Source organism: Camelus bactrianus, chromosome 3 (assembly GCF_048773025.1).
Source record: "Camelus bactrianus isolate YW-2024 breed Bactrian camel chromosome 3, ASM4877302v1, whole genome shotgun sequence".
NCBI classification, from domain to species: domain Eukaryota; kingdom Metazoa; phylum Chordata; class Mammalia; order Artiodactyla; family Camelidae; genus Camelus; species Camelus bactrianus.
In genome coordinates this window covers 116,949,886-117,021,974 of record NC_133541.1, presented here as the reverse complement: position 1 = coordinate 117,021,974, position 72,089 = coordinate 116,949,886, and the positions used below count along the sequence as shown (strand labels likewise).

General features: G+C 35.3%; 4 protein-coding genes and 1 pseudogene across 4 annotated transcripts; all 5 read right to left on the bottom strand.

Moving 5' to 3' along the window:
- Positions 1-17,350: 17,350 nt before the first annotated feature.
- Positions 17,351-18,310, bottom strand: OR2T6 (olfactory receptor family 2 subfamily T member 6). The gene has a single exon (XM_010954133.1). It carries the CDS (start codon positions 18,308-18,310, stop codon positions 17,351-17,353), a length of 960 nt encoding a protein of 319 aa, XP_010952435.1.
- Positions 18,311-34,000: 15,690 nt separating this feature from the next.
- Positions 34,001-34,963, bottom strand: LOC105067881 (olfactory receptor 2T29-like). Its single transcript, XM_010953556.2, has one exon. The coding sequence runs from the start codon at positions 34,961-34,963 to the stop codon at positions 34,001-34,003; it is 963 nt and encodes a 320-aa protein (XP_010951858.2).
- Positions 34,964-42,895: 7,932 nt separating this feature from the next.
- LOC105068282 (olfactory receptor 14A16-like) lies at positions 42,896-43,936 on the bottom strand. The gene has a single exon (XM_010954126.1). The coding sequence runs from the start codon at positions 43,934-43,936 to the stop codon at positions 42,896-42,898; it is 1,041 nt and encodes a 346-aa protein (XP_010952428.1).
- An 8,886-nt stretch (positions 43,937-52,822) lies between these two features.
- Positions 52,823-53,755, bottom strand: LOC105068275 (olfactory receptor 14C36). The gene has a single exon (XM_010954111.2). The coding sequence runs from the start codon at positions 53,753-53,755 to the stop codon at positions 52,823-52,825; it is 933 nt and encodes a 310-aa protein (XP_010952413.1).
- An 8,990-nt stretch (positions 53,756-62,745) lies between these two features.
- On the bottom strand, positions 62,746-63,683 carry LOC141575589 (olfactory receptor 14C36-like; annotated as a pseudogene).
- Between the last annotated feature and the right edge of the window lie 8,406 nt (positions 63,684-72,089).

Sequence of the window (72,089 nt, the reverse complement as noted above, 5' to 3'; positions counted from 1 at the left end):
ACTCATTAATGTGAGCCATGAAAATTAGTCATATTCAGGAGTATACCACATTAACTGTTATAATATGGACTGCTGAATTTTAAGAGACTTAACTCTATTTTTCATGTTTATCTTTTTAATTTTTTTTTTGTTTTGCTAGTTTCGTAATCTTTGTTGCCAGGTCTCATAAATTTGCCTGACACCACGTACCATTTCATCATCCCTCAGAACCTGCCTCATTCTTCTTTTACTGTTAAAATATGCTTCTAAAGGAAAAAAGCTTCTGTCCAATTTATGGAATAGCTTAAATATTAGTAATATTTTAACTGCTCCCACACCTTCCGCATTTTGGGTCTAACTTTTTTTGCGTGTACTAAGTTCTAGTCACAGAGGGAAGTTATGTATTGTTTTACAAAGTCAAGTAGCTTTCTTTGCTCTCGATCTACATTCATTCCTTAATCTTTTAATACTTTTTCTGCTGTTCTAGTGTTTTTCTGCCTGGCCCTATAGTTCCAACAATAACAGAGTCAACTCCAAAGGCTTCTCCATTTTGCAGCTAACTGGTCTTACCCTCTCGATTGCACATAAAAAGTTTAATTTGTAAGACAGCAAGCCCTGTTTGGTAAAATTACTATCTGCTGTCTCACTAGGGGGGGCACATAATGAGAAGGCTACACATGAATTTCTGCTGGGCACGGATTTTATTGCTTTTCTATGATTTCGTACAAATGAAAATGATTATAAATTGTCTGAAATGATTCTGTGACTTTATACAGGAATTTACTCCTGAAATGAGGTAACAGACATACAGTAAAACAAAATTTTGAATCAGATAAATTGAGGTCTCCTGGCCATGATATAAATTAACTCTGTGACTGTGGCTTCTCTCCCTAAACACTCTAAGCCTCAGATTTCATTTATATTAAATTCAGATGATATAACATTCAGGATTACTCTACAGATCAAATTAAAAATCCATAGTTATAAGGTGGAATATTTTATACAATGCAAAGTAAAGGGCTAGTTAGTGTTAAGCACATATATGCTAGTTATCTCAAAATTATTAGTATATACGTGATAATTCCCAGTTTCTCATTAAGCAATATACATATCCAACTAAAATCTATTAATTTGCATTGTAAATACCTCGAGTTTCAGGTTTATAGACTCTGGCACTCCCAGTGGAAATAATTCAGCATTTAGATTCTGTATTTCCCCCCAGAAATCCTTTTACTTGAAGGAAATGTTTTTTGTATAAATCCTTAGAAAGATGTGTGCATCACATTTAAACCTGATGAGAACGTAATGTCTTTGAGAAGCATAGATATGCTGAGCCTGCAAGATATGAGAACATAACCAAAAAACAGTGATTGTGCAAAAGTGGCACGACTTTATTGAGTTAAATTACCTTTAAGGGCGACTTAAATTACTTTTTTATTATACTATACCACGCATCACGTAAAAGTAATGCATTGTTACATCCTGACATTTGCAAATATCATCTCCTGTTTTGTCAGAGGTACACATTTGGTTGAGTGGGGATAGTTCAAAATTACTTTTTCCTACTTAACTTTAAGTTAGGATGCAATTTCTGCCTGTGACTGTGAGGGTCACCAAGCCTGTCCGTGAAATTAACTGACAATAGAATCTCAAAGTTGTAAACCGCAGTCCTCCCCGCTTATATGTGACCCACTGGTGAGCTTTCTGCCACATGAAAAAGCGTGCTTCCTGCTCCTTCAGTGCAACAGCCCTTTGCCAGGAAGTTCTATATTCACTTGGATTAAAAGCTGCTCATAAAACCCGCTTTGTTGCCCTCTAGACCCACTCAGAGGTAGTTTTTTCCATTTTAACATAAGTCCTTCATAGTGTGACCATGACTATGTGAATGAAAAGTATTGCCAGCCATATCGGCAAACGAAGGATGCTGTGGCCATCAAGTCGTCAGCCACTACCTGCACCCCCTTTCCCCCTGCCCAATAGTGAGCAGAGGGAACTCAGGATGAGGACCAGCAGGCAGCCTGGCTTCTGCTGCCACCTGCAGTGGTGTACACTGAAGGGACTCAGGATGGGCAAGAACAGGATGCTGGCCCTAGAGAACTAAGGTGCATATCAAAGGAATGATTTCAGTGAGCCCAGATCTTTGCATGTTCCCATACACAGAAAAGTGCTAAAGCCTTTAACTTGAGATATCTGATTTTCTTTAATTAACAGTAATCTTTTGATGTTCTGACTACCTGGCCTTTGTTGCAAAAATGCCTATATATCCTGGCTTCTCCTTTGCCACATTGGAAGAGTCTCTTCGAATGATCTGAGAGGCTGCCTGCCGGGCTCTAGTCCTCAAGAAGTCCACCTAATAAAACGTAACTTTCAACTTTTTATGCATTCTCTTCAGTTGACAACCTCAGAGACTTTTTTCACCCTCCTCTGTGTCACTCTATGCTTTCCAATTCTTCTGTGCATTAATCTATATATCCTTTGCTGAAATACTCAAGTTTCAGGTAATAATTTGGGGTGATCTTTTGCAATGTCTGTTTTAAAATGCAGTATCTTAATTTCAAGAGTTAACCCTAGGCAGAATTTTCTAAGCAGAATACCCTGGAAATATTATTTTTTTCTGTTTTTATATCAGACATGTCACACTGTTGGCTCATTATATACAAATTATAACTTCCAGTTGCATCTTCTCATGTGGGGTCCTCTAGCAAGGCCCAATCCATACTTGTTCAAGTTTGCAAATAAATACAAATATTTACATATATTTCTAGATCCTCTCTGTGTTCCTAAATTCTGTTCAGCATTTCAAAAAGTTGGAATGATAGAGAATAAAATCAAATTGAATCAAACAATTATTAGATAATGAAATGCTAATGTACTCAGACAATTTCATCAGGGGTCCATTACTCTTTGGGCCATCACTCCAGGGAGCTATTGAGAACCACATTCCTTTGTTAACCATATACTCCTCCTGCCAGGACTCTTAAAAAGACCACACACCTAGATAAGCCCCACAACTAGAGAGCTTCACTCTTTCTGAAAGGAGTTTCTTCTGTGCTTCAATATGGTGGCCACTAGAAGATTGCTTGTGGAACCGCTGGCAGAGTGCATCTGAGGAATGCAGGTGTCCACATCTTTGAAAATCATTATGGAAAAGTGATATGTGAAATGCTTGCACTGCTGAAACCAGGTGGAGCCCTAGGCTTGTATATTTTATACAATGCAAAGTAAAGGGCTAGTTAGTGTTAAGCACATACATGCTAGTTATTTCAAAATTATTGGTAAATATGAGAATGTATGCATGTAAATATTTGAAAATTCCCATAGGGGTCTGCCTATGTGTCCTTAAGTCAAGTTCCTGTCATTCTCCAACCCTCAGTGTTCTTATCCATAAAAAGAATGCAAGCATACAAAGGATTTGACTCTCGAGTAGAGGGGAATGAAACACTAGCAGGGAATCAGAAAGCCTGGTTCATAGTCTGTGCTCAATAAATGAGGATTCAGTGCAAATTTTTCATTTAGCCCTTCAATTAGTATTCTCCTATCCCTTCTAATTCACATGGCTAAGGTTTGCTTAAACTATATATATATATTTTTTTTAAAGGAGTAAAGGTTTTGCTAAAATTAAACACAAAGACACAAAAATATTTTATAGAAAAGATTAGTTGCACAGTTCCATCTTATTGTATCCTTAAAACCCAAGATTTGCAATATGTACTCTCGATCATTCCCCAAATTAATCAAATAGCGATCTGCTTCTCAATGAACTTGCAGTGGGGATGGAGGGCGTGGGGCAGTTACTTCCCCACTGAACCTGCACATGGGATGTGCAACCTATGAGTGGTAGATTCCCTTACCTCTACGCCCTAAGATTTAGTTTGCATAAATCTTGTTAACATCATATAAAGCGTGCGTATTGTCAGACCCCTAAAAAATGATGTGGAAGCTTAGTCATTTCCATACCCAGCAAATATTTAAAGTGTCATTAAGACAGGCCAGGCGAGGTGCTCATCAAAATTTTATTTGTCACCTCTGATCTTACTGCACAGTTTTGAAAGACATGGATATTCATTAAGATATTAAGTAGAGAGGAATATATAGACTTGGTTTAAGTATTGCAGAAGCTCCTGGATGAGTCACTGAATTGCTTAATTGAATCAAGACCTTTTCATTGTTTAGGTAAAATCTCAAACCATTGAATTGAATCATTTACTTTTTATTTTTAACATTTTTTTTGAGTTATAGTCAGTTTACAATGTTGTGTCAATTTCATTTACTTTTTAAAAAGCCATAAAATTATTGATTTATTTTTCCTATATCCTTCCTTGTTTAACCTCATCACCCTACATTTCTCATATCTTTTTCTGGGACATGCAGTATGAATGCTACACATTAAAAAGACCATGTTACACAAGTCTCTTGGTGTGCATAAAAGAATTAAATACACATCATTCATATAAAATTTACCCAAATGTCTAATATGATCCTAAACTTTGTTCCAACTAAAGAAGATCATCTCTGTCACTTACTTGGAGCTGAATCTTCTCCAGATGGTCATTCAGGGTAAAGTAGGTTCATCAAAGGTGAAGCAATTTAGCAAACACAAAGACCCACAAACTACAAGAACTTGAAGTAACTGAAAAAGACATGGAATGAACAGAGACTTTTCAGAAAGTAGAAGGTGATACATTACTAGAAAAGACTTTGATTAAGCTTAGTGGATTTAATTTCTCTCCCATTTACATTAAGGAGGAAAAACACAAAGTGATTCATAGTCATGGGTATCCATAAATAGAAAGCTTTCAAGATCTCATCCAGCTGTGTGCTCAGGTCTTCTCTGCGCATTATCCATGAAGATCCAAAAGACAGAGGTTTTTACTCTAGGCTTATGAACCTGAATTTGCTGAATTATAAATTAGAGCTATGCTTAGCAACTGATGACAGAGTTAGCTCAGAAAGAGACGTGCAACAACTTACTAAGAGTTATTTTTTAATAGAAATCTACAAGAGGAAAATTTTAAAAATACCCTAAAAATCCTTGAAATAGTTTTTTTTTTTTTTAACTGCCAGGACAAAACACACAAGTCCAGCTTTCTAGAAAAATGTGTTAAAACACTTGCTTCCTTTCTTTTCAAGAGATTTTTAGACACCAGTGAGGGACAATTGTGAAAAACTTAAAAAGCAGAAAGAAAGTTGCAGACCATTAAAGAATGCTGGACGGTATCTGGGTGTTCTGTGTTTCGGTTCCCTGGAGCAACAGGAAATGCTCGTAGTGAGAAGAGGCAGGAGTTTAAATAGTTTTCTGAGAAGGCCACGAAGTGAAGTGCTCTTGCAAAGAGCAGGTCTCTTCCCTGTGGATCTCAGCAGACCTTAATGAGACAGATTTGTCCCAGCTAATGAACAGAGCATTCATGGGGTGGAACAGCTTGAACCCTAAGTCACATGGGCCTTAATAAAAGTGTTTCCACTGCTGGGCTCCAAAGCCAAGATCCTGATTTCCTGAACATTTCATCAGAAATTTCCTTCAGCATCATGGATCCTAATGTGAAAAGCCATAAAGATGATTTTTTAAAATAGCCCAATTTCCATTATTTATCTTAGCAATTTATTGATAGTCTAATAATAATTATTTTATCTGGTATTGATACACACACACACACATATATATACTTGAGGAAATATGAAAAAGTTTAAAAAATTAAAAGTGCTCATAATACTCAGAGATAGTCACCGAAGTGTATCATAGAGATGATTATCTTTACAAAATTGCATTTCCATTGTATACGTTATATACATGACATTTACACACTGAAACCTACATATGTGCGTATTTACATATAATTTGGCAATTTTGATTTTTCACAAAAAAATACTTAGGAAGTCCACGAAGTGAAATAGTCTTCCAAATGTAGCATTCATAAGCCACATTATTCTCCCCCAGGGATCTGCTCAATTTTATTTAACCAATGCTCCACTTTCATGAGTATGTGTTTTAATTGTGGCATTAATAAATCACGTAACGATGAACATCTTTTTAAAAATAAATCTTGTTTTAACTTGATTGAAGTTTTTTTGAATGCTTCATATCCAAGTTTTAACATATATATATTAATTTTATACAACTATTAAAGATTACACTTCACTTAGGGTTATCACTTAAATAGCCTATATTCCCCGTGTTGTGCAATGCATCTTTGAAGCCTGTCTTACACCTAATAGTTTGCACCTCCCAGCCCCGACGCTTATAATGCCCCTCCCTCACCTCCCCACTGGTACCCACTAGTTGGTTCTCTTTATATCTGTGATTCTGCTTTTTTTTGTCATATTCACGAGTTTTGTATTTTTTAAGATTCCGCATATAAGTGAAAACATACAGTATTTGCTTTTCTCTGTCTGACTTATTTCACTTAGCATAATGCCCTCCAGGTCCATCCATATGGGTGCAAATGGCAAAATTCTGTTCTTTTAAGGCTGAGGAGTATTCCTTAAATGCATACACCACATCTTTTTTATCCATTCATCTGCTGATGGACACTTAGGTTGCTTCCATATCTTGGCTATTGTAAATAAAGCTGCAATGAACATTAAGATGCATATATCTTTTTTGAAAAACGATGTTTGGTTTCTTTTGGATATATACTCAGGAGTCGAATTGTTGAGTCATATGGTAGTTCTATTTTTCCTTTTCTTTTTATTGAGAAACATCCATCCTGTTTTCCACAGTGCCTGTAGTAATTTATAGTCTAACAATACACACTTAATTTTAAATCTAGATCTTGTAGTGCTTCCTTCATAAATTTTTCTTCAATGAGAATTAGTCAATTTGTATAATTATTTTTAAGTTTTACTTTTAATTTGCATTTCCAAAATATTTTGTAATGTCTGATAGTTCCCATTGCACTGATGCAGCCTCACAGCTCTCTTTCCACATATATAAGTATAAACAGATAAGCATACACATACACACCCATTTACAACTTTAAATTTGTACCAAAATTTAATTGATTTTTTTTTCTAGTGAGGAAATTTCTTGAATGTTTTGGAATTTTTTTTTTTCTAAATTGTCTGCCCATTTCATTTGCTCTTATTTAATTGGATTTTTTTAACTTCTTATGTTTTAAACACATTACAGTATAGAATAAATGAACAAAAAAGACCTACTCTATAGCACAAGGAATTATATTCAATTTCTTGAAATGAGCTGAAAATGGAAAAGAATTTGAAAATATATATATGTATGTACATGTATAACTGAATCACTTAGCAGTATACGTGAAACTAACATTGTAAATTGACTATACTTCAATAAAAATTATAAAAAAGTATGAACATATGTTTATCATATATAGTTCAAGTAGTGTTTGCATTTGCTTACTGTTTAAATTTTATTCATTGTTTTTTGTTAAACAGATTATTGATCAACTGACTGACTGATTTATGTTTTAGTTACTGGAACAAAGCATATCATCATTACTTCTTTCATTTTTATTTCCTCTGTTACATGCTTAGAAGATTTTCTTATAGTTTTAAACATGAAACTATTTGAAGTTATATTGGTTTTCCTTTGTGTGTGTGTGTTTTTTTAATATAACTCTTTAAATTTGAATCTGAGGGTCTGACTGCGAAGCAGAAATATACAATATTCCCTCTGAATAATGATACATTTATCCTCATTATCCCAATGACACCAATTATTGACAAATTATCCCTCTAATGAGTTTGAATATCTATTTTTTCATATATTAAGTTTTTACACTTATCAGGGACCCCATCAAGTGTACTGTACTGATCCTTCTCTTTTTTAAAACTATACCTCACCATTTGGATTATTTCAACATGTTATTTGTTTTTGTATGTGGTAAAGGAAATGGTCTTTCATCTTCCTCTTCCAAAAGGATTTATAAATATTTGCTCACTTATTTAGGAAACATACATCTAGAACTGCATTATTATGTTTCAAAAACAAAAATAGAAAAATTATTTTATAGTTCTTATTAGAGTAGCTCTAGACTTATTGATTTGAAGAGCATTAAAATCTTTACAAAATTACTCTTCTCATCCCGGAGTGTGATAGGCCCTTTGATTTGGTTAGGTATTAGGTTAAGTACCTTTAAGAGCTGCAATTTGTGTATAGTGTGTGGATATTCTTGTATTCATGTGTATGGGTATGAGTATGGATTCTGTATGTTTCTGTGTATTACTAATTATTTTTGTATATTTATTATTACATTTATTCCTTACTATTTTATTTGTTATGATTTCTGCAAACTTTTTGTATTTGTCAATATTTACCTCTGGCATACTGAGGAACTGCTGGATTTTAAATACTAATTTATTTTTAATCTGTTAACAGACAATTTCTAATTAGTAAAAACATCTGGAAAGTTTCACATTATGTTTACTTTGCACACTTATCAAATGCACAAAAATAAACGTATGCTCTTCTTCATTCTAAAATGTAAAGATTAATTTTTTATTTGCCTCATACTATTTAGAATTTCCCAGAAATGTCAACCAACATGGTGGACATGGGTTCTTTGTATTATTTTAGACATTCATAATAATGCATGTATTACTTTATCATTTTGTCTGGATCTTTTCTTAGTGTGAGACAGATAAAGTTCATCGTGGTAAGGAATTATACTTTTATTTTTGTTTACTATCTAAAATTTTCTATCGGCAATGATTGCTGGATTTAATCTCTTGGCAACCATTCTTTACAAGCAGTGTGTGTGTGTATGTGTCTTTATGTGTTTGTGTGCCTGAATCTCAGAGAGCACTTTCCTAATTCTTTTTTTTTTTTTTGCAATAGTATTATATATATATATATATTTTGAAGTATAGTCAGTTTACAAGGTTGTGTCAATTTCTCATATGCAGCACAATGCTTCAGTCATATAGGAACATACATATATTCCTTTTCATATACTTTTTCACCATAAGTTACTACAAGATACTGAATATAGTTCCCTGTGCTATATAGTAAAAACTTGTTGTTTATCCATTTTATGTATATTAATTAGTATCTCCAAATCTCAAACTCCCAATTTATCCCTAACCATAAGTTTGTTTTCTATGTCTCTGAATCAGTTTCTGTTTTGTAAATATGTTCTTTTTTTTTAAATTCCACTTATAAGTGGTATCATGTGGTATTTTTCTTTCTTATTCTGGCTTACTTCCTTTAGAATGACATTCCCCAGGTCCATCCATGTTGCTGCAAATGGCATTATTTTATTCTTTTTATGGCTCAGTAGTATTCCACTGTATAAATATATCACAACTTCTTTATCCAGTCATCTGTTGATGGACATTTAGATTTTTCCATGTCTTGACTAATGTAAATAGTGCTGCTATGAACATTGGGGTGCATGTATCTTTTTGCATTAAGATTACCTCTGGATATAAGCCCAGGATTGCTGGATCGTATGGTAAATCTATTTTTAGTTTTTTAAGGAATCTCCATACTGTTTTGCATAATGGCTACACCAAACACCATTCCCACCAACAGTGTAGGAGGGTTCCCTTTTCTCCACAGCCTATCCAGCATTTATAGTTTGTAGACTTTTTAATGATGGCCATTCTGACTGGTGTGAGGTGATATCTCATTGAAGTTTGGATTTGCATTTCTCTGATAAATAGAGATATTGAGCATCTTTTTCATGTGCCTATTGGCCCTATCGTCACTGGAGAATTTCTTGTTTAGGTCTTTTGCCCATTTTTGGATTGGGTTGTTTGGTTTTTTGTTATTATGTTGTATGAGCTGTTTATATGTTCTGGAAATTAAGCCCTTGTCCATCTCATCTTCTGCAAATATTTTCTCCCATTCTGTAGGTTGTATTTTTGTTTTGCTTATGGTTTCCTTTGTAGTGCAAATGCCTGTAAGTTTAATTAGGTCCCATTTGTTTATTTTTGCTTTTATTTTTATTGCCTGGGTAGACTGCCCTAGGAGAACATTGCTGAGATTTATGTCAGATAATGTTTTGCCTTTGTTTTCTTCTGAGAGATTTATAGTGTCTTGTCTTATGTTTAAGTCTTTAATCCATTTTGAGTTTACTTTTGTGTATGATGTGAAGGAGTACTCTGACTCCATTGATTTACATGTCATTGTCCAGTTTTCCCAACACCATTTGCTGAAGAGACTGTCTTTACTCCATTGTATGTTCTTGCGTCCTTTGTCAAACATTAATTAAACAAACACTTGTGGATTTATTTCTGGGCTCTCTGTTTTGTTCCATTGGTCCATATGTCTGCTTTTGTAATACAATGCTGTTTTGATTACTGTAGCTCTGTAGTATTGTCTGAAGTCTGAGGGAAGGGTGGTTATTCCTCCAGCTTCATTCTTTTTCTTCATTACTGCTTTGGCAATTCTGGGTCTTTTGTGATTTCATATAAATTTTAGGATTATTTGTTTTAGTTCCGTGGAAAATGTCCTGGGTAATTTGATAAGGATGGCATTAAATCTGTAGTATGTTTTGGGTAGTATGGCCATTTTAACAATATTAATTCTTCCAATTCAAGAACATGGGATATCTTTTCACTTCTTTAAGTCTTCTTTGATTTCCTTAGTCAATGTTTTGTAGCTCTCCGTGTATGTCTTTCACATCCTTGATCAGATTTATTCCTAAGTATTCGATTTTTTTGGATGCAATTTTAAACAGGATTGTTTCTTTACTTTCCTTTTCTGATATTTCATTCTGAGTGTAAACAAATGCCAGTGATTTCTGTATGCTAATCTTGTATCTTTCTAACTTGCTGAAATCTTTTATTAGCTCTAGTAGTTTTTGTGTGGAGGCTTTAGGGTTTTCTGTATATAGTAACATGTCATCTGCACATAATGACAATTTTACCTCTTCTCTTCCAATTTGGATCCCTTCCCCCCCCCCCTTCTTGTCTAATTGCTGTGGCAAGGACTTCCAATACTATATTGAATACAAGTGATGAGAGTGGATATTCTTATCTTCTTCCATATTTTAGGGGGAAGGCATTCAGGTTTTCACCATTGAGTATTATCCTGGCTGTAGGTTTGTCATTCTCACCAATAGCTTTTATTATGTTGAGATATGTTCCCTCTATACCCACTTTGGTGAGAGGTTTTATCATAAATGGGTGTTGAATTTTATCAGATTTTTTCCTGCATCTATTGAGGTGATCATATTATTGTTATACTTTCTCTTGTGGATGTGGTGTATCACTTTGATTGATTTGTGTATGTCAAACCATCCTTGCATTCCTGGGATGAACCCAACATGCTCATGTTGTATTATCTTTTTTATGTGTTGCTGGATTCTGTTTGCTAATACTTTGTTGAGGATGTTTGCATCTACGTTCATCAATATTGGCCTATAGTTTTCTTTTTTGGTAGTGTCTTTGTCTGGCTTTGGTATCAGGGTGATGGTGGCTTCATAGAATCAGTTTGGGAGCATTCCCTCCTTTTCAATTTTTTGGAAGAGTTTGAGAAGGATTGGTATGAGCTCTTCTTTGTATGTTTGATAGAGTTCCTCCAGTGAAGTCATCTGGTTCTGGACTTTTGTTTGCAGGGAGGTTTTTTATTGCTGATTCTATTTCACTTCTACTGATTGGTCTCTGCAAATGATCTAATACTTCTTAATTCAGTTTTGGTAGATTGTATGTTTCTAGAAGCTTTCCATTTCTTCTAAGTTGTCAAAATTATTGCCTTATAGCATATAGTTGTTCATTGTATTCTTTTATAATGTTTCATATTTCTGTTGTGTTGGTTGTAATTTCTCCATTTTCATTTCTTATTTTGTTTATTTATGTCCTTTCTTTTTTCTTCTTGGTCAGCCTGGCCAAAGCTTTGTCAATTTTGTTTACTATTTCAAAAAAACAGCATTTGGTTTGATTTTTCTACTGTTTTTAATCTCTATTTTATTTATTTCATCTCTGATCTTTATTATTTCTCTCCTTTTGCTGACTTTAGGTTTTTTGTTTTCTTATGGTTTTCTTTTTCTAATTCTTTTAGGTGGTAGATTACATTGTTTATTTGAGATTGCTCTTCTTTTATGAGGATGCCTGGATTGCTATGAACTTTATTAGTTTCCCTTAGTTCTGTCTGCCAAGCCATTCCCACTTTCTCCTCTGAGCCTTGGAAGTTCCGCTTCTGTCCTCACTGACCTCTTGGCTAGAGAGGAGGCATCCTAACATGAGGGTGCCTATCTTCCTACACCACTCTCTCCCTGCAGAACTGGTCCTGCACTGATTTTTTCTTTTCTTTTTTTTTTTTTTTTTTCTTACTGGATTTTGTGAGAATCCTCCTGTATTTCAAAGAGAGAAACACACTGCCAGAGTTCAGTAGGTGTTCTGTGTGATTCAACGGGTTTGCAGATGTAATTCTTGACGTATTTCTGGGAGAGGGCAAGCTGTGAGTCTCTACTCCACCATCTTGGCTCAAACCCTGCAATAGTGTTGAGGATGCTTACTAGCAAGGAATGGAACAGTAAGTAAAACTGTTTTAAACAGAAGATCCTCATCCTGTGCTAGTGCTGAAGTTTATAGTAGACTGTGTAAGCCAACTCAGATCTCTGAGACTGTTTTCCCATTTCTGGAACGATCATATTGAGCAAGATCAGTAATCACACATACAAGACATTTGTGTCTGGCACCTTATGCCCTGGACCTCATCCCCAGAAACCTGCTATGTACCTCCTGGTTAATGGGATTGCATGACTCTTCTTACAAAGCATAAATGTAGATTTTGTTCTTGAAAAATTTCTTGACACAGTGGTCCAGAAAGCCACTGGCCTACCATTGGCAAGATCCCCTCTAGGATAATTTACTCCCTTGAATTCTCTTCCTGTATGAAATTTTCCCACATTTCCTTTGGCCAATATTTATGAAATGCCTGCTGCTTGTCAGGCCATTGGGGAGGTCATCTAAGTCACTGGCTCCCTTCCCTACCATAGTCCCCAATTCATCTGCACTCCTTCCCAGGGATAGTCCTATGCTTCGTAGGTGGAACCATTGACTTCTTAGGAACACGGCTTGATGCCAAAATTCGCTCTATTTGCTACATACAGCTACATATTTAAAGCACTGAATGTGTTCATTGCATTCTAAACATCAGAACATAAACCAAAACAAAAACTTAAAAACTGGCCATAGTCTACCTCAAGCTGATGAAAGGGCCTGTGTACTACTCAAATTGTTGGCAAGTTTTTTTTTTGTCTTGTGGGAACCAGCAATTATTTTGTATTGGTAATCTGTGAGAATATATCCCATTTCACTTATGGACAAACTGAAGGCAAGGCAGCCCAGTCATCTAAGAAACAGTGAGTGTCTGGCAGCTCTAAGAGCCAAATCAATCACTCTTCCAGTCATTACTAATTCTTTTATAAACACAAGTTGCACATTTAGCTTGCTGGTTTCCACCACAGGAAGGTCTTAAGACACTTTCCATGGGCTCTGACACTGATATTCAACCTGACTTTCTTGCAGGCATGTCTGTATAGCTCACAAGTGGAGAGATTGTCTTCACGTTCCATCAAAGGACTTCAAAATTTTCCAGTGTCTCTGCAGAATTAAGACCACCTGAACTTTATAAACTTCTTAGTGTATTGGACATGTGATGAATTAAAAAACACCCTCTGGAGAGAAAACCATTCTGCTCACTCTAACGTGGGCTTCTCTTGCAGCAGTAGTCTTCCGAGAAATATAGATGACTCATTTCCCCTCCTTACACAGGTTATATATGCCTTATTATATATGCACGATGGGAAAGAAGTATTGACTTGAAATGCAGAGTACCAAGGAAATGCTACCGTATGCCCAAGGGGTGAAATTAATTTTTCATCCCCCCCAAATTCTAGCCTTACTGCTCCCCCACCTCCAAAATACACATAGCCAAATCCCCAAAACAAAGCCAATTACATTAACAACGTCTTATAATTTAATGTCTGGTCTCCATCCTGCTTCTACAAATTCCACCATTCTAATGATTTCTTGAGTGAAATGCAGCATCAGAGAGTGACCTGGGTTTTAGGAAGTTTGTTTGTTTTTGTTTTTTTAATTAATAAGGTTTATATTAGAAGCCTTTTGATTTACAGAAAATTTCACATGGAGTTTGACCATATACTTCCTCTCTTTTCCCTATTTTTAATATCTTTCATCAGTATGGTACATTTGTTGCAATCGATTAACTGATTTTCATACATTATAATTAACTAAAGTCTATAGTTTGCATTAGGATTCACCCTATGTTCTATAGTTCTGTGAGTTCTGACCAATGCATCATATTCCATTACAGTATCGTACAGAACAGCTTCATTGCCCTAACAATCCTCTGTGTTCCATTAATTTGTCTCTTCCTTCTCCAGCCCCTAAGAACCAATCATCTTTTTATCATCTCCTTATTTTGCCTTTTCCAGAATGCTATACAGTTGGAATCACGTATTATGTAGGCATTTCAGACTGTCTTTCTTCACGTAGTCTTATATCTTAAATATTCCTCCTTTACTTCATGGCTTGGTAGCTCATTTCTTTTTGTTGTTGAAAACATTCCGTTGTATGAATGTATCACACTTTATCTGTTCATCTACTGAAAGGCATCTTGATTAATTATTGGTGATCAAATAAAAAGCTGTTATAAATACCACATGCAGGTTTTTGTGTAAAAAAATCAGTAGGGTAAGCCCTGAGAAGCACAATTTCTAGATTATATGGTAAGACTGTGTCTGGATTTGTAAGAAACTGCCAAACTGTCTTCCACAGGAGTTATATCATTTTGCATTCCCACCAGCAACAAATGAGGGTTACTGCATTTCACTAGCATTTGCTATGGACAGTATTTTGAATTGTAACCATTCTAATAGGTGTGTAGTGCTATCTCATTACTGTTTTAACTACTACATTTAAAAAGTATGCACTATTTATTCTTAATTTTATAATTTTCCTAATGAAATTTATTTTAATCCCTACAGTTGGGGTATTAATTTTACACATTATCAATTTCCTTCCCTTAGTATAATGAATAAGACAACATGCTTATGTGTGTGAGAAAGATAGAGAAAAATATAAATGGAGGAATTTAAAAAAAACCAGGAAAAATAATATAAACATGAAGGGCAATCACCTTTGTTATGAAAAGCTAAAGTAATGGTTGGTATTTAGTACATATATCATATTTGATCTTATAAAGAAAACCATTACATTAAGTCAAACTTTACAAAAGAGGAAATTGGGTCTCTATTACATATATGATATACAGAAGTTCACATGGTCTTTGCAAGTGGAGCCCAAATTGGTTCTCAGTTCTCAGGACCATGCCTCATCTCTTCTGGTTTATTGCTTTCTTGTGCCTCACCATCCTCTGGGTTGAAAATGGCCCCTCCTATCACCTGGCAAATGGTACTTTCCAAGCCAGTCGGACAAGATTGGAGGCGAAGTACCTTCCAGATAGAAAGCCTCAGAAAGTTTGCCTCTGGCTTGCAAGTGATAACCCTGCTGAATCAGATGGGAGCAAGTCCACTTCCTTGATTAACTAGTTAGTCCAACCCACAGTGTTCCAAGGTGGATTTTTCCATTTGGTTAAAGATTTTGTCTACCACGCAGAATCTTTTTCAGTGTGATAGGAGGCATGGTTATGTTTACCTCACCCACCATCACCCGTGTCCTGTCAGCAGTAGAACATCCTCAAACCCAGCTGGGATTTTGTCAAATTGGTTAAAGCACAAAATCTGGCACAGCACCATGCAGAGGTGGTCTAAGGGACTTGGGATATGGTCCAAGTGTTTATAACTGGGTGTACAGGTTAGTACAAACACATATATTCTGGGTTCCAGCTTCCTGGAAAGAAATTATATTGTAACTTCCCAAGAATTGTCCAGCTCCAACTTTCAAATGAAAAGTGAATTATTTCCCTCCCATTTTATAATTTTATATAATGTAAAACTTAGTACCATAGAAAGTGAAAAATATGCTGTCCAGTATTTCTTTGGAAGAAGAAGACAACATATCCACACCACCACTAACACCTAAAGAGAGATTCCAGAAATCTAATAATTTCAGTGTATTGGAGAAGAAACTGAAAACTGATCACTAAATTTGCAAGTTAATGGAGCACTGCTTCCTCACCTGCCTCTCACTGTGTCTGCATTATTTTCCACATAACAAATATAATATCATAGAATCCTTGCCCAGCAGATACTTAGTCTTTGCATTTCTGCAAAAATACATGATTCTTTTTTTTTTTTTCCCAGCTCCAAATTTAAAGGAGGGATGTTTTCAGGTGTTACTCAAGGAAAGGATATTCAGATATTCTAAATCCTGGTGTGAGTTAATGTATGTATTTCCTTTGAAGTTTTATGACACGATAATTTCTTTCAAATGTCTGCACACCTAACCCTTTCATAAACTCCATCAATGGATCATTTGAATAATGTAATCAAATTTGCCATTCTTATGAGGCTACTGAGGGTGGGCAGAGTATGTAATATTAATAAGACATTTGGGGGCCCTTATATACATAAATTACAGCCAGACAAGTGGTATGAGAGAAGAATTGGAATGGATAGATGCAAGGAATAAACATCAGTGCTGTTTTTGAAACCAAGCAGGACCCTGTAGGGCATTCCTGGGTACCAAATTTGTGTGCCTCAATTCATTTTTGTAAAAAAGGCTTTAGTCTCCTAGGCTTTCCCTGAGTTCCAAAGAGCAGACTCAAACCATTATTAATTAGAAAAGTGAGGAATTGCTGAAACAAAGGAAAAATAGTCAAGTAAGAAAAAATAATGATAGCTTAAACAATAGTTTAGCAATAAAACAGAATCACAGGGCTCCTAGTTCTTCCTCAAGTACACACCAATTCTTTGAGTTCTGCAGAAACTAAGACCCTTACCCAGGCAGAGAATGGTGACTACAATGCTAATCACAAGCATGTAGACCCCAGACTGGTTGGAACAAGAAAGTTGATGATTAAGATTCCCAAAACGTGACCCTGTCACCTCAACACCAACACATCAGAAGAATGTCCATGAACTTATCATGCACCCTGGTACCCTCACCTTTAAGTTGCCTTTAAAAACCCTTGCCCCAGAGCCATCAGGAGTTTTGTTCTTTTGAGTGCTAGATGCCCATTCTCCTGGATTGGTGGCCTGTGATAAATGCTGCAGGCTCCTTCACCACAACCTGGTTTCAGTAGACTGGCTTTGCTGCATGTTGGGCAAGCAGACTTGAGTTTGGCTCGGTAATGTTTATAGCATTCTTGCATTATTAAAGCACAGATGTTACAGTGGCTTCACATTTTTGATAAGAGTACTGTTGATGGACCTTTTGACATAACTGGCATTGGTTGCTGCAAGCATTATCCGTAGTATCCATGGCATAACCCCATTCCCCCCTGAGCAGGCATGGAGAATTTAGATTGTCAAAATTCTCCTACTGTCCCACCACAGGGCCCTCGACATCTTGCCAAAACCCTCCTAAAGGCCCCAGTCACATCTCTGTTTCTCAGGCTGTAGATGAGAGGGTTTAGCAAGGGAGTGAGGATAGTGTAGAAGGCAGAGAAGACCTTGTCTTTGATTGGGGTGTGGTATGATTGGGGAAGCATGTATGTGTACAGGGCAGCCCCATAGAACAACATCACCACCATCATATGTGAGGAGCAGGTGGCAAAGGCCTTCTTCTTCCCTTCTGCTGACTTCATCTGGTGCACCGTGATGAGAACCCTGGTGTAGGACGCGAGCACCACAGAGAAGGGGATAAGCAGCATCACAACACAGCAAAGGTACATCACCATTTCATAGGCAGCTTTGTCACCACAAGCCAGCCTCAGCATGGTGGGTGCCTCACAGAAGAAGTGATTGATCTTGCGCGAAGCACAGAACGGGAGACTCATGGTGATAGGCGTGAGGAGGAAGCTGTCCAGAGTACCACCAAACCAAGAGCTGGCCAAGATTATCCAACAGACCCGAGGGCTCATGAGAGCAGAATAGCGGAGGGGATTGCAGATGGCCACGTATCGGTCATAGGCCATGAGTCCCAGCAGGAAAAATTCAGCCCCTACAAGGCCCATATAGAGGAAGTACTGGGCTGTACAGGCAACGAAGGAAATGGTCCTCTTGTCCATGAGATAATCGACCAGCATCTTGGGAACAATGGTGGAGATATACATCATGTCAATGAGAGAGAGGTGGCTGAGCAGGAAGTACATGGGGGTGTGGAGGTGAGGGTCCACGTGGATCAGGAAGATCATGACCCCGTTAGCTATCATGGCCATGAAGAAGATGGCACAAATGATGTTGAAAAGGAAACCAGAGGCTTTATTGTTAGTGAAGAGCCCTGTGAGGGTGAAGTCACTGAAAAATGTCTCATTTTCTTCATCCATGATGTTGAGTTGGACCTGGAGGGATAAGAAAAGAAGTCTGGGCTTAATGAAAACTGTGGTAGGTAAAATGAACCATTAAAAATGTCTGTACAAGCATGACTGAATTAAAATGTTTTATATAACTGATATCAAGAATATTGTTTTTTGAGTGTGAGGGGGGGTGAGTTTGCAGCTTCCTCATTGTGGTTATTTCTTCTTATTGGAGAGCAGTTCTAAAGTTTGGTCCCCATGGCATGAAGATATCTGGTCATCTGGCAATTAACACTTGGTTTAAGCAAGTTTAATTATTGTTTCAGAACATCTGGGCCACAGAGAGGATCTTCCCCTGGAGTTGGCTCCATTTATTTGAAATGTGGATACTACTGCAAAACAATTGATTTAATCATTTCAAATAAACCTACAGTTCAGTAAGATGTTTCACTGAATTGGGAATTTTTGTGACAATTTTAAAACCAATCAACCTCATCAGGAAATAACCATTAAGTTGTAGATATGATTGAAAACTATAACGAACTGTAATGAATTGGATCACAGCATTGTCCATCTGACTATTTATCAGTCACTCATCCTTATTTGTATCTTCACTCATTTGTCGATTTTTCAATCAATCACACACTAACCTTTAGTTATGGCGAACAACGTGTACAGTGTTTCTAAGTCTAGTGTTACTGCTGCAAACAGAAGAGGAAATGTTTCATGTGAGTTATGGATTTAGTTGTGGGAGAATGAGAGTGAATTAATAAAGGACAATGATGGGTAGTAAGAAATGCTACAAGGAAAAAGTTTACCAGGGATAATGAAGGATGACAACTGAGCAGTCCTGTGAAAGTTAAAGGGAAGGGTATTCCTGCAGACTGAAGAGCAAATTTAAAATCCCTAAAGCAGAAAGGAGCTTATTATATTCAAGACATTTCATGCAGAACATCATGAATGAGGAGGGTAGTGAGGTGTCTGAGGTCAGATTTTTAAGATGTGTTAGCCAAGGCAAAGGGTCAAAATTATTTTTAAATATCTGTTGAGAATTAAGATGCAATTGACAGCTTGTAACCATCTGTTTAACATTCAAACACATGTTCATTCTGATTTTTTCTTTTTCAGTTTCCCTTTTGTGCATTTGAGCCAATGATTCTTCCCCTTTATTCTGCAGTTTTGTGGACTTTGAAGGCTTCACAACAGGAGAAATTCCATCCAGGTTAGTCTGGGGCAGTCGAGGTTACATCTTCTGTCCCTGGGTCCTATCTGGTTTAGCGTGAGTCCTGCCCCCTTTCGCTCTCAAGAGCATCCTAATTTGGTCAGTCATAAGCCTTAGACGTGGTACCTGAAAGAAGTGTCTGAAGGACCATGTTGGGTACAGGGTAGCAGGAAACCCTGCAAGGTCTCAATGGCTGGAGGGAAATCCACACTACGGGCGGTACATTTGCATATTGAATATATAATGAGAATAAAGGAATCCCTTTCAAAAATTCCCCATTAGCTTCACCATTTACCAGTCTTCAAAGGCCAGATCTAATTTGTGAATTACTTGGGTGGGGGTGCATAATAATAACCACTGCAAACATGAGTTGTTCTATAGGAAGGAGCAGGTAATGTAACCATAAGTGAGTGGAGCTGACAGCCAAGTTGCTGGTCTAGGAGCAGCATTTTGAAGTAAGGGTTCTCTATGGTTCCAGTTCCTTGACCTATAATTAAGGGTCATCCTTTCTTCACCATGTACATGGTTTGGCCTCTGTTCCCCCATCTTCTCTGTAATGACAGAAATGACACAATTTGCAAGGTCTAAATCAGTTAGCACACATCAGTAAGCTGGTACCTCAAATGCGTTACCTGCCTAATAAAAACTATTGTCCATATTACTAGATACACTTGAAATGTCAGTAATATGTGAATCAAAAAGGAAGATATTCTGAAACGTGTTAATGGGGAATAAACATTAACATATATCCAGATATTTGTATAGGTGAAACAAAATTGAGAAGTATAGAGAAGAAATTGCAAACTGTTCCTTACAGTGGACACTGAATTCAGTTTAAACAGATATGTTTAAAAGGAATGTAAATATGATTACAAACTTGCTCGAATTCAAAATAATGCTTAACAACAAAGATCTATTGCAAGGTATGAAAATGTAATTAAAGTGGGGGCGGGTATAGCTCAGTGGTAGAATGCATGCTTAGCATGCACGAGGTCCTGGGTTCAGTCCCCGGTACCTTTGTTAAATAAATAAATACATACATATATACGTAAATACATAAACAAAGCAACCTAAATCTCCCCTCCCAAAAGAACAAAAACAAACAGAAAATGTAATGAAAATTTTATATAAAACAGATTCAGTTTACATAGGATGGAAAATTAGGGAGTACCAGAATGTAGCTTGCATGAAGTTATTTTTTTATTCATTCATTCCACTATTTATTGTGATCTGTTGGTGGAGGAGCTATGATACAACAACAATGTACCCTCTATCTCGGAACATATATTCTAACGGAAGGGACTGACGGTAAATAAACATGCAACCATCAAGAGTTTAACATGTTCCTCTCAGCAAACGAGCCAGAGAAGATAGATTTTCTCACTCATGACTGGAACAAAAGAGAGCTACAAGGAAAAGCACAATTCTGAAAAGCACTAACAAAACCAGGCCGAGTATTAAAGTGAGACACGAGCATGTGTGTGTGTGTTCAAAAAACACTAGAAAATTACATAATATAAAAAGGCAGGAGGTAAAAGCATATAATGAGATTAGACAGGAAACAGCTAATTCGATATCAACATATGGGGTAGAAACACTTCCTTTTGAAGAAGAGGCTCACTCTTTAAGGAAGCAAATCAGAAAAAGTACCAAACAGAAAAAGACAGACTGAAAAGATGCAAAAAAAAAAAAAAAAAAGAATGAATATAAAAATATAATATAAGTCAATACTATAGATGGAGAAAAGAGATAATTCTATTATTCACGTTATAAATGGAGATATTTTATGTGTTTAATATGTTCTATTAGTTTCTAAAGGACAATCTTTTAAGGTAAAATATGTTAGAATTATGAAATAATGGTAGGTTTAAATCTAATTTAAAATATATAGATATATGCCAACCACTACTCAGGGCAAAAAGACACTCAAACTTGTACTTAAATCAAATATACTATGAATGAAAGCCTATAGGACATAGCCAAAGAGGTACTCAGACAAAATTGTATAGCACTCAATAAAGCATTTTTATATGAAAAATATGTGGTGTAAATAAAGGTTTAACATAGTAAGTTAGAAATATATCCACAAAATAAATTTAAAGATGAGGAAGAGAATATACCAGTTTTAAATAGATATTCATGGATTCTAAAATGCATAGACTGCATATATAAAGAGATGATTCTTTAAAATTGAAACAAAGTAGACCAACTTCTGACTATGCTAATGATATTTGGGGGAAAAAAAAGGATGAGATTAAGAATTAAGAATGAATTAAGAATGAGAAAAATAGCAAAATATTTATGATAGGATGTTATTTCAACATTGTATTAATATAGTGAATATTTCGATAAAGATTAGTTTCAAATATACTCTAGATATGTGTCTATAGGCATAATATGCATGTATAACTATAAATAAATACAATGCATATATATCCAAATTGCTAAGAAAAATGGTAACAAGATCCACAAAATTTGGAAAAAATTAAGTAAAATATTTTAATAGAGCTATGTGTCCCTCAAGTTCCTAGTTTAGAAAGCATTCTATAAAAATCTTCTAAGAACAGAGAATTTCAAAATTGTTGCAGTGTGTAGAAAGATATGGGTTTTATCCCCATTTATTTTATAAATCTGTATAGCTTGCAAAACACAGTCCTTCCTAATTGTAAGTCAATTTCACTTATACATGTAGATTAAAATTCCCCAAATTAATATGTCATTAAACCCAGCAATACGTTAAGAATAGCACATCTAAGAACCGGTTCATATAAGCCCACTCCTTCTCTTTCTTAAAGCCCTTCAAGTCTCTGCATTGTTTGTGAGCTACAGGTAAAAGTACCGAATGTGGTTTGCCTGGCCCTCAGTGGCTTGGACCCTTGGCCCTCTGCTTTCCAGGGATCCGTCAATTCCTGGCTCTTACCTCCCAGAAACTAGCCTGACTCAGGAGCGCCCCCTGCCCGGAACACAATTCTCCCCACTTCATCTGGTTTCTCCGGCCTCTGTTTTCAGCTCACGTGTGTACTTTCCTCAGAGAGGACCCTCTCTGGTGTCAGTGACAGCATAAAATGCCCTAATTACATGTTAACATACTGTTCATAATAACAAAGATGTTAACAAAATATCTGTACATAATATTAACAGAAATGCTGAAATAGCTGGTAATGTGCCAAACTTGGAGAAACGTGTAAAACTAATAAAATGCAATTCTAATTAAAATCCCAATAGGAATTTTTCTGGAGAAACTTGGTAAAATGGTTCTAAATTTTGATCTGATAGAATGAGGATGTGCTAACTGTCCAGAGGGAACAATGTTACAAAATGGCAATATTCAGCCTCTGTGGGGACCAATGAAAAATGCAGAGACTGAACAACTGGATAAAAAAGCGTGTTTAGAAATAAACGCCCCTAGCCCCTGCGAAAAAAAAAAAAAACGCATAAAGATTATAGCACATTGGTAAATGTTGCACATACGATTTTTTAAAAGATGGATTTCAGAATGCGTATACAAAAATGAAAGAAAACAATACGTCACCCTAAAAGATGCATCATTGACATAAAAGTTATCTTGAGCTGAAGGCAATTAAAAGTAGCAAACTCGGGAACAGCTCCTTCTTTTCTTTCTAAAGGCAGAATACACATTCTATTATTGGAGACAGACTCAGCAGGAAACTGCAAACCTTATTCATTTCCTCCCTTATATTATACTCCCACAGCTTGCCACTCACAGAAGCATAAAACTGCTTCCCTTAGTCTTACTATTTTTCTACAAATGTATTTTTCTTCGCTGAAGATGCTACATATGCCACAGTTCTAAGCCAATGGCTTTGAGTTACTTTTGTGTTGAGATTTCTCCTGTGTGGTAAGCTACATGTATTAATAATTTGTTTTTCTTTTATTAATACATCTTTTTGTTGAAGCGCCCCAGCTGAAGACCTAACACTGGTAAAGCATTGCCTTCTTTATAGAGACAAGAAAATTGCACCCTAGAGATAAAGAATACAACTTTTCTTTGAACTCACAATCTTTAGCCCAGGTGACTCCAAAAACTTAAATAAAAGAAATCAATACATTTCTAAAATGAAGCTTTTATGTAATGTTTGAAGCTCTTTAACAAAGAAACCTTGTTTTGGAATCAGAAAAAAAAATATGTTTAAAGAATGACAGTAACATTTTAGGGTTTTCAACGCGAAGTGGACTCATGCAGTCCCACACATTGCTAGTGTAAGGATAAATTAAAACAAAATTTCTGGAAGTGTCTGGCAATACTTATCAATTTTTAAAAGATATACACTCTAATGTTATGAATTTGTTTTAAGGAAATATATAGTACGAAGATGTGATTATATGCAAATGCGTTAATCATCGTTTTGATTGTGAAAATAAACTGAACACAATGTAAGCAATCAACAAAACCAGACTGACAAAATTAAACATTATACTCCTTACCTTGGACCCTTTGATACTAATAATGTAGATTAGTTTTCCTGTCGTGTAAATATGTGCATAATATATTTTTGAGTAAAAAAAACACATTAATATTCTTTTACGGAAATATGTATGCCTAGAAAAACTTTCATCACCCATAGTTGGTTTAGTGAGTTTTGCACTCAGACAGGGAAGAATGAAACCGAGGGCAGAAATCAGGCTTAAAGTAGAAGAACAACCCACAGGAGGTGCTGAATTGAATGGAGATTGAAGAATCAGGAAGACATTTTACCAGAACATCTTAGAGTCTGGTTTATTTTACTTACAGTGTACGATGCACTTTGTATGTCATGCTTTTCCAAATCAGATAGACTCTGATGATCAGAGTTCCATGACACTTTCAATCTCTTTGTGATGCTCTTAAATTTCTGATGAGGAAGAACACTGCTCCCCATTTGCGCCCATGACATGTCTTCAACTTGTTTCCACAGCTCACGGCTTTCTGCCCAGTGTTTTCGTTTGTTGTGTATTTCTTGCGTTCCAGATACAGTGTGAGATTTTTGACAGTCGAGTCATCTTCCAAATGGTCTTTATAGTCATGGCCATTAGCGCAGTCTTGCACTTACTAGGTGGTCTGTATATCAACAGATTACTCCAAAAACGTAATGATTCCTATGGCTAATATTTTCCCATTTCAGGCTTGTACGTGAGGGGACAAAGGATGTGACTATTTGCTTTTATAGCCTCTATGATATCACATGGTACCAAAGATCTAAATTCAAAGACCTCTTAAGTCAGAACAAAACTGGTCTGTGGAGAGGAAAGACAGCTTTGACGCCAAGCAGAAAGGTGACGGTGTTGGCCAAGGTGTTTCTGTCTAACATCAAAAGTTGTGTTAAGCCTGTGCTTTCAACACAGCTTGACTAACAACATCTGACCGACCGACAGCCACAACCATCTGGGAAGAGGGCTCCCATCTTCTGGGTGCTGCTGCCTGCTGTGTCCAGAACGGTTCACAAAATGCAATAAACATAACCAGATCATGAAATAGTGAGTGGCTCCATAGCAAAGCTAGCAGTGTTAATTACCATTTGATTATTTTTTGTGTGAAACAGTGATGCTGGTTTCAAACAAGTGAGTGGCTATTTTGTAATTGAAGCAACAGAAAACTTGAAGCCTAATCCAAGTGTTTCTATGATTATTTCTGCCCAACTGCTGACCCCACCCCATTTAACTGTAAATATTTCATTATTATGTGAAAAATAAATATTTAAGAGTGCTAAATGAATACTTTGCAAGTACTCAGAAATAGCTAAAATAGTAGTCTATGTTTTTTAGGTTTGACAACTAGGTTTTTGTCCACAGTTTTGGCTTTATTCAATTCAGTCAAAATTATTTGCCTCTACATCCCTGGATTCTATTTTATCCATTTCCAACCCAGTCTTCTAAAGGTAAAGCATCCTGTCTTCCTTATACTTCCACCAAAATTTCTAATTTCCAATACTATTCAATTTAATTATGTTTTCATCACCAAAGTCTTTGTGCTCCAAGCTTATGTAACAGCAAGTTTGAATATGCACAAAAAATGAATATGCAATAGACATGTAAATTGTCACAAACCAGTAAATTTATTATGAATTCTTCCTGGCCCCCATATGTATTATCCATGAGAGCCAAGAGGCTTTCTTACCCTGAGGATGGAGGTAAAAGCTGATGGCAATGTCTCACTTGCAGGTATAATATATTTAGAGAGAGGAATGTTAGTTAAAAGCAAGATTAGTTACGGACAACTTCACAAAAGATAAGACCTTAGAAACTGAAAGATAAAATGGAACCTCTTTGGTTTTCCTGTTTTCTGTCTCCACATTGGCTTCTTGCCTTCCTTGAAAAGACGACAGGAGATCCAGGTTGAAAGACCCAGAGAATCAAAACGGAGATTGTTAGTTAGAAGTATTTAAAGATGATCAATATAACTGAAGCCATGTATTTCATACTTCAGCGCCACAGACAATTTGGGGCACACAGCAGTAGGGAACTAAAGCAGGAAGAGTTTAAATAACCTTTAGAATGATACCATGACCATCCTGAGAGCTCTCATGGCGAGGTCTCCCTCTAAGAATCCAGAGGGGATATTAATTAAACTGATTTTGGTTGATCCTGAGAAATTTAACCCAAAAGTCTAAATGGCAAGCAAAGAAAGTGCTCTAAAGCTGAAAGGATTAGGCTGACTTCTCTCCAGTTTTTTTTTTTTTTCCCAATCAGCTTGAGATCAGCTGTTTTCTGAATGTTTCATCACATCACATTATGTATTTTATTCCCCTGGAGAGCAAATTAGTAATAGTGGGAAAACCAGCAAAGTAAGGAGAAAAGTTTTTTTATGTGGTCATTTTTTTTTTCTCACTTCCGTAACAATCATGAACTCTAATTCTTACATTTTTTTTTCTTTTGTGAAGCAACTTTCTGATATGGATCATTCGTTGACTAAATGATAGCAAAACAACTTGTGTAATCGCAACATCACTGGCCAAATTTGTAAGAAAATCTATGGGGAAAGTTTTTGCCTATAAGAATCCAATTTACAGAAATGATTGTCATCAAACCCTCTTGAATGCCTGGTCAAACATCAAGTTGATGAACATTGCTTTATCCTAGATTAGAAGTCAGAGTGAAACTTTTGTTTAAAAAAAATAAGCCTTTGCTTTATTTTTTAAAGCAAAAATTCATGTGAAAAATTTGAAAAAATATGGACAATACTTCATCACCTTAACACATAAAGCAAAGTGTGCCAGTCAACTGGAAAGTTTAGACATGCTCATTCTTTTTTTTTCTGACAACATCATACTCAGGTCTGGGATGAATACTTCCTGTGACCACCTGAAATGGGAAGTGTAATAATCAGGGACAGTAAATAAAACAATATTAATATCACCTGTCATTCCACCAAAGAACCAGTGTTATATTTTGTTGTATATGCTTAGGAATGGATGGAACTTAGCTAGGTTATATTATTCAGTGTATATTTACTTTCTCTTTACTGTATATCGTAACTAGTGCTGCCACCTGCAATCTGACTTCAATGGTTTCATGGTAAAGAGAAACGATTGTAACTAGTTTCCCAGGCTGAGTTCATATTTTGGCCATTGTGCACAGCAGGGCATTGGATAACTGTACAGAAATAGTTGTGTTCAAATCTACTTCTTTAGAAGAGTTTTCAAGAAGTGGAGTTGCTAATACACCAGTATATATACATATTTTTTTCTAATACACCACTGTTTTTTCTAATACACCACTACTAACTCATGAGTCAAGGGATAGAAATCTATATTGCTAAATAAACCCCAAGATGAATTTTATAACACTTAGTAGAAATATACGACAAGAGTGTCTATTTCACCACCCTTGTGTGGGGTTTTCTCTGCTGATTCCAGTATATATGCATGTATATGTGCATGTATGTGCATTTGTAGACCAGAATTTCTGTAAAACAACTAAAACGGATGTAGCAACACCACCGCCATCATCACTTTCATCATTACAATGTGAACCCTGGGTATAAAGTATTCCATTCCGTATTTTAAACTAATCAATCATCATCCCTTGATATGGTCAGTTTCTCTCTGGGGACATCAGCCTATGAGTTACGGGATGAATCCTTGCTGTGACCATGGGAAGAAAGTAAGGAAATGTCAACGGGGTATTATATGATGAAGTTATCATTATTTTATATGAAGAAATTGAGATTACTGATCTGAACAGACAGATCAACCAAAAAACCAAATTTAAAGTGTGTACTGTGTGCCAGGCATTATATTAGGAATCACTGACATACTAGTAATCAAAATATAAACAGTCGGTGGCTAATTGGAGCTAAGAGACTTGGGATGAGGCTCACATTAGTAAATGCATTCAAAGTGACTAGTTGTTATTATCACTAATTTATGTTATTACCAACACGATGACTGTTTTACGCTAAGGAAATATGTGCCTTTCAGTTTTTACTACCCGGAAGTAAATCTTGAAACTCCAGGTCATTATATTAATCGAAGTTGGTCAGGGGAGAGACCCTGAATTATAAAGAAAAACTTGTTTTTCCTTATTTATTTTTAAAAATATTTTTTCTTGATCTTGTGATACATTTGTGAATCAGGTACAGTGCAAACATACAAAAGAAACTGCTAGAATGATATGGAAATAATGAAGCACTGATGCAATAAAGTTAAAATTTTTTTGAAATGAATTCAATGCACAATGTATTCACATTGACAAACAACAAAAAAAAATGTAAAGAATAATATTTGATTTTAAAAGAATGATAAATCCTTATTAGAAGTACTGAAAATAAAGTAGAATATTAAGTAAAAAGACTACAAACGTTATTGAAATTCTCAAATATATGCAAACAAAAAAGTATCTAATATGATAGAACATCAATGGAAAAAAAGCCAAACATCTAGCAAATATAAATGTTGTAATTGCCTTCTAAATGTGATTTAAGTTTATTTGCTGTTAAGTTATTTGCTGTTAAGTAAGTTGCCACTGGGTTCAGTTAATTTTCAAAGGCTTGGATCGGATCCTTCAAATCCTACATTTTCTGAAATAGGTCATGAATGTGAGTGAACTAATGCAAAAATGGTAAAGGACCAAAATATTCGAATCTTGTAGACACTTTTTATGTTGAAGAAAACAAAGGTTCTATGTCATTTTGGAGACGAGGGAATACACAAGAGAAATCACATCAAGTTTCCACCCATATTTGCCAAGCTTGGGCAGAGAATGTACATCTCTTTGATTTAATTTGTGATCCATCTATGCCGTGCAGTTTTTTTTTCCCCCAGTAATTAAAATAAGCCAAAAATATTGAAGGAGAATGAGAATCAGTTATGCTTTTTTTTCCCTAAACCTAGTGCTGAATTAAAAGCAACTGTAGTGAGAAATACTGAACACGCTGGGAATTTCTGTAAGATTTATAGGAGGAAGGGTTCACAGATGTTGTCACTGACTTGAACAGAATTTCAACTTTTCTGGCTTATCTTTCCCTTCCCCGTCACGCTGATCTGATGGAGGGTGATGAGGAGGGATGGAGGAGGTGTAGGGGATGGAGGATAAGGGCATGATGCAAACCCACAGTGCTGGTGGTCCTTGTGCAGACAGCAAGGCAAACTCCCGCTGCCCAACGGCCGCTCTGGTTCTGGGCCTTTCTGAGCACAGGCTGGGAAGGTGGGCTTGGGCAAGTAACTTCAATTTTCTGAGTCTTAGCTTTGTCTCCTTTAAGGAGGAAGGAGGGAATAATGATGATAATGATAATGATGATGATAATGATAATGATGATGATAACCTCCCGGTGCTCTTATAAAGGTAGGCAGGTTCCCGTACACACACGTCATAAGAGAGTCCAAGACAGATGCTGAAAACATTTTTGTTGGGTGGCCACTGATTCTGCTTGTGTAGTTTTTAAATGATCCCCATTTTTTAATGTGTATTATCAGATTAAGTTCCTACAAAAAACTTACACATTAAATACATGTCCTCGTTTTTTAGAAAACTAAGGCTCAGAGAAGATATTTTTCATCCAATATTTCAGACTGAGAGGTCAAATGATTTGCTAAAATTGCCCTGCGAATACACAGTAAAGGCAGGTTAAGAAGGCAGTGGTTTTAAGTCCAAGGATATTGTTGGTTTATTCATGAATTAAGGGAAAAGACTTCCTTGAGAAAACTGGAAAGCTGAAAATCAGAACAACAACGACATCAAAAAAATGCACTAAACCCTGCACGAAGCATTTTCTGCAGGAGAGCCCTCCTGCATCCCGAGACGTCCCAGGCTTTGCCTAGGAGCAGCAGCAGCAGCAGTCACGTCCCCAGCCACTAGGTGACAGCACTGCCAAGTCCTCACTGGTCCCCTCAGGGGCAGAGGTGACTCCTCTTCCAGCCCAGGTGGGTCTGGGTCCTGTTCTCACTCTGCTCTGCAGGAGGGGTGCTGGGAGACCAGGACAAACACCTCTGAGATAGAGGGCACTTGTCCTGTGGATGGTAAGGATGCTCAGATGCCTGCATTGGCTGCAGAGCTCAGAACTCTTTCCAGGATGGGTGACCCCTGCAGAGCTCAGGAAGCAGGCATCCTGGAGGGGATTTTCCCATAAGGTCTTCGAGGGCTGGGGAAGGGAAGGGACCTGAAGAGAAGGAATATCTTCACTGGGCTGCCTAACTAAGAAATCACTGTCCAGGTGGAGACATCATTGAAAGTCAACAGCAGACTTGGCTAACAGGGACAAGGACAGGCTGGACAGAGACACCAATAAGGCCAGGGTGTTTCTACAGTGTGAGGTCACCAATCACTCTGAGGATAGACCCAGAGGCAGCGGATGCATCCTGTCCCAGTTCAGCCAGTTGCTACACAGCTGGGGACATATGACTTTAATGTCTCATCTGCAACAAAAGGGCAATAAGGATCTATTTGAGATGCCCCATCTTTGTGCCTACCTTGCTCTTAGAGTAGCAAGATTGATGTGGACTTAACATAACAGCATCTCCATAGCAGTGAGGAGGTACCTTTTAAGAGAATCAGTTCGTTCTAGAGAGAGCATCGTTCATCCAATAAGCATTGAAGTTGAGAAGCAGGCAAAGGGTTGAGATCAAAGTACAAAAAAAAAAAAAAAAAAAAAAAAAAAAGACCCACATGATCTCTGCTGTCTGGAGCCTTCCTGATGGATGAAAAGATGAACAAAATGTTTGTCAGGCAGCCTTGAAGGGGAGTCTTTAGATGAGGATTCTGGCCAGAGGTCACTCGGGATGGGAGAGCTCTCTAGGGAGGGGATTTGAAGCTGACACTGAGGGACACGTTGCATCTGTGAAGAGTACAAGTGTAAAAGGGACAACGGGCAGGGTGGGCACCCCAAGTGCAGAGAGCATGCAAGGGGTCCAGAGGGACAGATGTGGGTGTCTTCCAGAAGTTTGGGGAAGACAATGAGTTTGGTCTTGGATAGATGGTGCTGGGGAAAGGACAAAGTGACCTTGAGAAGAGTAGGAAGGACACTCCAGGAAAAGGAAATCTACTAGTCACTGGATTCAGGGTCCTATTTGTACAGTACTTGAACATTTTCCCTGAATAAAACTCCCCACAGGCCTTGAGAAAACCTGTGAAAACAGCCTTATCTGGCTTATTCTACATGGGGATTCTATCTTGCCTGTGAAACATCTTTGATTCCAATAACCCTTTGAATGGGGCCATTTCCTCTTTTATTCCTCGCCTCCCATTTTCTCTTGATTCATTTCAATTAGACTGTTGTCCCCATCCCTCCTCTGAGGCCACTCCCCAAAATCCACAATGACAACATCATTTCCCAATACAATGCTAAATTTTCAGTGTTCATCCTTCTTAACCAATGAGCAGAACTGGGTCTCCTGGATCTGCCCACACCGCTTAGAACACTAACTTCACTTGATTTCTGGGATTTATCACTCTCTTTCTTCTCCTTCTTCATCAGAATCTCTTCTTTTGGTTACTTTTGCTGGAAAAGCAGGGTTGGTCAGCACTACTCCTGACTGGGTTTCTGCTGAGAGGGAACAGCTGCTGTCTGCAATTTGGGGACACCGTGTTGGCATTGACATGGTCTTCCCAATGTACCTTTGTCTGTGAAGTTCCCTACAAGGGCGTTCAGTAAATTCCAGGTCCCTTACATGCCACAGAATTTTGTGGGGATACCTGAATGTATGTGTGTGTGTGCGTGTGTGTATTTTAGTGGAACTGCGTAGTTCTTATAAATTCGTCATAGAGGTTATGGAACATTCTATTTTGAACACATCTATAACTTGTGGCTCTAAAAACATATTTAAATGAATTATTTCTGTTTGATAGAGTAATTAAAAGAAACCTTTGGGGGAACATGGTTCCATACCACTTTTTGTTCTATTTTGTTCCGTTTGGTTCTCTATGTCTCTACGGTGTTGTAAATGGAACCATCAAATGTGTATCATTGTGGTTCAGCAAATTGAGGGATGATGCTAGTTTTTAATTAATTTAAACTTATAATGCATATTTATTGATTCAGTTTTACTGCATCAAACTTATAGGGAATTGATTTTCTAAAATTGTTTCCCAAAACACTGCAAGATGTTTATTTTACAGTCATGAATCTACTGTGTCAAGAGGAAGTGGGAATATGTACTTTTGAAACAGTAAGTTGGACACAGCCAACTGGAAAATGGAAGACACGAAACCGTGTCTGTGGTTTTTACGCAACAGGTTCACCAAGGCCGCTCTTACCCCAAATATTCTCCCTCCCAGTTCCTTTGTTGTTGAAGCGGGACTCATGCCACTTAGATCAACACCACTCAGCTCCCATCCTCACTCGCCTCACCTCTCTGTCTCCAGTGTCAGAGTTCCCCTGTTGATTACCACCGATTTAGCATTTCAAAAATACAAATCTGACCATGTCACTGCTGTTTGTACAACTCTGGGTCACAGAAGGTCGAGAAATGAGTCTATAAAGTAAGGCAGGAAAGGAGGAGCTATTGGAGCAGTTAACTCTCCTGCCCGGGAATCTATCTGACCTTTGTTGACCCGGTTTCTTTTCTTTGTCCTTGAGTGAGTTCCCCTGACCCCAGCCACCTAAATTCATCCAAGGGTAACATCTGCTCACCATTCAACACTGAGTTCCAGGGTCTGCTCTCAACCTTTTGTTTATAAAATTTACATGTCACAGACAGAACTGATGTGTCTTTATGAGCTGTAACTTTTCTGCATGCATATCAAGTCATACCATGTATTTAATTGAATCTATTTGCATATAAAACTGTAGGTTCAAATTCCTTGGGAACAGCAACCATATAGCATTCAGATTTTAATCTCATTTAGCTATTATTTTGGGTTATAACATAGCATAGGAAATACTCATTAAATATTTGAATAAATGAGTTTGGATATTTGATATCCTGTCTCTCTTTCTTTGTGCGGTAAATTACATACTTCAAAACTCAGCTCAGATAGCACCTCATGGAAGGAAACTCCCCTAAGCTTTTCTGCCATTCAGAGTTTATAGTTTTTCCTCTGTCCCTTATGAAATTCTGCATTCTAAACTTACCACCTGGTGAGGACAATTAACCTCCCGCTAGATGCCTCCAGGGTTGGACCACGTGAAACAAGCTAGCCCAAACAAAGGTGGGCAGAGCAGGGATGGTCTCAGTAGTAATTAGCCACGTTGAAATGAACACGTATTGTAGACATTATGTCATTTACATTGTCACCAAACAGAAGACAAACCCAAAAGGGGGGTGACTGATATTTTAACTGTTTACATGGAATAATTACATATTTACATAAGAGCAGCATGACCAAGAACGGTAAAAGCAACAGCCACATACTCTTTACCCAGACTCACCACTTACTGACTTTGTACCATTTTGCTTCACCATTCCTCCCCATCAAATCAGTTACATAGCATCTCATGACCTTTTTCCTTTAAATATTTTTATTATGTGTTTCCTAAGAATATAGATATTCATCTATAAAGTCATAGTGTAGTTATCAACTTTAGTACATGTAACATCAATACAGTATGATTATATAATACATTTTGAACGAAGAAGGATTCAAAAATTGAAGAGTTTTCTTGTACAGGAAAGGAATTCTTTTTTTTTTTTAACATTTTTTATTGATTTATAATCATTTGACAATGTTGTGTCAAATTCCAGTGTTGAGCACAATTTTTCAGTTATACATGAACATATATATATTCATTGTCACATTTTTTTCTCTGTGAGCTACCATAAGATCTTGTGTATATTTCCCTGTGCTGTACAGTATAATCTTGTTTATCTATTCTACATTTTGAAATCCCAGTCTATCCCTTCCCACCCCCTGCCCCCTTGGCAACCAGAAGTTCGTATTCTATGTCTATGAGTCTGTTTCTGTTTTGTATCTATGCTTTGTTTGTTAGTTAGTTAGTTTGTTTTTTAAAAGAGGGGTGAAAATGAGATGAGACACCATGGTATGAAAGCCTGAGGATTAATGTTGGCATAGGATTCTAAACTTTTGATGTGTAGGGAGAAGGAAAAATACATTAATATCAAAGTTTCTTACTTTACAGTTTCTTGAAAGACCATTCCCACATTCAACATTTTCTTCAGAGCTCCCATAACATCCTTATTCCTCAGACTATAGATTAAAGGGTTTAGCACAGGAGTGAGTATGGTGTAAAAGACAGATACCATCATGTCCTTCTCAGGGCTGTGGTAGGAGCTGGGGAGCATGTAGGTATAAATGGCAGCCCCGTAGAAGAGGATGACCACAGCCATGTGGGAGGAGCATGTGGCAAAGGCCTTCTTCCGGCCCTCGGCTGAGCTCATCCTGTGGATGGTGAGGAGGATGAAAGAATAGGAGCTTGAGATGACTGTCACAGGGATGAGGAGCATGAGGACACAGCACAGGTACATAAGTGTCTCATAGAGGGAAGTGGCTGAGCAGGAGAGCTTTAATACAGCAGGGACCTCACAGAAGAAATGATGGATTGCCCGGGATCTGCAGAAGGGGAACGTCATGGTGATGGGAGTAAACAAGAAGCCATCCACTGAGCCCAGAAACCAGCAGCCAGATGCCAAAGAGAGACACACCCTATGGTTCATGAGGACAGGGTAACGGAGAGGATGGCAGATGGCCACGTAGCGATCATAGGCCATGGAGGCTAGAAGGAAAAACTCTGAACCTGCTAGGGTCACATAGAGGAACATCTGCATCCCGCATTCAGGGGCTGAGATCTTATTCACAACCAAGACTTGGTCCATGAGCATCTTGGGCACGGTGACGGAAATGTACATCACATCCATGAGAGACAACTGGCTGATGAAAAAGTACATGGGGGTGTGGAGGTGGATGCTGGAGTGTATCAGAAAGATCAGGATGCTGTTTCCAGACAAGGCCATCAGGAAAATCACAAAAATGACTGCACAAAGGAGAGCTGGGTGCTCTGTCTGGCTGAAGAGTCCCACCAGGATGAAACCTGACATGTCACTGCGGTTGGTCATCCAGGTGCTGTTCTCCATGAGGTTCCCCCTGGACCACCGAAGAGAGCTTTGAAGTTAATGGATCCTCAAAGGAAGCTACCCATTGAAATGAATAGTTACTGACTGTGTGTGTATGTGTGTGTGTGTGTGTGTGTGTGTGTGTGTGTGTGTGTACCAACCCAGTTGTGCTAACAGGAGGAAATCCCTTTGTTCTGTATTCATGGAGATTTAAAATTACCTGTAAGTCTATGAATTATCAGAAAACTAGGGGCAGAAGAATTGAGATTATCTGATGATGAAATGCTTTTCATGGAGAAAAATGGACATTTGCATAGTTGCTGGCCTATGAAAACACACCAAAAAAAGTGAATTATTTTAAAAGAAATACTACACTTCTGTAGAATTTCTGTTATAGAACTTGGAATTTCTTTCTCTCTCTGGTTTAAGAATCCAACTTGGTTCTTAAAAACTCTTGGAGGCATATTCCATATGAGAAAGATTTAAAAATTAGCTGAAACACAATTTAAAGAAAATCTATACAAAACATTTGAACACCTTGTCCTACAGGATTAGATGATACTGTGAGGTGTTGTGGTTGTGCGGAGTGAGCCTCGGGTCTCCAGGAACAGATTGTGGTCCTCACCAATAGTCAGTCTCTCAGATATCCTGGGGGCACCGTGAGAGAAGCCCGGAATCTGAGGCTGGGCTACTGTGGGCCTGGAGCATCCTGCACCCACTGTTTCTCTGTTCATGCTATATAAAAAGAGGCTAAAAAATAGTGTCGGATCTCAGGTATGATTAGGATTAGATGAGGAAAAATAATAAAAGTCTTAGAACACTACCAGATACAGATGAATAAACCTGTAACACATCCTGTTTGTTTAAAGTGTTAATATCTACCATAGTAACTGTGCAGAATCTATGTAAGAGATGGCTGTTATTATGAGTCTCCGATGATATAAGATGCATTACATCAGCTCACCAGTTTTAGTGTCTTTATGCATTTTAGAATTTGGATTTAGTAATTTGTGTACAAATGATGTATGAATATGTTTTACATATATACATGTATGTATTATACATTTATTAATATATATATGCACATATGCATCCAATTATTTTAAAGAAAAACATAATTTTAAGTAAATATATGTATATAAATATATACATATATGTATGTAAATAAATGTATATACATATATATAAATGCATGTATATAAATATATACATTTAAATAAATATATGTATATAAATAAATATGGATAAATATGTAATATATATTTCTTATTTTAAACCTGTTTAAGCAGAGATTTATATAGGAACCCACCTTATTTCTGTCTATTACATGTTTTTCCACGTTGAAATTCACCTTCTGCAAGCATCTACCATTTGCCGTAAATCTCAGGGGTCAAGAAATGGGATTTTGAGGGTCACTGCCATTTCTCAGACAAGCCTTTAGTTGTTTCCCAAATGTTTTCTGCTTAACACATATATCAATGAATTATTCATGGAAGCTGTGATGAAGAGAGGAAAGCTGTACACTGAGATATTTCTGACTCTAATTTACTGTTTCCTCCCCTATCTTGCTGATTGCAGCCAGCCTCTGTATTGGACGCTGAAGCTGAATTAAAGACAAATTAAACTTAGTTAGCTTTGAGGAGATCATGGTCAGTCTATTCAGGGAGAAATATTATGTAAATGTGATGTAAAGTATGATTTAAAACTAGCTGCAAAATTTTAAAAAATAGACACAAAGAATGTCTCACTCAGTAATAGTTTCTTCCACACTTTCTCTTACAAAGATTAAACTTTTGTAACTTCTCAATTTCTGACAAAAACCATTACCAGCAAGAAGGAAGTATTGGCTCCTCTTTCTGGGAAGAGTTTAGAGTTGGTTACGATGCAGGAATATTTCAGAAAGAATGTCCAAGTTTCAAATACATTTTCTGATAATTCCAAAGGCTAATTATGATATTCAACTTATGAACCGTTCCAGGTTCCAGAGGGCTGAAGCAATAGATAATACTGCAAAAATTCTTTGATTTCTTAATATAAACATCCAACAAATCCAGGACACATTGCAATAAAAACTTACACATTTAAAATATAACCTTTCTATCAAACTCTGCCCTCACTGGCAGATGGAATTTGGCTCTGTGCAAAACGTAAAAACAGTTCAGTAAATTTCAAAACACACCTCTTGATATAAGTCTATATTGTGGTTAAATAGTAGCAAGGACTGTTGAAGTGACCAATAGATATGAAGACTTTGAAGTTATTTACTGAGTGAAAAGAGGGGTATCAGGAGGGCGCTTGGTGGGCACTGGACGAAGCTCTGCTGCCCTTTGGCAAGTGGGGTTCACTGTCATTAAGCCACAATGGACAGCCCACCCAAGACACCAGACAGAGAAGGGAACACACTGTACAGCAACTGAAAACATAAATATGATTAAGACATTTATTTTTGATGTTTTCTAACCCTCAGAAATCACCCATATTCCAAGTAAAATCAGTAACCTTTCCTCTATAAAGTTTCAGGATCAGAAAAACAAATACACCATTTAATAAAACAGAAAGAATATATATTATTTTCTCTACAAATAGTTGAAAACCAAAAACTGACTTCCTAATATATTGCAGTAAATACATCTTATATAAAGAGCTTCAAAAGAAAAAGCACATTTGCTTTTCTCCTTAAAATAGTTCTTAAAAAGGAAAAATATTTTTAACAACTAATAGAATGTGCGAGAAGCAGAAAAGTCAAGAACAATCATTACCCTTTTGCTCTTGAAGTTCTGTCTCCTTGTTTGGTTTAACCCAGCATCAGATGACGTCGCTGGGCTCATCCAGATGGGCTGATAAAGTGTGTTCAGGTTAAGTGCGCAAAGCGGACTAGGAGAGTGACATCACCCCTGGTTCTGCTATGCCCATTGAGTGAGTGGATCAAGGTTTTTCTGTTGATAAATCCCTTTGAGACTATAAAAAGGAATGCATTTAAGAGAGCTAATAAAGAAGCTAACAGATCGTCCTGTTGGACTTTTCTGGATTTTTGCCTCATGTCTTTCTATAAATCTGCTTTTATTTTTAATCTCAGTATGTATCACAATGTTAACCAATATTAACAGTAATTGCAAATTTCAACATCACTAATAAATTATTAGGTATGGAAGTATTTTAGTTTCTAAGTAGCCTTTTCATTCAGCAAAATATATTTTCTTCTATGCGTGAATTACATTTTATTCTCATTTGAAGTTCATGAAAAATTTGTGAAGTAATTTTTTTTTAATCCTTCACTGACACAGACTTTGAAACTCATAGTTCAACTGATTTGTCATAGAAAATAGAATTACTCAGTACCATGGTCAAAGCTAAAATTGTCTTGATCACTCTTAATTAGATTACTCATTGTACAATTTCTTTTGCTATTCACGTGAAATCTGTATTAGTTTAATATTACATTTATTTTTTATCACTTTTCCAATTCATTTAATTTTAGAACATTGTTTCCCAGTTTCATTGAGATATAATTGACATGTAACATTGTGTAAGTTTAAGATGTATGATGTGATGATATATATTGCAAACTGTTTCCCACGATAAGGTTTGTTGTTAACATATCCTTCAATTTCACATAATTACCATTTTGTTATGGTGAGAACATTAAAGCTGTACCTCAGAGCAGCTTTCAAGTATACAATACAATATTGTAAACTGTAGCCAACATGCTGTAGCATGCATACATTTAAAGTGTACAACACTTTGAAGATGTTGATTTGATAACATCTAAATTGCAAAATGATTAACAATGTAGCTTTAGTTAACAATTCCATCATATCCTGTAATTATGATTCTGTGAACCATTTCTTTTTTGTGATGAGAACATTTAAGTTTTACTCTCCTAACAAATTTCACATATATAATACATAACTGTTAACTATAATCATAAGGCTATGCATTAGATCCTCAGAATTTCTTTATTCTCTAACTGTAAATTTGTTTTCTTTGGCCAACAGCTCCCCATAACTCCTACCCCAGCCCCTGGTAACTGCCATTCTACTCTTGGTTCCATGATTTTGGCTTTTTTTAGATCTCACATATAAGTGATATCACACAGTATTTTGTCTTTCTCTCTCTGATACTACATCTAACATAATGCCCTCAAGTTTTATCCAATTGCTGCAAATGGCAGGACTTGATCCCTTCTTGTGGCTGCATAATATTCTCCTATCTATTTCAATTTCACATTTTCTCTATCCATTCATCTGTTGATGGACACCGCTTTTTTTGTACTTTGGCTATTGTGAATAATGCTGCAATAAACATGAAGTGTAGAAATCTCTTTGACACCTTGTTTTTATTTACTTGGATACATACTGAGAAGTGGGATTTCTGGATCATACAGTAGTTCTATTTTTAAAATTCTGAGGAACCTCTGTACTCTTTTTCATTGTACTAAATCCTATTCCCAACAACAGTTCCTTTTCTTCACATCTAACATATGTGAGGTGAACTGATTGTGCTTTTGATTTGCATTTAGTGATAATTAGTGATATTAAACACCTTTTCGTGTAACTGAGGGTTATTTGTATGTCTTTGGAAAACGTCTATTCAGTTCCTCTGCTCATTTTTACATTTATGAACTCCATTAATTTACAGCATATTTACCTTTTATCAGATATAAAGTTTATACTTTTCTCATTCCATAAATTCCTTTTTAATTTTGTTGATTGTTTCACTTGCTATGCAATACTTTGTTAGATTTGTACAGTCACAATTACTTATTTTGAATTGTGTTGCCTGTGGTTATTAATGCCAAATCCCAAAAAAAAAAAAAAAAATTGTCATGGCCAATGTCAAGAAGTTTTCCTCTGTTCAAATCTAGGAGTTTTATGCTTTAAGGTTATTTGTTTGTTTGTTTTGTTTATGTACTTTAATTTTATTTAATTAATTAATTTTACTTTATTTTATTTTATTCTTGTGGTTTTGGGTGTCCTTTTTCCAATATCATTAAATGAAAAAGAAATATCCTTTCCTCCCAGTTTATTATTGGCATTTTTGTCAAAAACTACTTTAGGTGAAAGTTTATTAACTGGTTCTCTAGTCTGTTCCCTTGATCTATGCATCTGTCTTGATTTTATTACTTTGTAATGTAATTTGAAATTAGGAAGTATATTGCCTCTAACTTTGTTCTTCTTGCTTAATATTTTTTTTAGCTATTTGGAGTCTTTTAAGGTTACACATTTTAGGATTTTAAAAAACTTCTTTGAAAATGCCATTGGACTTTTGATAGGAATTGCTTTGAATTCGCAAATCCCTTTGGGTGCCACCAATAAATCCTTTCCATTTATGAGTGTGGGATATTTTTCTACTTAGGGTCTTCTTCCATATCTTTCATCAATATTTTATGGTTTTTAGTATACTTTTCACCTCTTCAGTTAAATTTATTCCTAAGTATTTTATTCTTTTTTTTATAGCTATTGTAATTAAAATGGTTTACTCAACTTTTTACTTTGTTAGTGATTTCTGTATGTTGACTTTGTATCCTGCAACTTTATTTAGCATGTGTATTATTTTAAACCATTTTTTTTAGAGGAGTACGTAGGATTTTCTACATATAATCTGCAAACTGAGACAATTACACTTCTTCCTTCCCAATATGGATATGTTTTATTTTTTTCTCTTGCCTAATTACTCTGGTTCGGACCTCAATACTAGGCTAGAGTGAGAAAGCTTGTGTTTTGCATGATCTCAGAAGAAAATCTTTCAGCTCTACACCATTAAGCATGATGTCAGCTGTGGGTCTCCATAAATGGCCTTTATTATGTTGCGGTACATAACTTGTATATTGAATTTGTTGAGTATTTTTACCATGAAATGAAGATGAATTTTGTCACATGAGCTTTCTTTATGTGTTGAAGTGATCATAGACTTTATCCCTCATTTTGTAAATGCGGTGCATAGCATTTATTGATTTTCTTATGCTGAAGCATCCTTGCATCCCAGGGATAAATTACAATTGATCACAGAGTATGATCTTTCTCATGTGTTCTTGAATTTGGTTTGTTAACTTGCTGTTGAGATGATCAGGCATATTGGCCTATAATTTTCTTTTCTTGTATTATCCTTGTCTAGTTTTGTTATCAGAAAATATAAAATAAAATAAAATAATTGAATGAAATAATTTTGAAATGTTCCCACCACTTAAAAAATTTAGAATATTTTGAAAAATATTACCATTGTATCTTCTTCTGTTTGTTAGATTTTACCAGTGAAGCCATATGATCTTTAAGTTTTCTTTTTGGGGAGGATTGTTATTACAGAATCATTCCCCTCTCCTGTTCTGGACAGATTTTCCATTTTTTATGATTTTATTTTTGCACATTGTATGTTTCTAGGAATGTATCCATTTATTGTAGTTTGCCCAATATTTAATCATATTAATATTCATAGTAGTTTTCTTATGATTCTTTGTATAATTCATTCTCTTTCATTTTAAAATTTTACTTATTTGAATCTTCGCAGTCTCTTTTTTTAGGTAGTCTAGTTAAATCTTGTCCATTTTATTTATCTTTTCAAAAAAATCAAATCTTAGTTTCACTGATCTTTTCTATTTTCCCTTCATGCCTATTTTACTTATATCTGCTCTGATCTTTTTGGTTTGCTTCCTTTAAGCTTTGTTTTTTAAACTCTGTCCAGTTCCGTGAGATACAAAGTTCGATTCTTATTTGAAATCTATCTTTTTTCTCATGTAGAAGTGTATTACTATAAACTTCCCTGTTAGAACAGGTTTTGATACATCCCATAACTTTTGTTATCTTGTATTTTATTTTCTGTTTGTCTCAAGATGTGTGTGTGTGTGTGTGTGTTTATTTATTTGTTTATTTATTTAAATTTCCCTTTTGATCTATTCTCTGACCCATTGGCTGTTTAGGAGGGTGGTATTTTTATGTATCTGTGAATTTTTCCAGTTTCCTTCTGTTGCTGATTTCTAGTTTTGTATTATTGTGTTCAGAATTGATGCTTGACAATATTGCAGTCTTCTTAAATTTGTTAATGCTTTTATCGTGGACTGTTATATGGTCTCTCCTGGATACTGTAATGTTCGTGCTTGAGAAGAACATGTACCCTGCTGTTCAGTAGAATGTTATCTCTATGTCTTCTAGGTCCATTTGGTTTAAGTGTTATTCAGATCTCCTGTTTCCTTATTTTTTTTTTCTTTCTGGGCCACACACCCATTGTTAAAAGTGAAAGACTGAAGTCCCATGCTATTATTCTATTGCCATCTATATTCCACTGTAGATCTGCTAATATTCACCTTATATATTTTGGTGTTCCAATGTTGCATGCACACACATATACAAGTATTGTAGCTGCCTTATAATTTTACACTTTTATTATTATACAATGAAGTTATTTATCTTTTGTAATTGATTTTGTTATTTTTCTTAATTGAACTAGAGCCAATTACAGTATGTCAATTTCGGTGTTCAGTACAATGTCCCAGTCATGTATATACATACATATATTTATTTTCATATTTTTTTCATTAAAGATTGTCACAAGATATTAAACATAGTTCCATGTGCTATACAAAGGAAGCTTTAAAATCTGTTTTTATATATAGTGGCTAACATTGGTAAATCTCAAACTCCCAAATTTATCCCTTCCCACCCCTTTTCCCCAGTAACCATAAGATTCTTCATTAAGTCTGCAAGTCTGTTTCTGTTTTGTAGATGAGTTCATAGTGTCCTTTTTTTTTTTATTTATTCCACATATGAGTGATCTCATATGGTATTTTTCTTTCTCTTTCTGGCTTACTTCTCTCAGAGAGATGATCTGTAAGTCATTCATGTTGTTGCAAATGACATTATTTTATTCTTTTTTGTGGGTGAGTAGTATTCCATTGTATAAATGCACTACAGCTTCTTTATCCAGTGACTTGTTTATAAACATTTAGGTGGTTTACCTTGTTTAAATTGAAGGAAGCCTGTTACAATTAACTAGTTTGACTTCACATTTGTCTGAACTGAATGAAGTATCTATGCCTTTGTTATTGTTGCTATTTTTGTTGCCATCATTGTATTTAAATATGGTCTTTCTCAGCATTTTCCAGAAAGCAGCTTTTATGTCCTGGTTCTTCAGGCTGTAAATGATGGGATTCAGAGTTGGTGGTACCACAGTGTAGAAGACAGACACCATCAGGTCTGAAACAGAAGGAGACTCTGACACTGGCTTTAGGTAGGCAATGGACCCTGTAATGAGGAAAACAGTAACAACCACAAGATGAGGAATGCATGTTGAGAAGGCTTTTGACCTGCCTTTCACGGATGGGATGCTCATAACTGTGGAGAAGATGTGGATATAAGAAACCAGGATTGAAATAAAACACATGATCCCCAAGGATGTTGTGACAATGATGGCTCCAATCTCAGCAACGAACTTCTCTGAGCAGGAAAGTTTGAGCAATGAAGGAATCTCACAGAAGAACTGATGGACAAAATTTGACCTACAAAACGGTAATGAGAAGGTCACAGATGTATTCAGGAACCCAGAGGCAATCCCGCTGAGCCAAGAAGCAGCCAACATCTGCTCATAGGCTGCTTTCTTCATGACAACCTGATAATGTAGGGGGCGGCAAATAGCCACATATCGGTCATAAGACATCACTGTGAGCAATGCCAACTCTGCACATGCAAACAAAACAACCAGAAAAACTTGTGCCACACACCCAAGGAAAGATATGGAACTATTTTGGGTCAAAGACTGAATGATGGCCTTGGGAACTGTGACAGAGATGAAGCAGACATCTAACAGTGACAGTGTCCTCAGAAAAAAGTGCATAGGACTGTGGAGGTGCTGATCCGAAGTGGTAAGAAGAACAATGAGAAGATTGCCAACCAGAGCTGCCAGGTAGATGAATAAGAACAGAACGACATGGAGGACTTGCCCCTCCCGGCTATCTGAAAATCCCATGAGGACGAATTCAGTGATGGACATGCTGACATTGGCCATGATAATCTTCTCTCTGGGACTGGGCAGAAGAAAAACACTGTGAGAATCTTTGTTTAGAGCTAAATATTGTGTAACTTCATAGTTTGAGTTTATATTTTATTTCTGTTCAGTTTACTAAAATGAAATTGTTGGATAGACACAAATTAACAAATATCTCTCTTAGTTTTCCAATTTTAGTTATTCATGGTCCCATATCATAAAATATGTGAGACAATATGGAGGTGTAATTTTTATTTGACAATATATAATAAGATCTACAAAGTTTTGATGAGTCCATGAATTGGATTGTCTGAATGACAGACCAAGAAAATAATTTGAGTTACTATTTTCAAAATTTTATTTAAGACTCTACATAATCATTTATAATTTTCTAGATATTATTTCAAGCACCTTGTGTGCATCAACTTGATTAATATTCAAAACTCTCCAAGGAAAACAATAATTAAGTCTTTTTTTAGAGGGAAAACATATTGGCAAAATGGCTTATTAATTTGCCAATTGTCAGAAAGTAAGTGAATGGAGCCAGGGTGTGAATCCTTCCAGATTTTCTAAAGCCTGGACATTCATGCGCTGCACTATTCACTCTCTGAAGACTGTTGAATAAGACTAAAATTGATCTATGTATCTAAGAGCATACTTACAAGAGAAGCACCAAAGACACGGGAGGTTTTCAGGCATTATTGGGTGATTATAATAACAAAGGGTTCAAATTTAAGGGCTTTGAGAATCTTCACAACCATGCCAAGAACTAATCATTTCTACCCATCAAATGAAAACAGTGGGCTGAACTTTCCAGTGTTCTAAATTGCCCCTTGTATCTTTCTGGTTCTTTCACTCTACCACCTTTGAGAGATTGAGTGAATAAAGAGAATCAGAAAAGAGTGCCAATAAACAGCAACACAATAACTAAACAGCCCCCCTAGCATCATGTTTAGCCAGAAGAAACAAATCCTCACACTGTCCAATCTCATAGTTACTTAAAGTTTTGGTGGAATTAACTTCTTTATTCTCGTCAGTAGCCATGGGGTCTCAAACTAGAAAATAACAAAAATATTTGAGACACAAACAGTTTTTGATCATGCTCTTAGCAATAGAAATGCTTAAGTACCCCCTTTAATCATTATGTTCAATATCACTAAGGAATGTGAAAAAAAAAATAGTTTCTATTCTAGGCATCATTGTGAAAACCAAAGAATTGTTACCCAAAGCAACTTGAAACAGTGCCATACAAACGTATCAAAGCAGGAAAAGAACTGAAAGATACTACGCACCTTAAATTTTCCAACTCAGAAAAGCCCATGGGCAAAGAGCAGTTTTTTACCTCTTGGATATAATCTTAGTTGAGCTCAAATTTTTAACAAAAGTTTTGACTTTTGGGTTTGAACTTATATTAACAGTCTTGTTGAAAATACTATGAAACAGCAAGTAAAGGAGAAGAGTTAAGGAGTATGCATACAGCGTTGAGATTTATAAATAAAGAGTTTAAAGTTCTTCCCGAAAGAAGTCCCTGACTGCAAAAAGTCCCTGCGAACACAATCTTCAGAAAGAATATCCAGAAAGAATTTATAGCCTGAGAGTAAAGTGTGTAATATTTTGTTAAGGAGTAACATTTGAGGTAATATTTTAAGAATCAAAAATATTCTTAAGAGACATGAAACACACTGGATTATTTTTTACCTAACCCAGGGGGCTCATTCCAAGTTTATACCCTACAGAACAGAATATAGGGAGTCAAAGCCAATTTTATCTTAATTGCATTAGTCGCTTGTAGAAAGAGAGCTCCGTGGGGATTGCGTCTATTCTGGAATTATATTTAGAGACATAAGGGCTAGAAGGATACTGAGAGATAAAATACAGAGTCTAGCTTGATTCTTGGAATTCAACATTATTCTACTTAGAATCTGAGTTTGGTATCATGTGGATTGTTGAAATTAATTATTACACTTTGAAGACAATGAATCAGGTCTACGGAGTGGAAGAATGCAATGATCCAATATTACATAACAATTTAGTAGTCACTGGACATTGTGTCAAACGTTATATTAAGAAAATATAATACAAAACTACTCTTTATTTAGAATTATTTATATGAGGAATGCACTTGAACATGAAATACATAACATCAACTTATTTGATATAATAAAAATAGACTATGGGTATGAACACAAAGACATATTGCTGTGAAATTAACTTTATAGCAATATTTGAAAAAATAAAATCAACTAGTTTGAGAATGAGAACCAAAACCATATGCCCATGTATTCAGTCCTGACACCAAGAACAAAAATTACCCTTACTATCTATATTGGAATGAATTTGTACTATGTATTCTGTTTTAATTGCATAGTCTAATTTCTCCAGGAGTCTCCTGCTTATGGAATTGTTCTGTTTGATTGTTTTTTTACATAAATTTATGAGATTCATCAACTTTTCAGTTGAAAACATCAACATAAATTTTATTACCTGATTCATCTGATCCTCATCTGAAAATCCCCATCTTGCTGTTTCCACCAATCCAGGACTGTCGTTTTCTGATCCTTACACAATTCCAATCAAGTTTTCCTTCCTTCCTTTTTTGAAAAGTTCTAGTTCACAATAAAGTCTAATGCAATTTTTCCCCCTTCAAGAAATTACCAAAGCTTTGCGAGGTGGTGTAGTCCCTTACAGGACGTTAGCATTGGAGTTAGTGTTGGTTAGTGTTGCAGAATCAGATTTCAACAAAGGGATACAGCATATAGGAAATGCCCAGGTGGAAAGTGAGGTTACCTAAGAAAAAGCTTTCCACCAAGGAAGCTGGGGCACGTTGCTGTGCTATTGAAGACTTATGAGAATTCCACGTGACACAAATAGTGATAAAATTTCCAAAAATTTTTAAACAATTATTCTGATCTTTACGCTATTTGAATTTATGTGTAAATGCTATTTTCCTGCTTCTTGTAAACTTTGTGAATTTATTAACTAAAATATTCCCCACTGCTACAGTGTACTAATGGTTGAGTACTTTTCAGTACTTTTTTGCAATTTCCTATTCAGTCCTTAGGTTGTGCATAGTTAACTTAGTATGATATGCTTATCAGTGAATTTCTTTTGCTTTTGTCTGTGTAGAAAATACATTTTTTCTGAATTTGCCATTTTCATAATTATTTATACCATAGAAAAATCTATTATTATTATTATTGTAATATTTATTATTTGGTATTCAGTATTTGGTGTTATTTTTCTCAAAACTATACTGGTAATTTATTGATTTTAAGGAGCCCAGAGGACTTATGTCTACCTTGGTCTGGGCAAATGACGTGACCTCTATCATAGCTTCTGTAAAAGACAGGTATTTATATCTGCCATCTTCAACTGAGAGAAATTGAAATGATGGTGTCAAAGTTTCCATTTTTCTGGAGAGAGAGCTGAGGTGTCAAATATTGAGTAGTAGATTAAAGCAACAAGCCAGATATGAAAATATAAGGTAAGTCTTTCTTTGATGGCACAAATAAAGGATAAACTAGAGAATGCACCAGCTCTTCCCTATTCTATTTTTATGCACAAACAGGCCTACTGGTCAAGGGCCAGAAGAATCAGTGCATATGTGGAGTTTATCACTTCTCAGGGAACCCAAATAAAATGTTCTTGCAGGAAGAGGGAGAAAAGGGAGGAGTAGGATTAGAAAGTATGGGATACTTAGAGCAGAGAAAAGTATCTTGAAGATTCCTCCTTCCTCTCCATAGCGTAGACTTGGCAGAGGTCCATGAGGAACTACTCAGTTGAACCCCAGGAGCAGAGATCTCAAATTAAAGGCATTTGGGTCAAAATGTACAGCTAAACTGTACTCCACCTAAGTCACAAATATTTTTGAGACTATAATGTAGTGACTGTGGATCAAGTCTGGTATGGGGATGACAAATATTCCCTAAGAGGTCTGACAAGTAAAATCCTGTAATGGTCAGTGGTCAAATCGAAGGACCACGCATAGATATTTGAACAAAAGCCAGGCTCCTCAAAATCACTGGCAATCATCCATTTGTAAACAACACATACGTGAACAATATCATTATAAGGAAAGTGGACAGGGTAACCACAAATCAAAAACGTACAGTAGAGTCACAAAAATCAAAAAGAAACCAAGCTAATACAAAAGAAAATTATCAAATGACAAAAAGAAAAAGAAAAAGAAAGGAACAAAGAAGAAATACCAAATGAATTGAAAAACAAAGTTCAAAATGGGCAATAAACACACATCTATCAATAATTACTGTAAATGTCAGTGGACTAAATTTTCCAGACAAAAGATATAAAGTGGCAGATTGGAAAATAAAACAAGACTCTACAATATGTTGCTGACAAGAGACTCCTTTAGGGTGAAGGATACATGGATTGAAAGTGAGAGGATGGAAAAAGATATTTCATTCAAATAGAAATTATATGAAAGCAGGGGTAGCAATACTCATACCAGACAAAATAGACTTTAAAACAAAGGCCAAAAAGAAAGATAAAGAAGGACACTATATAATGATCAAAGGAGCAAAAAAAAAAAAAAAAAAAAAGAAGAGGATATTACACTAGTTAACATACATGCAACCAATATAGGAGCATCTAAATATATAAAAAAATACTAACAGACTTAGAGGGAGAAATTGATGGAAACATAATATTAGTAGACTTTAACACCCATGAACATTATTTGACAGATATTCCAGGCATAAAATCAATAAGACATTGGAGATGCTAAATGACACAATAGAACACTAGGACTTAACTGATATTTTTAAGACATTACATTGTCCAAAAACAGAATATACACTCCTTTCAAGTGCACATGGAATACTCTTTAGGATAGACCACATCCTCAGACACAAAAGAAGCCTCAATAAATTTAAGAGACTAGAAATTACTTTAAGCATCTTTCTAACCACAATGATACAAAACTAGAATTCAACCACAGGGGGAAAAATGAGAACAAAAAACTGCATGGAGACTAAACAGCATACTACTAAAAAACCAATAGGTCAACAATGAAATCAAAGAAGAAAGAAGAAAGAAGGAAGAAGGAAGGAGAAGGAAGAAGAAGAAGAAGGAGAAGGAGAAGGAGGAGAAGGAGATGGAGAAGGAGAAGAAGAAGAAGGAGGAGAAGGAGAAAAGGAGGAGGAGGGGGAGAAGGGGGAGAAGGGGGAAGATTAAAAAAGACCTACATGTAAGGCTGGAAACTGTAAAACTCCTAGGAGAGAACAAAGGCAGAACATCCTTTCACATAAGTTGTAGCAGTTTTTTTTTTTTTCCATCAGTCTCCTCAGGCAAAGGAAACAAGCAAAATATGCAAATGGAACCTAATTAAACTTAAAAGATTTTACACAGCAAAGGAAACCAATGACAAAACAAAAAAAGACAGCTTACTGGATGGCAGAAAATAATTGCAAATTATAAGTCTGATAAGGGATTAATATTCAAAATATATAAACACCTCAGACTACTTAATATCACAAATACAAACAACCCTGTAAAAAGATGGGCAGAAGACCCCAATAAACAATTTTCCAAAGAAGATACACCTATGGTCAACAGGTACATGAAAAGATGCTCAATGTAGCTAATCATCAGAGGAATGCAATCAAAACCACAATGAGATGTCACCTCACACCTGACATAGTGACTATCTTAAAAATGACCACAAGTTGATAGAAAGTCCAGAAATAAATCCACATACATATGATTAATTAATCTATGACAAAGGAGGCAAGAATGTACAATGGAGAAAAGACAATCTCTTCAATAAGTGGTGCTGGGGAAACTGGACAGCTACTGTGAAAGAATGAAATTAAAGCATTCTCTAACACCATACACAAAAATAAACTCAAAATAGATTAAAGATCTAAATGTAAGACCAGATACTATAAAACTCCTACAGGAAAACATAGGCAGAACACTTGTGGACATACATTACAGCAATATATTTTTTGAACCAGCTCCTGGAGTATTGGAAATAAAAGCAAAAATTAACAAATGGGATCTGATTAAACTTAAAAGCTTTTGCACAGATAAGTATACCATAAGCAAAACAAAAAGACATCCTACAGAATGGGAGAAAATATTTGCAAATGATGTGACTGACAAGGGACTAATTTCCAAAATGTACAAATAGCTCATACACCTTAATATCAGAGAAACAAGCAACCCAATCCAAAAATGGGCAGAAGACATAAACAAGCAATTCTCCAGTGAAGACATACAAATGGCCAAGAGGCACATGAAAAAATGCTCAGCATCGCGAATTGTCAGGGAAATGCAAATCAAAACTACAATGAGATATCACCTCACACCAGCCAGAATGGCCATCATTGAAAAGTCTACAAATGACAGATGCTGGAGAGGGTGTGGAGAAAAGGGAACCCTTCAACATTGTGGGTGGGAGTGTAGATTGGTGCAGCCACTATGGAAGACAGTATGGAGGTTCCTTAAAAAACTGAAAAAGACCTATCATATGATCCAGCAATCCCACTCCTGGGCATATATCTGGAGAAAAATAAAATTCAAAAAGACATGTGCAACCCAACATTCATAGCAGCACTATTTATGATAGCTAAGACATAGAAATAACACATATGTTCATCAACAGATGACTGGATAAAGAAGATGTGGTACGTATATACAATGGAACACTACTCAGCCATAAAAAAGAATAAAATAATGTCATTTGCAGCAATATGGATGGACCTGAAGATTGTCATTCTAAGTGAAATGGGCTGGAAAGAGAAAGAAAAATGCCATATAGTATCATTTATATGAGGAATTTAAAAAATAATAACAATAATGACACAAATGAACTACTTATTATTCATAACTTAGATGATTGATTTCTTGAATATGTGTAAGCACATTTGACTGTCCTTTATGATTGGATTATCATATTATGTTGATTCTTATTTGTAGTTGGCTTTATTCCTTTGCTAACTAGGTAAGTTTAAAAAGCTAAATCTAATCTGTTCTTAGAAACAATAATCAGTACATATATGTAAACTAAAAATACATGCAGTATATTGTATGTTTGTATTTACATGCAATATAATATGTATGTGCAGTCAGACTGTAGTATTTCTACCCAATAAAACTGAAAAAGGAAAAAAATTGACAAGTATCAAATATTAGCAAAGATATGGAGTAAAGGGAACCTTAGTACACTCTTGGTGAATTCATAAACTGGCGCAGTTTGGAAAACAGTATGGATGTTCCTCAAAAACTAAAAATACAACTACCATATGATCCATCAATTCCACTCCTGGGTGGAATCAGAAGAAAAGGAAGCACTGATTTGAAAAGTTAATGCATTCCAATGTTCATAGCACCATTATTTACCATATCCAGGATATGGAAGCAACCTAAGTGTCCATCAATAAATGGATGGATAAAAAAGATGCAGGATGTATATGTATATATACAGAGACACTAGAATATTTCTCAGCCATAAAAAAGAATTAAATGTTGCCATTTGCAACAACATGAATGGATCTTGAGAGTATTATGTTTCGTGGAATATATCAGAGAAAAACAAGTACATGTTATCATTTATATGTGAAATTTAAAAAATAAAACAAATGGATAAATATAATTAAGCAGAAACAGACTCACAGGCATAGAAAAGAAACTAGTGATTGGCAGTGGGAAGAGGGATGGGGAGAAGCAAGTTGTGGTATGTGTTTAAGAGGTACAAACTACAAAGTACAAAGTAAGTGAGATACAATGATATATTTTACAGCACAGAGAATACAGCCAATATGTGTAATAATATTAAATGGAGTATAATATATAAAAATACTGAATTACTATGTTGTACACCTGAAACTAATGTAATATTATAAATCAACTATACTTCCATTTAAAAATAAAACAAAATATAAGGGTAAAATAAATGCTGACAAATATATGGAGAAATTGGAACCCTCCTGCTTTGCTGGTGGAAATGTAAAATGGCAGAGCAATCATGAAGAATAATATATTGGTTTTTCAAACAATTCATGATAGAATTACTATAAGATCCATCAATTCCACATCTGGGTATACACTCAAAAAGAGATGAAAGCAGTCTTGGAGAGGTGTTTCTACATCCATGTTTATAGCAGCATTATCTAGAAAAGTAAAAATTTGGAATCAACTCAAGCATCCATGACATGTGAATGGATAAAGAACTTTTGATAATTACAATGAAACATTATCCAGCCCTAAACAGAAGCGAAGTTTCATGCATGCTACAACATAGATGAACTCTGAAGACATTAAGCAAAATAAAATAGGCCAGGTACAAAAGGACAGATGTTATTTTATTCCATTTATGTCAGGTGCGTAGAGAGTTAAAACATTTAGTTACAGAAATTAGATTGATTGTTGCCATGGACAAGGGCCAAGAGAAACTGAGAGTTGTTTTATGGGTCTGATGTGTCGGTTTTGCAAGATGAAAAGAGTTCGGGAGATGGATTGTGATGATGGCTTCACAACAGTGTGGATGTTTTTAATGCCATTCAATTGTGCACTTTGAAATGGTTCAAATAATACATTTTCTGTTATTTATAATATGCCTCAACTAAAGAGTAAAAATGTCCTGGCTATGTAATTATATCTTCAAGATGCTCAGAAGAAATTGTATTTAACCAAACAACTCTCCCTCTGTCTTTAACAACTACTAGAGAACAAAGGCAAAGGGTGAGAGGAACTATGCATATAGAAAGAGTCTTAAATGTTCTGCAATAGAAAACACAATGATTATTTTAAAAGATTAATTATACAGGTCTCAAGGGAGTGAATTTGGGTGAGCTTTCCAATACCTAAAACCCAGACATAAAGTTAATTATAGAAGTGTGGATCAAATTCAGTGCCATTGGGATAAACTTGGAATGGACTTTTTTATTATTTTCCAGAATAAAAGTTTCTTAATATAACTTTCTTCATAGCTTCTTTTACCTGTGTGTTTCTAAGACTGTAGATGATAGGATTTAAGAAGGGAGGGACTATGGTATAAAAAACAGGAAGAATCATGTCCTGAATTGTTTCAGAGTTTACCGAAGGCTTTAGGTACACAGAGAGAATAGAGCTGAGAAAGACAGACACCACAAGAATGTGAGGGACACAGGTGGAAAAGACCTTTCCTTGCTCTCTGATTGGAAACTTTAGCACAGTGGAAAATATGTGAATATATGACATAGTAATAAAGATAAGGCAGCCCCCAATAACCACAATGGCAGAAAAAAGAATTAAAAGGAAATTGCTGGAGGTGTCAGAGCAGGAGAGCCTCAGCAGAGAGGGGACATCACAGAAGAACTGATGGATCACATTGGACTGACAGAAGGTCAGCTGGAATGTTTGACCCGTATGCACACCTGCATAGACAAGACCACTCAGCAAGGAGGCGAGTGTCATTTGGACACAGCAGTGGTAGTTCATGACAACTGGGTAGTGGAGGGGCTGGCAGATGGCCACGTAGCGGTCTCGGGCCATAATGGTGAGAAACACCAGCTCCACATAGGCAAAATAAATGACCAGGAAAACCTGGGCTGCACACCCAGCCACTGAAATGGCGCTGTTGCCAGTGAGAGAGTTAACGCAGGCATTGGGGACAGTGACAGTAACATAGCACATATCTAAGACAGACAGGTTTCTGAGGAAGAAGTACATGGGCATGTTAAGTTTCGGGTCGATCGTGGTGACAGTGACAATGAGAAGATTCCCTAACAAGGTAACCAAGTAGATCAGAAGGAACAGCATGGAGTGCAGGAGCCGTAACTGCCATCTTTCAGCAAAGTTCATGAGGAGAAACTCAGTCACGGTGGTGGAGTTGGCCATCTTTTGGAAAAGGTGGTTGATCTGGAAAATAAAAGGGATAAACCATGAGACACAGGGCTCAGAAAAATAACTAAAGTAGTTTCCTTATCTATTTAATTTGAACATGGGCTTCTCTATCTCATACAGCTGGTCTTTAGATGTATTAAATGTCCACCATTAGACTTTGGATCTGTCCATCTTATTGTCATCACTGAGTACTTAACATCGCAAAATGCCTACTCTCCAATCATATTATTTAGTTACAACATGTAAAGTTATTATTTTTTCATAATATCCAGCCCTCTGAGATTCATTATGTTAATGAAGATTTATCACTTTGTAGATAGATAGATAGATAGATAGATAGATAGATAGATAGATAGATAGATAGATAGGGATACTTCAGAGTCAATCCTCAAAGACAGTTTTTACTTTTGATTTGGAGTTGTACCCCGTGTCTAGTTGGATACTGACCCACAGTTGAAGTTCAGCTTGACCTTCTACAATGTGCTGGCTGTGGATCAACAAGATTCCATAAACTCTTCAAATCAGTCTTTAGCAATAAACACAGAAGTTGAGATTAAGAATTTCTGCATTTAGATTGTGAGTGTCATTTTAAAGTGTTATTTTTCTATAAATATATTTAATTCTTTCAAAGTATTGTTACTCAAGAAAATTTCAGAGGAAATTGAAAATGGTCTTCACTACAGTTATTTCAAGAGGCACTGGTCTCGGTGACATAAACTTGGGTAGAGAAGATTTCTACGTGGTTATGTGAAGAAATAAATACTAAATTTTTTATTAGGTATTTCATAGATGATTATGTCTACACTCCTATTATAAATTTGAGTATTTTTAAATCTTATATGGTTGCAATAAAATAACTGGAGTTACTTTTCTGTGTGTATCTTCAGATTGTAATTTCCATCTTACAAATTCAATTTCTTATACAGATACATCGCTATTTAAAGTTACAGTTAATTTTGGCACTGATCACACAAAAAGGCTTTCCTCCTGCAGAACAATAATCTGAAAGTTTCACATTCTAAGCACAAATTCCTTATCATTTAAATTTATTTATTCCTAGCAAATTATTTTTTTACTATTTATTAATACTCTGTGATTTAATTCCCTCTCTTCTGTGCCTGAATGCCACATTTGTTGCCAACTTAGTATCACCATGTAAATAATAGTAATACACATGATAATTTGGTAAAATGTCCATATAGAAATATATTTTACCACAAAATTTAAATATCATCATTAACATGAACAGTTTACTAATTAAGATTTGATCCCAGTCCTTTTACCTAATGGTAAATTCTGTTTCTGTCTGCAAAGTGGTGTGTCTTGGTCTTGTTGATTTTTTCCATTGCTTTTTTTCCCATTTCAGTTGTGATCATTTATCTTAAAAGTATTAACCTGTACTTTCTAGTAAAATTTTAGTTCTGCACATATCATTTCTAAAACACTTTTGACTAATTTTGTGTCTGTGAGGAGTCTGTTTCCTCTGCAGTCCGCAAACTTTTTCCTCTTCAGCATCTTCACACATTAACTAAAATCTCCCAAACAGAAGCCACTTTTCTCATCAGTTTTTCTAGGGCATAACAGAAAACACATGTTTTCTCCAAGGTTGTATTCTTCTTGGCCAGTCCCAAGTATTTATCTATTAGTTTGCATAGCAAAAGTATGAAATTTAAGTGCTTTTGTAAAAATGTACACACAATCTTACATAAAGTTCCATTCTCCACTTGTCCCCTATGTGATATCAAAGCTCTCACCTCAGCCACCTTCTCAATCTCAAAATACACCCAGAACTTTTTATAGTTTCAGTCATGAGTGCATGCATCTAAGTTAACAGAAAAGTGCATTTAAAGATAACTGATTGACTACTGACATTCTTCTCAGTGCTGTATTGCACAGATAACTAGCTCTCAAAGGAATTATATTTTTCCTTAATTACCTTAAATTAATAAATTGCATAGTGGTCTAAAATAATAAAACTCATGCCAACATGTGAGAAGTATAAGCTAAGGTCTTCGTCTAGCAATATTTTTTAAAACGAATTACCCATAACCATTTAAAAATTCTTCCAGATGCTGGGATTTTGGTGCAAGAAAGAAAATATCATCTTATTTTGGGTGCTTGATTCCAGTGATGGTAAAATATAATTCTTAAAAACAAAAATGAATATCTAAAATTAAGAAGCGATGGATCCTATGTCCCTGGAGAATGTCATTTTAAGTGAAGTAAGCCAGAAAGAGAAAAGAAAATACAATATGAGATCGCACATATGTGGAATATAAACAAAAAAAAAAAAAAGTAGAAACAAAGAAACAGAGAAAGAGAGAAAGAAAGAGAGAGAGACAAAAGAACTTAAATACAAAACAGAAGCAGACTCATAGACATAGAATACAAACTTGAGGTTGCCACGGGGCAGGGGGATGGGAAGGGACAGACTGGGAGTTCGAAATTTGTAGATACTGACAGGTATATACAGAATAGATAAGTAAGATTATACTGTACAGCACAGGGAAATATATACAAGATCTTGTGGTGGCTCATGGTGAAAAAGAATGTGGCAATGAATATATGTATATTCAAGTAAAACTGAAAAATTGTGCTCTGCACTGGAAATTGACACAACATTGTAAAGTGACTATAATTCAATAAAATTAAATTAGAAAAACAGTGGATCCTAAAAAAAAGTAGTAGTAGGGAATTCATATGACTTCTCTCTTTTCCAAAATAGTAAATGAAAAATTAAGATACATTTTTAAAACCTGTTAAGGTGACATAGAACTAAAAAGACAATGTCACCCACTATTTGTCTTTCCAATTGAAGTTAGCAAATTTTCAGTACACAACTTAATAGACATACTTTTTAATTTATGTGACAAAATTATAACTTGAAAATTCCTTACTTATTTGACTATTTTTATGCATAAGTACCATAGGGAACATTGAGCTTTTACAGCCTAAGGCAGTAGTCTCATGTAACAATAAAATACAAAAGAAATAAACTTACAAGCTACTTTCTTACTCCCATTTTAGACCTCACATACTTTAAACAGTTAAATATAAATGCATTTTATTTTTTCAAAAAGTCAGAATTTAGTAAAAACATGTTTTAATAATATTTTAATTATATATTTTAAGTTCCAACTTCAAAGAATATGTCCAAAGGAAAGGAAATCAGTCATCGTGAAAAGTCCATCTCATGCCAACGTTTATTGCAGCTTTATTCACAATCATTGAGATATGAAACCAATTTAAATGTGCTACCAAGACTGAAAGGAAAGGAAAAAAAGGGTGTGTGTGCATGCACACATACACATTCAATGGGATATTATTCAGCCATGAAGGGTACCCTGCAATTTGCAACAACATGAATGAACCTGGAGGGCATTATGCTATGCGAAATAAGCCAGACAGAGAAACATAAATACCAATAATGTATACTATTACTTATATATAAAATCTAATTAAAAAGGAAATTTTATAGAAACAATGAATAGAATGGTGGTTGCCAGGGCGAGGGCAAAGTGGAATGGGTCAAAGTGTACAAATGTTCAATCTTAAGAATTAGTTCTAAAGATCTAGTGTAGATCATAGTGATTATAATTTAACATATATTATTGTATACCTGAAAGTTGCTTAAGCGTTGTCATAAGAAAAAAGTTACCCATGTGAGGTGGTGAATGTACCTATTATTTTGATACTGGCAATCAGTCTACAATGGATGTGTATATATGCCATGTGGTTGCACAGATAAAGAAAGAGATATATTCCAACAGTCTTATAATATTATTTGTTTACCCTGAAGCTGATTTCTTCTTAGGCTCATCTGGAAATCCTATACACATGGTTCTGAGGATATTCCAAGTCTTTGGTCTATAGATGTTTGAAAATAAGAATTTTAAATCAATAGTAACAGTATAAAAAAACACCTATCAGCTGTATCTTAAACATGAGCGGATCACACTCCCCGATGTAACTATTGTGGCAACACAATGATAGCAGAGACCATAAGACATTTGATAAGAATTATCTGCGCTTGCTGCTATTCTTTTAATGGGTCAACTTTTTCTTTTAAAAAATTAATTACGTTTCATAGAGTAAAATAAGTAGGGCCATTGCATTGATATTCTAGCCATAGTTTCAATTTTGAACAATGTTCATTTCTAAAACAATAGTAAAAGCATAAATGAAGCAAAAAAATCTCCTGAAAAAACGGAGTGTGATGGGGAAGTAAAGAAGTTAGGAAGACATTAATAACAATAGAGACCAAAAAGTACTTACGTTAGAGCACTGTATGTTCTTATCTATGAGGGAACATATGTTTCTCTTGTTAAATTTTCCAAATCATGGTCTTTAAGATGGATTGACCAAATCTGCCCATGTGATAAGTTTTGAGAAAATTTTCATATGAAAAAAGCATCATTTTCTTGTGGACGTAGGCCAGTCATGTTCTGTTTTCTCTAAAAATATGGACATAGCTGTCATGACTTCAAAGCCTCTGGGAAGATAATCTTTGTGATTGAATTTTGGTCAGTTGCCCAAGGGTAATTTCAAGCTGGTAACAATCTCTACAGCACAGGTGACACCCAATTAAAATGAGACCCAATTAAAGAAGAAAAGGGTTGACAAACTGGAAGTGTGTTAACATAAGTGTGTGTAAATAATTAATAAGTTAATAAAATAATAGAATTAGGGAACGTACCTGCATTTTTATCCCTCAAAGTTTGTATTGGGGGCATCTTTGTGATCTACATGATACTGTTATATATTTTCAGGAACCCAGATAACTTGTGTCTGCCTTCGTCTGGGCAAATGACACGACCTCACTCATTGGCTTTTTAAAATATAATTTTATTTGTATCTGTTGTGTTGAACTGAGAGAAACTGAGATGACTCTGTCAAAGTTTCCACTGAGCTGCAGGAAAGCTGAGGGCCACATGTTGAGTAGCAACGAGCCAGTAATGAAAGTAATAGCTAAGCTTTTAATCACTTCCTATGATGGCACAAATGAAGGATGAACTAGAGAAAGCACTGACTGTGCTATGTTCGTGGCCATTGGTCATGGGCCAGAAGAATCAGCACATAGGTGGAGGTCATACCACTATCAGGGGGCCCAAACAAAACGTTCTTGCAGCTGTATCGGCTGGGACCCGGGGAGGAAGAAAAGGGGGGAGTAGGATTAGAAAGTATGGGGTACTTGAGTAAAGTGTCTTGAGGATTTCTCCTCGTCCCCCTTATAAGGAAGGCGGATGTAACAGAGGTCTGAAGTGAATGCATTTGAGCCAAAATGTAGTCACGTACGACAGCACGGCCAAGCCAGATTCCAACTGAGTCACTGAACACAAGCTTTTTCAGGGACTGCAATGTAATGACTGGGCATCAAGTCTGGTGTGGGAATGGCATGTTTTACCAATGAGGTCAGCCAAGTAAAGTCCTGTAATGGTCAATGGCTGGCCTGAAAGACACACTCATTGATATCTGACCAAAAACCAAACTCCTCAAAATCACTGGCCATCATCCATTTGAAAATTGTACTTACTGTACAATGTGGACCTTTTTAGTTGTTAATTTGAGCTGCTATGAAAATAAATGAGTTAAAGTAATGTCTGTAGATTTACATCCATAAAAATCTTCAAAGACGGGTCCTATTGTTACTGCTTTGTATAAAACTCAGATTCCTAGATTTAGTGAGGTCAGTGATCTCCCAAAAGACATTGAGGGTGGAAAAAAGGACACACCTGGGCTTTGAACTCATGCCTTTCTAACTACAATGCTTTCTATACTCTAGCATCTTATTCTTGACTTCCTCCATTTCACTAAATATTCATACTATCCATTCAGTTGCAGCCAAATTAAAACAGCCAAAATTGTAAAGAGAACTTGATAGATTATACATATTAATTTGTTTTTCAGTATAGTGCTCTATAAATCTAGCAGATCAAGCTGGCCAAAATAAGCAAATTGAATCTACGGTTATAAAAATAAATTTACTAATTTTGATTCTTTTTATATACTAAAAGAGAGAGAGAAGAGATCTTGAGAAAAAATTCAAAATTTTACAACATAAGATATACAATGTCTTGTTTTGTAAATTATGTTCATATGATATACACACATACACACATATATATTCCCCATTGCATATGAAATTGTCTATTTTCTCTCTCTGTCTAGATACATCTATCTTATATCTGTTTATATCTACCTATTAATCTATCAGCTATTCTTCCATCAAGCTTAATAACTCTATTGTTTGAGGATTTTGATACTTTATTTTTACTCTTGTCTAATCATCCATCAGATTATTCAAGCAGTTTTTTTTAATTCTCTTTAGAAAATCCAACATTGTTTTAATTAATTTATTAATTAATTAATTATTTACTTATGATATTTTGTCAGTTAGACATCAGTCGTTCTGTAGGGAAAAGGGCAGGTTCCACATTACATGTAAGAAAATTAATTCTCAGTAATGAGTGCAAATGTGAGAAGCTGGTTTGAGTTAATTCTAAGAATCAAAACCAGAAAGTGTTGCATTGTATAAATCTCAGGAATATTTAACACACAAATGATTTCTTTGCCTAACGGGAGTATGTGTATTTAGGTGTATTGTATATGAAGTATAATGAAAGTTTTTTCACATGGATCTGGATTTTATAACGTGCTTATTAATAAAATGTCATAAAACAAAAAAACCTTGGAAAAAATGTACGTTGATAATTTCAAAGTCATCAGCACATTGTGAGTTTCTCTTTAAGTATTTCAATAGAGTTGAAAATTATTTATTGAAAACAAATGTTAGAGTTAGCAAATACTCACTACACAATGTGCACATCCAAATAAAAATTTGTAAAGCTTGGAAATATTATTAAAGCTTTTATAGCATCAGTTTTCCTATCTCTATATCTGAGGTTGATAACACTGAACCAGGGATATACTGTTAGTCTTCACTGCCACCATTTACTGATACACTGGTCTAAGTGACTCACCACAGTAGAGAAGAATTCTATGTGGTCGTTCTGTAAAAAATTCTATGAGAAAATAAATTAAATTTTACTGTGATCAATATTGCAAATGACTCGTCTACACTCCGACACAACCTAGAGTCAATATGATTAAATCTTGTATGATTTTAATAAAATAATTGGAGATTTTTTTCCCGATTTATCTTCTGAATGTTAATCATGGCACCCTTTCTCAGCCTCTCTATGATAATGATGCTTGAGTCTTTTCCTCCAGAAAAATAAGATATTTCTACACACTCCTATGAAACATAACAAGAAAAATCCCCCCATTCCAACCCTCTGATGCACAAAGGTGAACTATCACAGGAGACATGGCAATACAAGTTTAAAGCACTCAGGAATAAGCTTCATGAAAAGTTCTGAATTTCATTCAGAGTATAAAGTCCTCAGCCACATAGAAAATCTCAGTTAATTCTAAGTATGAACCATACGGTCCACATTCTTGGAGCACAGTTAAATCACAACATGAAGACAACAAGAAGGTAAAAGCAACACAAGTGTCCATCAAAAGACGAACGGATAAAGAAAATGTGGTGTACATACAGTGAAATGTTTTTCACCTTTAAATAGGAAAACAATTGTAACATACGTTCCATTATGGATGAAACTGAAGGACGTTATGCTAAGTTAAATCAGCCTCTCACAAAAAGGCAAATACTCTATCGTGCCAGTTCTGTGAAGTACTCAGAGTGAGCTAATCTATTGAGACAAAGATAGAATGGTGCACCAGTATATTTTCTGAATTTTTATTAATTGTTTTAAATAATATATTTGTTTATGTTTTCCTACTTTTTAACTGTATGTCAAAATATAATTGATTTTCTGGTATTCACATTTTTCTTCCACTTAATAATTTTAAAGGAATTATTTCTTCCCCATTTTCTCTGTTACACAATTTACCTTAGATAATTTGATCCTAAGCATGTACCAAAGTGGTTATGAACCAATGAGAGTAGTTTAGAAACAAAAAGTTTAATAAAAATTAATAAAATTAATTCAAATTCCATGTATATTACAGACAACATTTATTTATATTTTTCACATGTGTGTGTTATTCTGCAGCATGTTATTTACATAGATATTTCAAATTTCACTGTCTAAATACAGATAGCACAGCCTGCAAATTACTTATATATTTGATTTGCTAAGGATCCCTTTGAGATATTATTGATATTGTTAATAATTAATGAATAGCAGACATATAATCTAAAATGATCCTCATAATATATCTTGGAACATATTCATTCATTAAAAATAGAGCTGCTAGCTTTAACAGAGAATAATAAAAAGGGGAATATAAAACACAATGATTATTTTATAGGATTAATTATACAGCTCTCAATAGAGTGAATTTGGAGGGAGCAGTCTAATCCATAACATTCAGACAGAAGTTATTTTACACACTTTGAATCTCATTCAGTGATGTTGGGATAAAATGATGTGATTTCTTATTTTCCAAAATAAAAGTTTCTCTGTTTTTAAATTTTATTTTATTGAGTTATAGTCAGTTACAATGTTGTGTCAATTTCCAGTGAGGAGCACAATTTTTCAGTTATACATGAACACACATATATTCATTGTCACATTCTTTTTCACCATGGGCTACCACAAGACCTTGTATATATTTCCCTGCGCTAAACAGTATAATATTCTCTATCTATTCTATATATACCTGTCAGTATCTACAAATTTTGAACTCCCAGGTTGTCCCTTCCTACCCTCCTCCTCCTTGGCAAACACAACTTTGTATTCTATGTCTATGAGTCTGTTCCTGTTTTGTATTTGTGTTCTTTTTTTTAAATAAATATTTCACATATGAGCAATCTCATATGGTATTTTTCTTTCTCTTTCTGGCTTATTTCACTTAGAATGACATTCTCCAAGTACATCCATGTTGGTGCAAATGGCATCATGTTGTCATTTTTAGGACTGAATAGTATTCCATTGAATAAATATATCAAATTTTCTTTATCCAGTCATATGTTGATGATAGTTTCTTAATATAACTTTGTTCACAGCTTCTTTTACCTGTGTGTTTCTAAGACTGTAGATGATAGGATTTAAGAAGGGAGGGACTATGGTATAAAAAACAGGAAGAATCATGTCCTGAATTGTTTCAGAGTTTACCGAAGGCTTTAGGTACACAGAGAGAACAGAGCTGAGAAAGACAGACACCACAAGAATGTGAGGGACACAGGTGGAAAAGACCTTTCCTTGCTCTCTGATTGGAAACTTTAGCACAGTGGAAAATATGTGAATATATGACATAGTAATAAAGATAAGGCAGCCCCCATAACCACAATGGCAGAAAAAAGAATTAAAAGGAAATTGCTGGAGGTGTCAGAGCAGGAGAGCCTCAGCAGAGAGGGGACATCACAGAAGAACTGATGGATCACATTGGACTGACAGAAGGTCAGCTGGAATGTTTGACCCGTGTGCACACCTGCATAGACAAGACCACTCAGCAAGGAGGCAAGTGTCATTTGGACACAGCAGTGGTAGTTCATGACAACTGGGTAGTGGAGGGGCTGGCAGATGGCCACGTAGCGGTCTCGGGCCATAATGGTGAGGAACACCAGCTCCACATAGGCAAAATAAATGACCAGGAAAACCTGGGTTGCACACCCAGCCACTGAAATGGCGCTGTTGCCAGTGAGAGAGTTAACGCAGGCATTGGGGACAGTGACAGTAACATAGCACATATCTAAGACAGACAGGTTTCTGAGGAAGAAGTACATGGGCATGTTAAGTTTCGGGTCGACCGTGGTGACAGTGACAATGAGAAGATTCCCTAACAAGGTAACCAAGTAGATCAGAAGGAACAGCATGGAGTGCAGGAGCCGTAACTGCCATCTTTCAGCAAAGTTCATGAGGAGAAACTCAGTCACGGTGGTGGAGTTGGCCATCTTTTGGAAAAGGTGGTTGATCTGGAAAATAAAAGGGATAAACCATGAGACACAGGGCTCAGAAAAATAACTAAAGTAGTTTCCTTAACTATTTAATTTGAACGTGGGCTTCTCTATCTCATACAGCTGGTCTTTAGATGTATTAAATGTCCACCATTAGACTTTGGATCTGTCCATCTTATTGCCACCACTGAGTACTTAACTTGGCAGAGTGCTAAGGATGGGATTCTCCAATCTCATTATTTGGTTATAACATGGAGAGTTATTATTTTTTGAGTCATATCCAGCCCTCTGGGATTTATTATTTTAATGAAGATTTATCACTTTGTAGATAGATAGATAGACAGATGGATAGAGGGGGGAGAGAGAGAGAGAGAGATACTTCAGAATCAATTCTGAACAAGAGTTTTTACTTTTTATTTGGAGTTGTACCCCATGTCTACTTGGATACTGACCCACAGTTGAAGTTCAGCTTGACCTTCTACAATGTGCCGGCTGTGGATCAACAAGATTCCGTAATCTCTGCAAATTAGTGTTTAGTGATAAGCACAGAAGTTGAGATTAAGAATTTCTACATTTAGATATTGAGAGTCATTTTAAAGTGTTATTTTTCAATAAATGTATTTTAATTCTTTCAAAATATTGTTACTCAAGTAAAGTTTGGAGGAAAGTAAAAGTGATCTTCACTACAGTTATTTCAAGAGGCACTGGTCTAGGGGAAGTAAACTTCAATGGAGAAAATTTCTATGTGGTTATGTGAAGAAATAAATGCTAAATTTTATTATTAGGCACATCATAGATGATTATGTCCTCACTCCTATTATAAACTTGAGTAAATATCATTAAATCTTATATGGTTGTAATAAAATAACTAGTTACTTTCCTGTATATATCTTCAGGATGTAGTTTCCATCTTACAAATTCAATTTCTTATACAGATATATTGCTATTTAAACTTACAATTAAGTTTGGCATTGATCACACAAAAAGGTTTTCCTCCTGCAGAACAATAACCTGAAAGTTTCACATTCTAAGCATAAATTCCTTATCATTTATATTTATTTATTCCCAACAAATTATCATTTTACTGTTTATTAATATTCTATGATTTAATTCCCTCTCTTCTGTGCCTGAACACCACATTTGCTGCCAATTTAGTATCACCATGTTATTAATAGTAATACACATGATAATTTGGTAAAATGTCCATACAGAAATATATTTTACCACAAAATTAAAATATCATCATTAATATGAACAGTTGCTAATGAAGATTTGATCTCAGCCCTTTTACCTAATGGTGACTTCTGTTTCTGTCTGCAAAGTGGTGTGTCTTGGTCTTTTCGATTTTTTTCATTGCATTTTTCCCATTTCAGTTGTGATCATTTATTTTAAAAGTATCACCTGTACTTTCTAGTAAAATTTTAGTTCTGCACATATCATTTCTAAAACACTTTTGACTAATTTTGGGTGTGAGGAGTCTATTTACTCAGCAGTCCGGAAACTTTTTCCTTTTCAGCATCTTCACTCATTAACTAAAATCTCCCACACAGAAGCCACTTTTCTCATCAGTGTTTTTAGGGCATAACAGAAAATACATTTTTTCTCCAAGGCTGTATACTTCTTGGCCAGTCCCAAGTATTTATCTATTACTTTGCACAACAAACGTATGAAATGTAAGTGCTTTTGTAAAAATGTACACACAATCTTATATAAAGTTCCATTCTCTATTTGTCCCCTATGTGATATCAAAGCTCTCACCTCAGCCACCTTCTCAATCTCAAACTACACAGATAACTTTTTATATTTTCAGTTATGAGTGCATGCATCTAAGTTAAAAAAATGGTGCATTTAAAGATAACTGATTGACTACTGACATTCTTCTCAATGCTGTATTGCACAGATAACTAGCTCTCAAAGGAATTATATTTTCTTAATTACCTTAAATTAGTAAATTGCATATTGGTTTAAAATAATAAAGCTCATGCCAACATGTGAGAAATATAAACTAAGGTCTTCATCTAGCAATATTTTTTAAAGTGAATTACCCATAACAATTTAAAAATTCTTCCAGATGCTGGGATTTTGGTGAAAGAAAGAAAATATCATCTTATTTTAGGTGCTTGATTCCAGTGTGGGTAAAATGCAATACTTAAAAACAAAAATGAATATCTAAAATTAAAAAATAATGGATCTTATGTCCCTGGAGAATGTCATTTTAAATGAAGTGAGCCAGAAAGAGAAAGAAAAATACCATGTGAGATCGCTCATATGTGGAATCTAAAAAAAAGAAAAAAAGAAGAAGAAGAAGAAAGGAAGAAAGAGACAAATGAACACAAATACAAAACAGAAACAGACTCATAGACATAGAATACACACTTGTGGTTGCCGGGGGGAGAGAGGTGGGAAGGGACAGACTGGGAGTTCGAAATTTGTAGATACTGACAGGCATATATAGAATAGATAAATAAGATTATACCATATAGCACAGGGAAATATATAGAAGACCTTGTGGTAGCTCATGGTGAAAAACAATGTGGCAATGAATATAGGTATGTTCATGTGTAACTGAAAAATTGTGCTCTACGCTGGAAATTGACACAGTATTGTAAACTGACTATAATTCAATAAAATAAAATTTAAAATAGTGGAACTTAAAACAAGTAATAGTAGGGAATTCATAAGGCTCCATATTCATAATATTCGTAATATTTTCCAAAATATTAAATGAAAAATTAAGATATATTCTTCAAACCTGTCAAGGTGACATAGAACTAAAAAGACAGTGTCATTCACTACTTGTTTTTCCAATTGAAATTAGGAAATTTTCCCTAGTTTGTACAGAACTTAATAGACATATTTTTTTATTTATGTGACAAAATTGTAACTTGAAAATTCGTTACTTATTTGACTATTTTTTAATGCATAAGTACCATAGGGAAAATTCAGCTTTTACAGCCTAAGGCAGTAGTCTCATGTAACAATAAAATACAAAAGAAATAAGCATACAAGTTACTTTCTTATTCTCATTTTAGACGTCACATTATTTAAGCAGATAAATATAAATGCATTTTATCTTAAAAAACTGTCAGATTTTAATAAAACCATATCATTTAATAATATTTTAATTATATATTTAAAATTCCCACTTCTAAGAATATATCCAAAGGAAAGGAAATCAGTCATTTTGAAGAGTCTCTCTTATGCCAATGTTTATTGCAGCTTTATTCACCATCATCAAGGTATGAAAACAATTTAAATGTGCTGCCTGGAATGAAAGGAAACAAAAAAAATCTGTGTGTGTGTGTGTGTGTGTTTATGTGTGTGTGTGTACACACACATTTGATATTATTCAGCCATGAAGGGTACCCTGCAGTCTGCAATGACATGAATGAACCTGGAGGGCATTATGCTATGTGAAATAAGCCAGACAGAGAAACATAAATACCAATAATGTATACTATTACTTATATATAAAATCTAATTAAAAAGGAAATTTTATAGAAACAAAGATTAGAATGGTGTTTGCCAGGGCGAGGGCAAAGGGAAATGGGTCAAAGGGTACAAACGTTCAATCTGAAGAATTAGTTCCAAAGATCTAGTGTAGAGCATAGTGATTACAGTTAAAAATATGTTCTTGTATACCTGAAAGTTGCTTAAGCGTTGTCATAAGAAAAAAGTTACCCATGTGAGGTAGTGAATGTACCTATTATCTTGATACTGGCAATCAGTCTACAGTGGATGTGTTTACAAACCATCTAGTTGCACAGATAAAGAAAGAGACATATTCCAACAGTCTTATATTATTATTTGTTTACCCTAAAGCTGATTTCTTCTTAGGCTCATCTGGAAATCCTATACACATGGTTCTGAGGATATTCCAAGTCTTTGGTCTATAGATGTTTGAAAATAAGAATTTTAAATCAATAGTAACAGTATAAAAAAACACCTATCAGCTGTATCTTAAACATGAGCGGATCACACTCCCCGATGTAACTATTGTGGCAACACAATGATAGCAGAGACCATAAGACATTTGATAAGAATTATCTGCGTGTGCTCCTATTCTTTTAATGGGTCAACTTTTTCTTTTAAAAAATTAATTACGTTTCATAGAGTAAAATAAGTAGGGCCATTGCATTGATATTCTAGCCATAGTTTCAATTTTGAACAATGTTCATTTCTAAAACAATAGTAAAAGCATAAATGAAGCAAAAAAATCTCCTGAAAAAAAGGAGTGTGATGGGGAAGTAAAGAAGTTAGGAAGACATTAATAACAATAGAGACCAAAAAGTACTTACGTTAGAGCACTGTATGTTCTTATCTATGAGGGAACATATGTTTCTCTTGTTAAATTTTCCAAATCATGGTCTTTAAGATGGATTGACCAAATCTGCCCATGTGATAAGTTTTGAGAAAATTTTCATAAAAAAAAGCATCATTTTCTTGTGGACGTAGGCCAGTCATGTTCTGTTTTCTCTAAAAATATGGACATAGCTGTCATGACTTCAAAGCCTCTGGGAAGATAATCTTTGTGATTGAATTTTGGTCAGTTGCCCAAGGGTAATTTCAAGCTGGTAACAATCTCTACAGCACAGGTGACACCCAATTAAAATGAGACCCAATTAAAGAAGAAAAGGGCTGACAAACTGGAAGTGTGTTAACATAAGTGTGTGTAAATAATTAATAAGTTAATAAAATAATAGAATTAGGGAACGTACCTGCATTTTTATCCCTCAAAGTTTGTATTGGGGGCATCTTTGTGATCTACATGATACTGTTATATATTTTCAGGAACCCAGATAACTTGTGTCTGCCTTCGTCTGCGCAAATGACACGACCTCACTCATTGGCTTTTTAAAATATAATTTTATTTGTATCTGTTGTGTTGAACTGAGAGAAACTGAGATGACTCTGTCAAAGTTTCCACTGAGCTGCAGGAAAGCTGAGGGCCACATGTTGAGTAGCAACGAGCCAGTAATGAAAGTAATAGCTAAGCTTTTAATCACTTCCTATGATGGCACAAATGAAGGATGAACTAGAGAAAGCACTGACTGTGCTATGTTCGTGGCCATTGGTCATGGGCCAGAAGAATCAGCACATAGGTGGAGGTCATACCACTATCAGGGGGCCCAAACAAAACGTTCTTGCAGCTGTATCGGCTGGGACCCGGGGAGGAAGAAAAGGGGGGAGTAGGATTAGAAAGTATGGGGTACTTGAGTAAAGTGTCTTGAGGATTTCTCCTCGTCCCCCTTATAAGGAAGGCGGATGTAACAGAGGTCTGAAGTGAATGCATTTGAGCCAAAATGTAGTCACGTACGACAGCACGGCCAAGCCAGATTCCAACTGAGTCACTGAACACAAGCTTTTTCAGGGACTGCAATGTAATGACTGGGCATCAAGTCTGGTGTGGGAATGGCATGTTTTACCAATGAGGTCAGCCAAGTAAAGTCCTGTAATGGTCAATGGCTGGCCTGAAAGACACACTCATTGATATCTGACCAAAAACCAAACTCCTCAAAATCACTGGCCATCATCCATTTGAAAATTGTACTTACTGTACAATGTGGACCTTTTTAGTTGTTAATTTGAGCTGCTATGAAAATAAATGAGTTAAAGTAATGTCTGTAGATTTACATCCATAAAAATCTTCAAAGACGGGTCCTATTGTTACTGCTTTGTATAAAACTCAGATTCCTAGATTTAGTGAGGTCAGTGATCTCCCAAAAGACATTGAGGGTGGAAAAAAGGACACACCTGGGCTTTGAACTCATGCCTTTCTAACTACAATGCTTTCTATACTCTAGCATCTTATTCTTGACTTCCTCCATTTCACTAAATATTCATACTATCCATTCAGTTGCAGCCAAACTAAAACAGCCAAAATTGTAAAGAGAACTTGATAGATTATACATATTAATTTGTTTTTCAGTATAGTGCTCTATAAATCTAGCAGATCAAGCTGGCCAAAATAAGCAAATTGAATCTACGGTTATAAAAATAAATTTACTAATTTTGATTCTTTTTATATACTAAAAGAGAGAGAGAAGAGATACTGAGAAAAAATTCAAAATTTTACAACGTAAGATATACAATGTCTTGTTTTGTAAATTATGTTCATATGATATACACACATACACACATATATATTCCCCATTGCATATGAAATTGTCTATTTTCTCTCTCTGTCTAGATACATCTATCTTATATCTGTTTATATCTACCTATTAATCTATCAGCTATTCTTCCATCAAGCTTAATAACTCTATTGTTTGAGGATTTTGATACTTTATTTTTACTCTTGTCTAATCATCCATCAGATTATTCAAGCAGTTTTTTTTTTAAATTCTCTTTAGAAAATCCATTATTGTTTTAATTATTTATTTATTTATTTATTTACTTACTTACTTATGATATTTTGTCAGTTAGACATCAGTCGTTCTGTAGGGAAAAGGGCAGGTTCCACATTACATGTAAGAAAATTAATTCTCAGTAATGAGTGCAAATGTGAGAAGCTGGTTTGAGTTAATTCTAAGAATCGAAACCAGAAAGTGTTGCATTGTATAAATCTCAGGAATATTTAACACACAAATGATTTCTTTGCCTAACGGGAGTATGTGTATTTAGGTGTATTGTATATGAAGTATAATGAAAGTTTTTTCACATGGATCTGGATTTTATAACGTGCTTATTAATAAAATGTCATAAAACAAAAAAACCTTGGAAAAAATGTACGTTGATAATTTCAAAGTCATCAGCACATTGTGAGTTTCTCTTTAAGTATTTCAATAGAGTTGAAAATTATTTATTGAAAACAAATGTTAGAGTTAGCAAATACTCACTACACAATGTGCACATCCAAATAAAAATTTGTAAAGCTTGGAAATATTATTAAAGCTTTTATAGCATCAGTTTTCCTATCTCTATATCTGAGGTTGATAACACTGAACCAGGGATATACTGTTAGTCTTCACTACCACCATTTACTGATACACTGGTCTAAGTGACTCACCACAGTAGAGAAGAATTCTATGTGGTCGTTCTGTAAAAAATTCTATGAGAAAATAAATTAAATTTTACTGTGATCAATATTGCAAATGACTCGTCTACACTCCGACACAACCTAGAGTCAATATGTTTAAATCTTGTATGATTTTAATAAAATAATTGGAGATTTTTTTCCCGATTTATCTTCTGAATGTTAATCATGGCACCCTTTCTCAGCCTCTCTATGATAATGATGCTTGAGTCTTTTCCTCCAGAAAAATAAGATATTTCTACACACTCCTATGAAACATAACAAGAAAAATACCCCCATTCCAACCCTCTGATGCACAAAGGTGAACTATCACAGGAGACATGGCAATACAAGTTTAAAGCACTCAGGAATAAGCTTCATGAAAAGTTCTGAATTTCATTCAGAGTATAAAGTCCTCAGCCACATAGAAAATCTCAGTTAATTCTAAGTATAAACCTTACGGTCCACATTCTTGGAGCACAGTTAAATCACAACATGAAGACAACAAGAAGGTAAAAGCAACACAAGTGTCCATCAAAAGATGAACAGATAAAGAAAATGTGGTGTACATACAGTGAAATGTTTTTCACCTTTAAATAGGAAAACAATTGTAACATACGTTCCATCATGGGTGAAACTGAAGGACGTTATGCTAAGTTAAATCAGCCTCTCACAAAAAGGCAAATACTCTATTGTGCCACTTCTATGAAGTACTCAGAGTGAGCTAATCTATTGAGACAAATATGGAATGGTGCACCAGTATATTTTCTCTATTTTTATTAATTGTTTTAAATAATATAGTTGTTTATGTTTTTCTCCTTTTTAACTGTATGTCGAAATATAATTGATTTTCTGATATTCACATTTCTTCTTCCACTTAATAATTTTAGCAGAACTTATTTCTTCCTCAATTTGTCTGTTACACAAATTACCTTAGATAACTCGATCCTGAGCATGTACTGAGTGGTTATAAACCGATAAGAGTAGTTTGGAAACAAAAAGTTTAATAAAAATTAATACAAATATCATGTATATTATAGATGACATTTATTTATATTTTTCACATGTGTGTATAATTATGCAGCATGTTATGTACATAGATATTTCAAATTTCACCATCTAAATACAGATAACACAGCCTGCAAATTACTTATACATTTGATTTTCTAAGGATCCCTTTGAGATATTATTGATATTGTTAATAATTAATGAATAGCAGACATATATAATCTAAAATGATTTTCATCATATATCTTGGAGCATATTCATTCATTAAAAATAGAGCTGCTAACTTTAACAGAGAATGAGTAAAAAGGATAATATAAAGCACAATGATTATTTTATAGGATTAATTATACAGCTCTCAATAGAGTGAATTTGGAGGGAGC

Bases quoted from the DNA above. Each gene is read 5' to 3' on its own strand.
- OR2T6 (XM_010954133.1), bottom strand. From the start codon at position 18,310: ATGGATGAAGAAAATGAGACATTTTTCAGTGACTTCACCCTCACAGGG.
- LOC105067881 (XM_010953556.2), bottom strand. From the start codon at position 34,963: ATGGAGAACAGCACCTGGATGACCAACCGCAGTGACATGTCAGGTTTC.
- LOC105068282 (XM_010954126.1), bottom strand. From the start codon at position 43,936: ATGGCCAATGTCAGCATGTCCATCACTGAATTCGTCCTCATGGGATTT.
- LOC105068275 (XM_010954111.2), bottom strand. From the start codon at position 53,755: ATGGCCAACTCCACCACCGTGACTGAGTTTCTCCTCATGAACTTTGCT.